General features: G+C 41.8%; 3 protein-coding genes across 4 annotated transcripts; all 3 read left to right on the top strand.

Moving 5' to 3' along the window:
- Positions 1-2,525: 2,525 nt before the first annotated feature.
- Positions 2,526-5,558, top strand: kcnj14 (potassium inwardly rectifying channel subfamily J member 14). Its single transcript, XM_079561229.1, has 3 exons — positions 2,526-3,879; positions 4,577-4,894; positions 4,965-5,558. Exons 1-3 carry the CDS (start codon positions 2,875-2,877, stop codon positions 5,139-5,141), a joined length of 1,500 nt encoding a protein of 499 aa, XP_079417355.1. The 5' UTR covers positions 2,526-2,874; the 3' UTR covers positions 5,142-5,558.
- Positions 5,559-7,056: 1,498 nt separating this feature from the next.
- myh14 (myosin, heavy chain 14, non-muscle) lies at positions 7,057-48,189 on the top strand. 2 transcript variants are annotated; one of them, XM_079562281.1, is made up of 43 exons: positions 7,057-7,210; positions 10,143-10,314; positions 12,102-12,308; positions 14,498-14,654; positions 22,440-22,467; positions 24,019-24,133; positions 24,452-24,499; positions 25,526-25,618; positions 25,703-25,766; positions 25,871-25,969; positions 26,092-26,235; positions 26,309-26,523; positions 27,016-27,168; positions 27,247-27,420; positions 27,551-27,724; positions 27,946-28,060; positions 28,542-28,610; positions 30,366-30,571; positions 30,736-30,857; positions 31,011-31,080; positions 31,164-31,324; positions 32,430-32,538; positions 32,632-32,763; positions 33,104-33,310; positions 33,388-33,525; positions 34,918-35,041; positions 35,134-35,305; positions 35,913-36,125; positions 37,542-37,686; positions 37,761-37,967; positions 38,055-38,159; positions 38,948-39,100; positions 39,197-39,445; positions 39,587-39,700; positions 39,786-39,884; positions 41,056-41,268; positions 42,903-43,064; positions 43,234-43,362; positions 43,450-43,538; positions 44,360-44,692; positions 44,775-44,883; positions 46,137-46,309; positions 47,731-48,189. In XM_079562281.1, exons 2-43 carry the CDS (start codon positions 10,156-10,158, stop codon positions 47,906-47,908), a joined length of 6,126 nt encoding a protein of 2,041 aa, XP_079418407.1. In that variant the 5' UTR covers positions 7,057-7,210; positions 10,143-10,155; the 3' UTR covers positions 47,909-48,189. The 2 variants fall into 2 exon arrangements, with proteins under 2 accessions (XP_079418407.1, XP_079418408.1); XM_079562282.1 differs by lacking the exon at positions 28,542-28,610.
- Positions 48,190-60,719: 12,530 nt separating this feature from the next.
- On the top strand, positions 60,720-63,285 carry LOC306966863 (mpv17-like protein; the record flags this gene model as incomplete). The annotated part of the gene is made up of 6 exons (XM_079561680.1): positions 60,720-60,807; positions 60,923-61,093; positions 61,238-61,430; positions 62,804-62,874; positions 62,947-62,976; positions 63,169-63,285. The coding sequence occupies exons 2-6, from the start codon at positions 60,932-60,934 to the stop codon at positions 63,283-63,285; spliced, it is 573 nt and encodes a 190-aa protein (XP_079417806.1). The 5' UTR covers positions 60,720-60,807; positions 60,923-60,931.
- Between the last annotated feature and the right edge of the window lie 4,518 nt (positions 63,286-67,803).

Below are 67,803 nucleotides of genomic sequence, written 5' to 3'. Positions count from 1 at the left end.
CAAACAGTTATTTGAAGCTGCTGGTGCCTCTGGAGTCTCCCAAACATCAAGGTGTAGGACCCTTCAGAGGCTGCAGTTGTGCATAAACCGTCTATCCGGCCTCCCCTAAACTGTTCATTGAAGCTCACGAGCAGAAATGGCTATAGTGGGCCCAGAAGTACATGAAGACTCATTTTCAAACAGTCTTGTTTTAATGATGAGTGCCGTGCAACTCTGGATGGTTGGTGAATGGCCACCACGTCCCAACAAGGCTGTGGCGTCAGCAAGGAGGGGGCGGAGTCATGTTTTGGGCCAGAATTATGTGGAGAGAGCTGGTCGGCCCTTTAGGATCCCTGAAGGTGTTTCTGACTGACCACTTTCTTCCATGGTTCAAAAAGAAGAGCCGTGCTTTCTTGAACAAAATCATCTTCATGCATGACAACGCACCATGTCATGCTGTAAAGAATACCTCTGCATCACTGTCTGCTATGGAAGGAGAGAAACTCATGATGTGGACCCCATCCTCCCCTGACGTCAACACTGTTGAGACCCTTTGGAGCCTCAAGCAAAACTTCTATGAGGGTGGGAGGCAGTTTTCATCCAAACAGCAGCTCTGGGAAGCTATTCTGACATCCTACAAAGAAATCCAAGCAGAAACTCTCCAAAAACTCACAAGTTTAATGGATGGAAGAATTTTGAAGCTGCTATAAAATAATGGTCCTATGTTAAAATATAACTTGACCTGTTTAGATGTTTTTGATTGAAATAACTTTTGATTTCAGTAAATATGACCTCCTAATGCTGCAAATTCAACAAATGACCATTTTCAGTTAATTACAACCATGGAAATGTATTGAAACTATGAGTTGCTTCATAATTTGGAACAGTAGATTTTTAGTTGTTTATTATATTTATTTTTGAATAAAATACTGTCACTGTCACTCATTTGGAACGCGGTGTATATTATCAGTTTGCATGTTCATGTTTATGAGGTACCGCAGCATCTACAACCAACATACAGTGAAATGATGTTCATGTCAGCAACTAAAACAAGTTCCTGTTTGTGCTCGAGCCTCACACAACAAGGTCCCTGGTTCGATACCTGACGGAACAGGGCCTGCCTGTGTGGAGTTTGCATTTTCTCCCCGTGTCTGCGTCGGTTTCCTCCAGGTACTCCAGTTTTCCTACCCCTAAAAATATATACAATTAACCTATTGTAATTGTATTGCTGCCAGAAGATTGCATATTGGAGTATTCCGTCACATTGCATGCCGTACCTCAGCATTACAGCTGATACTCGTCCAGGCTGTGAGAATCCGTCCACTTGACTGAACTGAACATGTGCCTATTATAATCATTACAGGCCCACACACTCAGCACCCTCTTCAGCCTCCTCAGCTCCAGTCGCTGGAGCCCAGTGACACTTGGCATTATCAGAGCGATAACAGGCACAGAATAACTGCATTTAACACAGAAGGGCGCAAGGGTCAGGACTCGTTCTATAATGGGGATTGGGTATAAGACACTGTGTACAGCCAAATCCAAACCTCTGCGTGTGTGAAATGTGAATATGAAATGGAAAAGACAACTATTTCACTTTTTTTCCAACTATAAAAAACTGTTAACAGCATAACAGCTGTTCTACGGCAACTTCAATTCTGTCTCCCTGAATCCCGAGCAAAGGAGAATAGTTCCTTGGTTACTACAAACTTCTTCCATGTTCTCCATGGCATTGTTTTTGTTTCTAATTTCATTGTGTTTCTTTTTCTGTTCTAGGGAATGGGATAAATGGACACCTTCCCCTGTAACATCACTGGTTAGCTGGACACATTTCCTGTCAAGATGAATCCCTATGTGACAATTCACTTCCGGAGAGACCTGTTTCCACATTTCTACTTGTTGTAGATCATCACCTCCTGTCCACTGAGGGATCAAGTACTTTCTTTTGGACAGTGACATAGTTTTCATTCAAATAACTGCATTGCTTTTTTTTAGAAATTGATCGACGAAGTTTGGCTGTATAGTCGTCACTTTTCTGCATCGAGTGACTCACTGATTATATGGATTCGGATTCGATTTATGTACCTTATTCAGGATTATTTAAAGGCAAATCTGAAACATGAAGGAACTCTGCACCTGTGACTTTAGTGCCTGTCAGATAAGCGCAGCAATCTGTATTTCTGATTTAATCTTTAATTTCTCTGTCAGGGTCTTTCAAACCCTTTTAATAATATGTCTGACTCTTCAACACCAGCTGCATTTATAGTGTTCAGGTTAACTGTGGTAATAATTCAGGTAATTTTTTTTTTTTTGCCAGTATATTTATTTAAATAAATGGGTCAGTTAAATTATTACATTTGGTAAAAGACAGATATTTGAATGGCAAAGTAATGGGTGTTTTTTATTATTCTTATGTCGCAGCCAAAAGTTTGATAACTGGAAAGTAATCGTAAGAATAAGCATGTTTTACTCAATTTGCATGTTTTAAACTTTTTTACGAAATCCCTCTAGTTTTACATTATAGTGTTTTTGCTTTTCCTTTGTTTAGTTTTCAAAATGTATGAATTGAAGCCTGTGGATAGTGGAAACCCATAGGAGTATTTGCTGCATTGTCACCTCTCCTGCATGTTCAGTTTTTCGTGTATCTACAGCGTTTGTCTTTGCCTGATGTGTCAGTAGTTCACATTTTTACCTGCTCCATTTGTTATTTACTAATCTATGCTTCAAAGCAGTTTAGTTTGGATGGACAAGACTTCTAAGCAGGAGACTGAACAGTAGTCTGGGAGCGAATCTCCTCCAGGTTTCCTCTTGCTGCTATGGACTCCTTTGGCAAATTAAAACTGGCAGTGCTGCAACAACTAGAACAGTGGTTTTGAGCTGCGCGTCTCGGACAGAATGGGCGCTGCTCGCGTGAAGCGGCGCTTCAGTGCTGTGGTGGATGGGCCAGTGGATGAAGAGGAGGTCATGAAGCTGGCTCAGAATGCAGCCGACACAGCACAAGTGGAGGGAAGTCCCACAGGATCAGGGAGCCCCTGTGCTTCCCCGAAACTTACGTTCAACGGCAAAGCTCTGTCTCTTCAGAGCAACTCCAACAATGCCCGGAGGCAGAGTGCCTTCAAGGACTCAGTCAGAGCAGCAGGAGGAGAGAGTGGGGTGTCAGCCAGAGGGAGAGGGGCTAGTGTGGGTGGCACAGAGAACCGGACCTCTCTGCTCTCGGCCTTCACCAGCCGCCGCCGCCGAACCCGGCGCTCCTCTTCACGGGCCCGACAACGCTTTGTGGGCAAAGACGGGCGCTGCAACGTCACCTTTGTCAACATGAGCGAAAGGGGCCAGCGGTACCTCAGCGACCTGTTCACCACATGTGTGGACATTCGCTGGCGTTGGATGCTGGTCGTCTTCACTCTCTCCTTCCTCCTCTCCTGGCTGTTGTTTGGGTTCACCTTCTGGCTCATTGCCTCTGCGCATGGAGACCTCGCCATTGGCCTGGAGCCCAGCCCTGACAGCTCCTCTGCAGCAGGAGATGTCAGGGCTGGAGTAGGGTCTGATAGAGAGGTGGTGGAGCCCTGTTTCCTTCAGGTGAACAGCTTCATGGCTGCCTTTTTACTCTCTCTGGAGACACAGACATCGATTGGTTACGGCTTTCGAAGTGTAACTGAGGAATGTCCCCTGGCGGTGGTGGCGGTCGTGGTGCAGTGCATTGTGGGCTGCATCATTGACGCCTTCATCATCGGGGCAGTCATGGCAAAGATTGCTAAGCCCAAGAAGCGGAATGAGACTCTGGTGTTTTCTGAAGCAGCAGTGGTGGCCATGAGGGATGGAAAGCTCTGCATGATGTGGAGAGTGGGAAACCTGCGTAAGAGCCACCTCGTGGAGGCCCACGTCCGAGCACAGTTTCTTAAGGTCAGTTAACTATACCTAAAACACTATTATGCAACGCATGAAGCTGCAAAAACAGTTGAGTCATTGGGAAAGAAAATGCTAATCCCGGATTACCAAAGATTGACTTTCCTGCCATTCCAACTGAACAAGATAGTCATTGTGAAAATGTCTCTAGTTTTTGCAGCATCAGATTATTTCATCCTAATCATGGCAGTTTTGTTTTTCTTTTGTTTACGATGGGTGTCTGAGAATACTGCAGGTGGGTCAGGTTGCTATAACACTAGGGATAAAGCAGAAAATGATTGGATCTCTTGAAGTTCAGAAAGGGCAAATGGGATTAGGTTTGTGAGGATCAAAGAGTACATTTGAATACTGGGATGATTGTGAATGTTTTGTGTTAAAGAAATGCTGATGGGCCTTAGTGTAGAGCCGTGTAGTGTGTGCTCAGCTTAAGTGACCCATAAATATTAAGATAAAATTATACTTAATTCCACAGGGATTCTTGGCTCATAGTGTCAGGCACAACAATAAACTGTATAGAGCTATATATGTTAAATGTATGTGATGTTTTGTTTTAGGTTATTTGGTTCCTACACGTATTCACATCAAATGTACATTGTGTATTTTGGAAACATAATTGAAATCCAACTGTACTGAGAGCATTTGTATGAAATCCTGCTGCGTCCGTCTTAAACCTCTGTTCTGTTTCTGTTTACAGTCGCGGGTCACTCCGGAGGGTGAGTTCCTTCCTTTGAACAATGAGGACATCAACGTAGGCTTCGACACGGGCACCGACCGAATATTTCTGGTCTCTCCCATTACCATTGTTCATGAAATCAATGATGAGTCTCCTTTTTATGAGATGGACCAAAAGACTCTGGAAAATGACTCTGAGCTGGAGATCGTGGTCATTCTTGAAGGCATGGTGGAGGCCACATCTATGACCACCCAGTGCCGCAGCTCCTACCTGTCCTCAGAAATCCTGTGGGGACATCGCTTTGAACCCGTGCTCTTTGAGAGGAAAGACGGCTACCAGGTCAGTGACATATATTCTGTAAGCTTTAAGTGTTGAAAATATTCCTTACTTACCTATTTTTCATTTTCAGGTGGATTATTCATTTTTCAATAGGACGTACAAAGTTTCAAGTACGCCTTCATGCAGCGCTAAAGAGCTGGCTGGGCAGACAGGTTCGGTCAGCTCACGTTCATCTTTTTGTTACGAAAATGAGGTGGCTCTACAACTTGTTTCCTCTGAACTTGAGCAAACATCTCAATCCCATTGAAACAACGGCCATCACTGTGAGATCATCTTCACTTGACCTTTGGGTCATAAAGCTAAATGAAAGCAGTTATATATTGTCAAGATGTCAACAGCAGATGACTAAGCCTCTGCAGCCGATTGGCCCTGGTAATCTGCCAATATATTTTAAGAGGTGTCTCCATCTGGCCCTTCCCTACCACAGCACTGAACAAAACACAACCAGCTTCTAATACAACAGCACACCCTGGTGGACTGAACATGCTACTGCACATTTGTGAGGAAGGAAAGACTTTGGATTACTTTACTGTGTGGAATTTTAAGGCTTTTGCACAGGTCCCAGTGTCCCTTTAGGTATAATCTTATCTCAGGAATCTGTACCACAATATGATGAAACATGGTAAGTATCGTTCTGTATGACGTTCTACTTCACTTGTGTATATGAACATGTATCTACAATATGATGTTCCCAAATGTTAATCAGTGCAGTGACAGGGTTAGTGCCTTATAAGCAGAAATGTTGTTATTTTAATTTGATTATTTTTTCCTTCCTCTGTGTTATTGATTTACTTGATAAGCATCACTTTTATTTTAAGCATTATACTGTTGATTTCAGCTGGCTTCTGTTCATTGGTGTATTTGGGAAATACTGCTGTGTGACGTTGTTCCTAAAAAATATTCTTAAAATGATTTTTAAAACTTTATCATTTGTAGAATCGTCAAAGTCTGTGTAAACTCGGTCACTTAGGCATGTTCATCGTAGTTTCAGAGGTTTGACATCAACTGGATTGGGTTACACCAGGGGTGTCCAAACCATTTTCATCGAGGGCCACATATGGAAGTGAATACGGAGTGGAGGGGCACAGATCGGTGGTCATTGCAGTGTAGCCATCAAATGGGTGCATTTAGAAGAGGTTTAAACCCGGCCCACACCTCTGTTTAGTCTTAGAACCATCTCTGACAATAGGTTCCAATTCAGCAAGAAACCTAATGGCCATCAAAAAGCTGAGGGCCCCATTTGGCCCCTGGGCCGCACTTTGGACACTGCTGAGTTACACAACACCTCTCATCCAAGAGACTTTGTCAATTTTGAAGTTTGATTGAAAAGCTGGATATACTTCGTGGGGAGGAGTCAAACATGAAACTAGCCTCTGTCCGTAATCACACATAGAATATCATAGAATGTACCAGAATAATATATAAATGTAAATGATGATTAAATAATTTCCAAATTTTCCAAAGTGAACTGCACACTCAAGGACCACTGAGCAAACTATGACAACACAAAAACAATCTGCCTGTGCCAGGCTGTGCTGGTTATGTTCACCTAGTGATGATGGTTCAGGATGAGGGGGTCAAATGCTGTCTCATCATTTTTTATATCCAGAATCCAACCACACTCTAGTTTAGAACGTTGTTTTGTCATTTGACATTTTTTCATTAATAAATTACTTTGTAATTGATGCTGCCATTGTTAAAAAACAAACAAACATGTTAAACAGGAGTATTTATTAATTTATTACAGAATTTGTTGCCCCCGCGTGGAAACTGTTCGCATTGCCCCGAGTGGTAAACAAAGAGCGCGCAGATCTCTGCTCCAGCGGCGCACGGCACCTGCCCCGGGCAGGCGAGTGGCTGCGCGTCCTGTCACTCAGCTTCTGCCCGCCTCCCGCAGTCTCTGATTGGTTCACAGCCGACCACATTGCGCTCTGGTTTCGTAGTTCGTCACCGCACCCCTCTCTGCCGCTGAAGGAGAGGACAGTCTCTACTGGAGCGTTTATGAGGCGGGTTCACGGTTCTGTCGTGTCCTTGGATTGGATTTTGCGGTTTATTAGTTTACGCCCACCAGGCCTTCTCATCTCTGATTGGTTGGTGAACAGGAAGTGGCCCGCCTGGCCTGACGCCGCCGCCTTGCCCTCACTGCTGTCGGTCTACTTACCGACAAGTGTGTGCGGCTTCTCTGTGCGAGCGGTGCAATGATAAAAGCCGCATATGCGGTAGGCAACACACCTCTGAGACAGAAATACCCCTGAAACAAGCTCGGCCCGGTTCATATCGCGTCACAGCCGTATTCAACACCCGCAGATTGTGAAGGTAAGTCAGATCATTACCTTTGCTCGAAAACATCACATAAATAGCATGTGATATCCTAAACGGCTCATATTTCGGTGGGGCTGGCTAACCCCGCTAGGTCAGTCTAAATTCGGTAGCTCACTGACTTAAACTGAGACAAGGGGGTTCTTTTTCGTCCGGTCTGTCCGAAATTCAGAGTGTGAAGTCATATGTCATAACTGGCTAATATAATAATGATATTATTAATAATAGAAACAAGTTATTAATTAACTGCCCGGCCTTTAGAGCTAAATCATCAGATTTAAAGGGCTCATTGAGGCAGTGGCCCATGTGATTGTTCATGTCAAGGTGTGGTTGCCTCAGTCAGTTTTTTGTTCAGGGCCAACAAAATGCAGGTGATTTCTACAGCGGGGTCTGCGCCGCTGCTAACGCTCTGCAGATGTGATATTGCCACCTATCCCCAGTCTCAGAGCAGATGTTGTCCGGATGGTTCTTGTACAAGCGCCAAGGCGCATCAGTTTTGGAGAGCGAGACGTCCAGCACACCGCACACAGACGCACTGTAATTACGCACTCATGAGGAGGACCCCCCGCAGTCAGTGACCTCAGTTCAGACCGGAGGGCATTGTCTGCTGCTGGGTCCTGCTAAGGGCTTGGGGTGTTGCTATGGTGGGAGCAGTGCCACATTTGGGTTATTACAGGCCTCGCACTCCCCCAGCTGCGACAGGACGGGTTTTCCTGTAAAGTATTGGCATGACTGCACCAACCTGTCAGGCCTATGAGCAGAGTGTTGTAATCATTCTCCTTTAGGGAGCTGACTGGGATGGGTGAGAGTAGATCCCGGTTTGAGATTGAGCAAACACACTCCCACAGACAGTGTCATTTTATGGATTAAGAGAACATTTTTTAGTACCACCAATGTAGGTTACTAATTGCAGCCACATTTTTAAGCTACTCAATCCCACTGTGGGTTGCATATTTTCCATAGTGACTGGCAAGGGTGGTGGCAGCTCCTTTGTTTATTCCACACCCTTCCACAGTCATTTTTGCAGTAACAGGTATGTAGCGACAGGGCCATGACAAGAACAGACACCGCAGAAAAAACTCAGACTAGGATGCATCGCAGGAATCAAGCCTGATGACATTTCTGACAAGGCTTGGAGACGCCTAACAGTTAACCTAGTCTAAGTCTCATTGCTGTTAGTGGTGCAAATATAGACATGTTTTGTGTATATGTTTTTAGTCTGATCTACCACAAAGTTGTTTCTAATCACTCAAGTAATCCTACTTTTTCCCAGTGCCAGCTACTTTTTCACCCGAATAAGAGAAGCTCATAACGTTTTGCTAGCGCTCAATAGGCCCAAACATAAGTACCTACTAATTCTGTGGCCTACATCAGAGTTTCTCAACTGGCGGGTCAAGACTCAAAAGTAGGTCGCTGGATCATTTTGAGTGGGTCGTGGGGCCTTTGCCAAAAATCACTCCTAATGAAATGTTTTGGTGGGTTTTCGATAGGATCATGATTAATGTCTTACTTGAAGATTGAAGCAAATGTGGTTCCTGGAGTGTCACCAGATGAGAACCACTGGAAAGCTGTTTAATATTTGTAACGTCATTGCTTGTAGCTGTCGTCGCATCTTCTAACAGTTCATTATGGTCCACCCTGAAAAGAGATTCCCTTATGTACAGCTTTTTTCGAGCGTGATGTCCTCTTCTTTCTCTTGTATCCTCCCAGCCTCCCTGTCATATCAGCTTATTGAGCCGGTGGATGTATTTTCTTCCCCCCTCCACGCAAATGCCTTTCTCCTAATCCCTGTCTTCTACTCGAGTTGTTCTGTCTTTCAATTAGGCCACGCTTGCTCCATCCCTCTTGTGCTGTTACTACTTTATATGTGGGTGACTTAGCTGTGAACTATGAAGTGTGCAGGAGACGTCTAGGCAGCTCAGTGTCACTGTGTCATGCTGTCAGCCACCCGGGAGAAATAGTTCAGTGACTCGCCTGCGCTGCTGGTGTCACGGTATCAATACCTCAAGTGATTTCACTACCGAGGATAAAGCAAGTAGTACACATCTAACTTGTCGAGCCTCTTTTATCCATTTCAGTCACTTATAAGACCATTTTCCCCCTGTGTTGAGATTAGGGCTGGGTACTGTTAAACGATACCAGTCTGGTATAAAAAAAAAAAACAGTTTGGGTGCGACTGGTAGTGAAAGTATTGAAAGCAGGTTCCAAGTGTTGATGCCTGTTGGGTCCAGGGACAGCATTAAAGGAAGTGACTTGGTTGTTTCAGCTCAAATAAATGATACAAATTTAAAATAAAGAGTTACAGGGGGAAAAAAAGTAGACAAAGTGCTCAGGAAGTCAACGATAGAATTAGTTATTGGGGGGAAGGTGCTCTTTGGTGTTTGGGGAACTCAAAAGAAAAACAAAAAAACAAGGCACTCCTCCCGCATCATACTTCTCTATTTAGATTTAAAAAGCCTTTATTGTGCTGGGCTGATGAGTGTTAAAATCTTTAAAGCATATTGCTGGTTTCTTCCACGCGTATCGGCTCCAAACAAGCCTCTTTTATGGAAAACATTTTCATTATTGTTCTGTTTTATGGTTCTAGACGGCAAATGTTTTAGTATAGGTGTCGAAAAAAGTATTATTCAGGTATCGGTAGCGTAAACCAAGTATGGTTAAAGTACTGGTGTTGAGAAAAATGTACCGATACTTCGCCCTCATTGAGATACACATTTGTTTTGTATGATAGGCCTTGTATTAGGATTCATATTTTATTGTAAGGTTTAGGGCAATACCAAGCCCTATTATGAATATGTTTTCACTTCAGTCTAGAATATCTTCAATCTGCTTTAGCCAGTAGTTTTAGAGTCATTATGATCTGACAGCCATTTTGTCTTTTGGACAACTTTGACCCATGTCTTGTTCCCATTTCGCTTTCTCCTGACAGTGCCAGTTCCACAATGTCTCGGTCATCGGGGGGCAGTGCCAACGATGTCACCCGCTACCTCTCGTCGGGCGCTCCAACGAACTCCAACACAGCCGTATTCTCTGCAGCGAGCCAGGCCGACTGGGCAGCGAAGAGGCTGGTGTGGGTGCCCTCAGAGAAGCATGGCTTTGAGGTGAGCTGATATTTATAATTATGAATTGGTGTAACTGGTCATTCCCTAACCATCATTCACTGAGAAAGACATGGCCTCTGTTATGTTATGGGCATACTTGAACATTTACTAAGCAGGTGCAAATACTTCTTAGCATTAGCACATGCCATTTTATAGAGCACGGGTGATCTGTTTTGCACATGTTCAAACACTTGGTAAATGTAGCCCTGTGCATCTTTATGGTCCATAGAATTTTTTAAATATCATCAGTAATTACTAGTTGACGCAAACCATACTGACTTTATTTATTAAGCTCTTTAAAAACTTCACAGTTGGCCAAAGTGCTGTACACAAATCATAAAACAATGGAAGAATTAGTAAGACTAATTCAGTAAGTCTACAAGTTTACACGTGGGTTAGACCCGGGTTACTCCTGGTTTGGTCCTAGTTTAAATGGAGCTTGATTTAATTTAACTTATTGTGCTTGCATTTATCAAAAATAGGGAAAGCAGTGAAATGCTCAAATTAAAGATCTCTAACTGCGTCCACCAAACAGCTTCCTCTTGGAGAAAAAAAGGCTCAAGTGAATGCAATACAGTTTATTTCTGCTGCCACGTCTCATCCTGACTGATACAAAAGGGCCTGTTTACTGATCTGTTCATACCTCAATTAAAATGTATAAAAACATATAAAAAGAGATACAACTTTTGACAAGATAGTCCTACGCTAGTTTAATCCTGGTTTTCCCCTTGTTTGCTTATTTATCCCTAGATTAGTCCTGACTCAGGTTCTGTTTTAGGCCTCATTTATACCCTATTTACTACATGTTGAGTTTAGTCCTACTGGTTAGTCCTACTTCTCTCATTAAGCCATTTCTTTTTTCTAGGGTTCAGTCCTGGCTTACATTTTATCTAGTCTTACTCCTAGTCTAGTCCTTCCTCCTCACAGTCTATCATACAGTAGGTCAGGACCTGTGAGACCTTTGCAGTGCATTCTTGTCATGCCACTGCAGCATTAATTCTTATGCAAATAATTAGCCCAGGTATGTCTATTATGTCAAAGGTGTGTCAGAAAGGTGGGGCAGTCCGAGCAGGGCGTCTCCTCCAGCTCTGCGCGTGTCTGTTATCTTTTATTACCATCGCACTTTCATTAGCGAGCTGCGTTTTCTCTCTCTTCAGCTTCGACTCGTCTTCACAATAGAGTCTTGTGATGCGAGTAAGACCCAAAGGCATAATGAGTATCACAAGGCGCTTGTCATATTATTGATTTGCGCCGCTCAGGCCCGCCTCCAGAGCAATGCACAGTGCTAGTTTTATGTGGCCCGGATACGACATATAAATATACTGTAGTGACTTGTCTTCCTTTTCCGCGCTGGTTTAGATTTCTGTCAATAGAGATATCCGCCTCTTTAGCCTCTCGGGGGCGGGTAACAATGACGTCATAAAACAGAAGATCTGCCATTTTGAAACAATCCTGATTCAGTGCATTTCAGATTAATACAAGTCTAGTTCAAACACAATTTACTTTTCTCTAAGAATGATTGACAGGCAGATGTAACCAATCACTTATCTGTCTTATCTTATCTGAAGTGTGAACTCTCAGAGAAAGCAGCTTGATTTACCTCCTGGGCAAAGTAAGCATCAAAGCTTTCTTAAATCATGAAATATAAAACGAAAACATCATCTCAAGAGATCAAACGAACATCTCCTCCTGATTGAAAAACACTTTTGTTCATGTCCCCTATAAAAGCTGCTGTCGTAAAAAAGGTCACACCCTAATTTGGGATCCTTCGCTTTTTTTTCTCACAGTCGGCCAGCATCAGAGAGGAGCGCGGCGACGAGGTGGAGGTGGAGTTGACAGACAGCCAGCGCAAGGTGACGCTGTCCCGAGAAGAGGTGCAGCGCATGAACCCGCCGCGCTTCAGCAAAGTGGAGGACATGGCCGACCTCACCTGCCTCAACGAAGCCTCAGTGTTACACAACCTCAGAGAAAGATACTACTCCGGGTTAATTTATGTAAGTGATTGGAAAGTCGATTCCCTCCCGTGTCATTAAAGTGTGTCACATTTTGTCATATATCTTACATTGAAGGCAACAGTTCACGCCACATCCAGGAGCACTCATAGGAGAACACCAAAATAACAACTTCCTCATGAATGCATTTCAGAACATGTTTGCATGAGTCTAAACTACAGGGTTGGCAGGTTTTGTGCATAACAACAAGGCCCTGTGGAGATTCTTGCAGACTTTGCTTTTCATTCAAATTAGCACCAACCATCCATCCATAAATAATAAGAAATCCTGTATTTGTCCCACAATGGAGGGATCGCAGTTGCGTGGAGTCTTCATGTTGGCACCACATGCTTCGGCATCTACTGTGTAACTGATCCTGGGCCCTCAGTGTCAGGTTACGGGCTGTTCATGCGTGCCGTGGAAATGGGGGGGTGTCTTTGGTTTCTTCTCCTTGAGTGGTCTAAAAGAATGCGGGGGAATGAAGATTAAGGCAGAGCATGAGCCAAATGCATAAAGATACAGTATTTTCATATCGTTTCAGATAAGTGTAGCGCGAAAGGAGGTGCTAGTTTGTCGCTAACGAAATATCTCCATGTAGTTTAGACATCTGCACAGACAAGGAGTGTGAAGTGTCTTGCTCAAGGACACAATGAAAACGAACCGCAAACCTGTATAAAACGACCTTCTATCATCTGAGCCGTTCATGTATTTCTTCTAAGGCTGCACGATATATATCGCAACATCACTAAAGTCTTCATCTGACTGAGATCAACACATTTTTTGCAAACAACCAAAAACAGACAATGAACAGAACTTTAGAATGTGAAAAAGTTCAGTTTTAGTAAAAAAAAATGTCCTTGTTTAGTTCCACTTTACTCATGTTTTGGTCCTAATCTAGTGTTGTTATTTTTTTAAGTCTTCTTTTGGCACAATTTGCTGAAAAACTAGTTACTTGTGATTTTTTTTATTTAATTAGAATGGAACATGACGTGTTGAAATGGTTTGGTCAAATATCGCAAGTTACTTCAATATCGTGCAGCCCTTATATGTTTGTTAAGTGTGAGGTCACGACTTCCGCTTCCAGGTACTAGCAGACCGGCTAATATGCGAGAAAAAACCATTAAAAACTCTTAAAAACAACCATTTCTGAAACTCAACGGAGAGATACTACTTTTGGCTATGAGTCTGATAAATAAGTATGTTCAGTAACTTTCCTTTGAGTTTCAGAAATATTGATTGTGGTATTAAAGAGTTTTTTGTAGTTTCTCACACATCTGCGGACCCGGAAGTAGATCTGTGACATCACCACTTAACAAACGTATTGACTCTGTGCATAACTTCAAATCATAACGACGCCGCCTAAGAAGTGACATCCTGTTTCGATCCAGCACGCCAAAATAAAAGCACCATCTTATTCATTAGTTCAACTTTCTTTCTGCCTAACTATTAACAGACAAAACACTTGAACTGTGTGTATTTAATTCTATTCTTGTTATGTTGCAAGCACCTGCTGAACCAATGAGACGAGCTGTGTGCTTTTATTTTGGTGTGCTGGATCGAAACAGGAAGTCACTTCTTGGGGGTGTTGTTATGATTTCAGTCAATTTCTTCTCTCAAAACTGAATGCTCCTGGATATGTTTTAAATGTAGACTGTCCATCTAAATATTGCGATTTATGTGTTTTGTCACTACTCTGCAATAACAGATAAGATAAGCTTTTTCATTCATTGCTTTCACTTCAGTAGAATCATAAACACTGACCGGAGAATTGTCCTGCACGGGTCAAGCAGTAGTTGTTTATTTACTTAATAAATATGTCTGAGTCATCATGATTACTGTAGGAAATCGAGGTGATGAAATGAAAACAAGCTGAAGTTCATATGAGGAGAATGCTTTAAACTTTACATGTAACATCACACTGAAAAGAGAAACATTATTAGCTTTTTTATCTTGAAGTATTGTGTATGTAAACCTACTCCTGTGCTTATCAAACATGGGCAAGGCCTGCACCTACTGACACTGCCCTTTAATCTGTATTATATGAACATACCTGTCAATCAAATGAGTAACAAGAAAGTAAGGGACTCCACGTCACCCGCTCCTGTCAGTCCACCCCAGGGCAGCTGTGGCCTGTGCAGAGTGAATGAATAAAGCAACCTTGAACTAATATATAACTATGTGTTTCTTTATAGACATATTCCGGCCTCTTCTGTGTGGTAATAAACCCATACAAGAACCTGCCAATCTACACAGAGTCCATTGTGGAGATGTATCGAGGCAAAAAGCGCCACGAGATGCCCCCGCACATTTATGCTATATCAGAGGCGGCCTATCGGAGCATGCTGCAAGGTAACAAGCCTGAACCCTATCTGAGAGCGCTGACCCCTGTGATATACAGCTTACACACACCTGCTATCAGCTCGGCAGGGCAGGATAGTGCTGGAGGATTTATCCTGTGATCTTTGATCCCACTGGGAAGGTGTGTTTCCTGCACAATTTAAAAAAAAAATCTACTTAAGGCCCATATTACGCTATTCTGCTAAAACCTATGCTGAGTTATAGCATTATTTCTTCAGGTTCATGCGTGTTTGAGTGATTTTGCATAGCACTTGCTCCTTCACCAGCTTGGTCAAGTCAGTGCTCAAATTGCCTCCATTACAAAACAAGAGAGGCCAACAGTACTACTTCTACTACTGTTTAGTAATGCTATGGCAGAACTCGTTGTGACTTTGAGGAATAAAATGAAGTTATTTATTAAAGCTGAGGTTTATATTGAGACGTCTGTCATGAACTATATTCGTCAGAGTCATTTTAATTTGTTTTTAATATTGAAAAATGGAACTGGATCCATATTGAGAAGTGTGGGGCGTAAAATCTGTCTTATTTTTCAAGCCAGCAGTTCAAGCTTGCTTTGAAAAATTAGGATGTAAATACTGGAATTACTTTCACAAAAACGTAATATTTCACGGTTATTAACAAGAGGTCCGTGTATTAGGCAATAATCTAGCTTACCTCATCCACAGTGTACTCATCTCTAAAGGATTTTTATAAATGACTAAACTGTGTTGAAGGTTGTTAGGTGTGGCCCGACTTGTAATCGGTAAATCTCGTGATGTCATTCCTTCTGTTGATTTTGGTAATCGCCGTCATCATCACGCATCACATAATGAGCTTGTTCCCTGGCTGGAGCTGTCATGTCAATTTGAAACCAATGACTAAAAAGTGAATTGCTTTGGAGAGATTGAGCAACACTTCAGGCTCGGGGTTGTCTCTGTGATAAAACCTTCTGTTTCTCATCTCATCTTTGACATGGCGTCACATTGAGTGTGTGTGCGCATGGTGAGTGTGTGTGCGCATGACGCAGCACACTCCTTTAAAGTCCAAACAACCTGTATTTTTGGACTATATATGTCAGGTGTTTTGGTATGTAACCTTTTTAAACAAATTCTAACAAACATTTTAACAAAGCAAGGCACTGGTTCAACCATACACCTCCGACCATGCCACCCGTGCCACCCGTGCCACCCGTGCCACCCGTGCTACCTGCGCAACTAGCCGTTGCTGCTAAGCATTCATCCAACACTTCGGAGGAACAAAAAGCTAAACAAATTACTCACCTGGAGGGCGACATTCAGCGTCTTAAGTCTGAGCTGATGAAGAAAGAAGCTTTGCTCCAGGAGTTTATAAACGTGGCTTGTAAACAATCCGTGAGATTAGCCTCCCTCACCGCTGCCCTCGAGGACACTGCCCCATGGGACCCTGCTGCCAGCCCACGGCATACCTGTTGCTCTACTCCAAGGCAAACCTCCTTGGATGAGGAGGTGGTGGTCCGTGGGGGTATATCAAACAGACTCCAGAAAGGCCCTCCACTCTGCTTATCAAATCGTTATGCTGTCCTGGAAGAAAACTCCCTTGACGACACTGCCCCACAGACCCAGGCCCAAGTCCCTGAACCGGTGTCTGCAACTGACCCTCCGGCGCAACGGCGTAGCCCTCCAGTAGATCCACACGAAGACCCGCTCCGTAGCCAGGCGACCCAGGTGTCCACTGGAGACCCTCCGAGCAGCGGCGCGCACCTGGCACCAGCACCAGAGCGCATCAGATCCGGCGCACAGATGGGACAACAGCCCAGCCGGTCTACAACTGGATCTGCCAGACGGAGACTTCTCAAGGATGCGGTTCTCCGTCGTTCTGGTGGGCTCCTTCAACCTCCACCTCCACCGCGGGTGCAGCAGCGCACGTCGTCCGAGGCGCCGAGACCCTCCATCGAGGACCCTCCATCACGATCAAGCCAAGATAGGAGCATCGAACAAGTTTCACCGAGGCCATTATTTCCTCCAAGCACAATGATTGTGGGCGACTCAATAGTAAGACACACTCGCTTCTTTAATGCCGTTACACACTGTTTCCCAGGGGCGACAGTGTCTGACATCCTCCACAAGCTCCCAAGTTTGCTTGAGTCAGCCCCAGAGTCCGTCCATAGGCTCGTAATTCACGTTGGAACAAATGACACCGCTCGCCAACAATCTGAGATCACAAAGAGAGATTTCAAGGCCCTCTTTGCTTTCCTCCGCTCCGTGAATTTGTCAGTATTCATATCTGGTCCCATTCCAACGTGGTCCCGCGGTGATCTGCGTTTTAGTAGACTACTAGGTCTTAACACGTGGCTTCATTCGAAGTGCATCGTTAATGATTTTATTTTCATTAACAACTACGAGTCGTTCAGAAATCGCCCCGCCCTCTTCAACAGTGACGGTCTTCACCCGAGTGGACTGGGCAGTCACATGCTGTCAAAAAAATTTCAGCATGCTGTACAAACAAACACACGTGATTGACAACCATCAACAACGACGTCACACCCTGCCCCGTTTGTTTCGCCTGGGAGCCACCCTATTCCATTGAGCGCCCCCTGTCTCCCGCGATATGACACACCTATACGGACCATTATTCAAAATAGAAAGAGCTCAGTTAGAAAGAGCGCTGCGAGGCGCTCGGACCAAACAAATCTAGTACACATCCCCCGTCAGAATGTGGCAACTGGCCCGATCACATTAAAACACGCTGCACTTAATGTTAGATCGCTAAATAACAAATCGCTTTTAATTAATGATCTTATTTCTTTTTATAACCTTGATTTTATGTTTTTAACTGAGACATGGCTGGATAAAAATACTGAGAATGCTGTCCTAATTGAGTGTACCCCCTCAAATTTTAACTTTATGTCTGAAATAAGACACAATCAGAGAGGTGGGGGTGTCTGTTCCCTATTTAAGGACAATTTATCTTGTCACAAACTGTCGTTTGGGGAGTTTTCATCATTTGAGTATGTGTCATTTAAAATGAAGATACAACAATCTGCCATACTCTATATTGTTATTTATAAACCGCCCCAAAATGTTTCTTTTATCGATGATTTTATTGGATTAATCTCAATTGTGGCAACTGAATTTGACCTTTTGATAATTACTGGAGACCTGAATGTGCATGTGGATGTACTGAATGACCGGCACACAAAAGAACTCAATGCTGTCCTGGACACATTTGGTTTAACCCAACATGTGTCTGAGCCCACCCATAACAGGGGTCACACATTGGACCTTCTTATTACAAAAGGTGTTACAATCTCTAATGTGAATGTTGTTGATGTTGCACTATCTGATCATTTTTGTGTTTTCTTTGAACTTTCTGTCGTGCCCAAGCCAGCAGTTGGGTCCGCAGTGGTTCAGAAAAGACTCATAAATGATAAAACAAGGGAACAGTTTATAGAAATGATAACATTTGAAGATTCCCCCTGTTCCGATGTTGATAATTTGTTGAGCGCTTATACGTCAGGTGTTTTAAATGTCTTGGACACCATAGCCCCTGTTAAGGATAAAATTGTTAAAACTAAGCAAAAGGCCCCTTGGATAAATGAAGATTCGGTCCGGGCACATAAAAGGGAGTGCCGGAGAGCCGAACGAACATGGCGCAAATCAAAGCTTCAGGTACATTATGAAATTTACAAAGAAAAGTTACACATGTTCAACCAGACTCTGCGTAGAGCAAGAGAGAAGTATTTTGCTGAAATAATTTCAAATTGCCACGGTAACTCTCGTGTTCTTTTTTCCACGGTTAGCAGACTCACAAACCCTCCAGTTTCATTGCCCCATGAATTAATATGTACATCCAAGTGCAATGAGTTTGCAAATTTTTTTAGCGACAAGGTCCAAGCAATTAAAAACGCTATTAGCTCCTCACAACAAATGGTAACATTTCAACCAGTAGTGGAACTAGAGCTGACACATTTTGCACCGGTCACTCCTGACTTAGTGGAGGAGGTTATCTCTGGTCTGAGCTCAAGTACCTGTTGCCTGGATGAACTGCCAACCAGATTTTTGAAGTCTGTGCTGAGCAGTTTATCCCAACAACTCACGTGTCTAGTTAACACCTCCCTCCAGACTGGAGTTTTTCCAAAGGCCCTAAAAACAGCTGTCATTAAGCCACTGCTGAAGAAGAGTGGTCTTGATGCAACAGAAATGAACAATTATCGGCCTATTTCAAATCTGCCCTTTATAGGAAAAGTCTTGGAGAAAGTGGTTTACAGCCAGCTTACGGACTTTCTTATTGTAAATAATGTTTTTGACGTGTTCCAGTCGGGTTTCAGACCCTGTCACAGCACTGAGACAGCCTTGATCAAAGTGACAAATGACATCAGGCTAAATACAGATGCAGGCAAGGTCACAGTCTTAGTTCTGCTGGACCTGAGCGCTGCGTTTGACACAGTGGACCACGGGATCTTAGTAGAGAGGTTAAAAACCTGGGTGGGAATCTCTGGAAAGGCTCTCGAGTGGTTCAGATCCTACCTCGAGGAACGAACATATTATGTCGCCATCGGAAACTGCGTCTCAGACCTAATAGCATTGACTTGTGGTGTTCCCCAGGGGTCGATTCTGGGGCCCCTCTTGTTTAATTTGTACATGCTCCCGCTAGGTCAATTAATATCAGGTAACAATGTATCTTATCATAATTACGCAGATGATACGCAGATCTATGTTTCATTGACAGTGGGTGAAAATGGGCCTATAGATTCACTGTGTCATTGCATCGAACAGATTAGTGCGTGGATGCAAAATAACTTCCTCCAGCTGAATACAGATAAAACTGAGATAATCGTCTTTGGCCCACAAAAACACCGAGAGGTTGTCATTGGTCATCTTGAAGCTCTTTCACTGGCACCCAAAAGTCAAGTTAGAAATCTCGGGGTAATCATGGACTCAGACCTGAATCTGAACAATCATATCAAGTCCATTACATCAGCGGCCTATTACCACCTCAAAAACATTGCCAAAATAAAAAACATAGTGTCCAAACCAGACCTGGAGAGACTAATTCATGCTTTTGTCTCTAGCCGGTTAGACTATTGTAACGGCCTGTTCACTGGCCTCTCTAAACGAGCTGTTAGACAACTGCAGTACATCCAAAATGCTGCGGCTCGAGTCCTGACCAAAAGCAGGAAATACGACCACATTAGTCCAGTGCTCCGGTCTCTGCACTGGCTTCCTGTTGCTCAGAGAATAGAGTTTAAAACAGCTCTGCTTGTGTATAAGTCCCTTCATTGTCAAGCACCTAAGTACATCTCTGACATGTTACATCTGTATGAACCATCTCGGGCCCTGAGATCGTCAGGGAGGGGTCTCCTGGTGGTTCCCAGAGTCAATAACAAACATGGTCAGGCTGCATTTCAGGTTTATGCAGCAAAAGTCTGGAACAGCCTCAATGAGGATCTGAGACAGGCCTCAACCCTGAGCATTTTTAAGTCCAGGCTGAAAGGACACCTTTTTACTGCTGCCTATGGAGATTGAAATTTTAATGTAATTGTAACTAATGATTTGTTTTCTTGATTTTCATTGTGTTTTTAATGCTTTTTATTGTGTTTTTAATGCTTTTTATTCTATTTTTGCTCTGTTTGGTGTTACTGTGAGGCACATTGAGTTGTCAAGTACATGAAATGTGCCATATAAATAAACTTGCCTTGCCTTGCCTTGCCTTGCCTTCTCTCCGCCCCCGTGGCCGCCCACTGTAGGTGTGTTTCAACAGTGATTGAACCTGTAGGACCAGTGCGAATTCTTCCACTGTGAATGTGTGGGAATAGGACTTCAAATGCTGCTCCAAACAATGGCCAGCTTCAAGTGTCTGCGGCGGTGGTTTTGGCCCGGAGAGACCAGTTCGTCCAGTGACCGACTCCCGCTCTCGTCGTTTAACTCTTCGCAAATTAGAAGGCGGCTGACATGTCTGGTGTCGGGACAGGAGGGTCTGAAGGTGGCCAAGTTTCACACAGAGGGACAGTGTAACTCTATGGGAATGTTTTTGGATAGAAAACCCCAAACAGGAAATTCACAAATCTTTTTCCTAATCATTTTTGTTTTTCTCTCAGCTTTACTTAACCAGGATAGTCTTTTTCAGGGTAGTCTTGGCCTGTCAGGGGACCCTACTGTACATGTTTTAAGTGGTAGGCGAAACCGGAACATACAGAGGAAACATACGTAGGATTGGGGGGAACTTTCTAGCTCCACAACAGGAATTACTATCTATTTAATTTATATATGTATTCAGATGGAGCCCATTAGCTGAGAGCTGTATGCAGTCAGCTATTCTTCCCAGGGTTCATTCATAAATAACATGAAATATTCGTACAGAAATATTTACAAAAATTGCCTTAAAATGTAGTGTAGAACTTTGTAGTACAAGAGTCTACACAAATAACAATGTGATGCTTCAAACGTGTATTTATTTTACATTAAAAAAATCCATGAATAGATGGCGTTCATGTGAGATTACAACTTTAATTCTTTAAAACTGAGGCGGTCAGCAGTTTACAATCCCATGGAGGTTACTATGGTAACCGTCAAAATTCAGGTTTATTTTGTGTACTTTTTAAATGGAAAATCTGGCGTTACAAGGCCATTCCACTTGAAACTTTCACAAAGATAGATAGATACTAGATTGGAGGAGAGGGAGGGAGGGAGAATGTGGGGGAGAGGGAGGTAGAAAGAGAGAGTGGGTGAGAGGGAGAGAGGGGAGAGAAAGAGGGAGTGAGGGGGAGAAGGAGGGCGAGAGAGAGAGAAAGTGAGGAGAAAGAGGGAGGGAGAGGGGGAGAAGGAGGGAGAGAGAGAGTGGGGAGAGAGAGGAAGATAGAGTGTGGAGAAAGAGGGAGTGAGAGTGTGGAGAAAGAGGGAGTGAGAGGGGGAGAAGGAGCAAGAGAGAGAGAGTGGGGAGAAGGAGGGAGGGAGAGAGAGAGTGGGGAGAAGGAGGGAGGAAGAGAGAGAGTAGGGAAAAGGAGGGAGGGAGTGAGAGAGAAGGGGAGAAAGAGGAAGTGAGAGGGGGAGAAGGAGCAAGAGAGAGAGAGTGGGGAGAAGGAGAGAGAGAGAGTGGGGAGAAAGAGGGGGAAGGAGGGAGGAAGAGAGAGAGTAGGGAAAAGGAGGGAGTGAGAGAGAGGGGGAGAAAGAGGGGGGAGAAGGAGGGAGAGAGAGGGAGAGAGAGTGAGAGAGAACATCTTCTCCGTCAGGGCGTATTATTTTCTTATAATGGTGTCCAAAAATGGTGACAACAGCTTATATAAAAATATTTGTGTGATGTCGGCCAATAGAAGGGACTGTTAGCCACAAGATAAATTTGGCTGGTTTGTAAATCCAGTCACTAACAAAAATTATTTGGTTAAATATTTGTTGAATTTCATTTTGCAGATTTCTTCCTGAAGTCCTCTACGCGTATAAGATTTACTTCTATCTAGCGCTGTCTCAGGCCCCACGAGGCATACAAATAAGTTATTTTATTTCATTTTATTTTTACCTATAGAGGTCACCACCAGCTCTAATTATCAATGCACTAAAATCCGAAACCTACGGGGCCCCGTCTGAAACTGTACATCGCTTTTAACATGAAGACGTGTGGGAGCAGAGACGGTGTGTAACATGAACCACAGCTCAGATCAATGACCTTACAGTGTTTCCGAGGTCACATGTCGTCTGAGTCTGGCACCGAAACAATCACATTCATGTCAACACTCCAAATAAAGTAGATAACTTAATTGTGCTCATGTAATAGTGACTCGTTTGTCCTTTTCATTCATTGTTAATCTCTTTTTTGTATTTACAGACAGAGAAGATCAGGCGATTCTTTGCACGTGAGTAATATTTGTTCAATCATTAAAAGTACAAATCTTTTTTAGAGAGATTAATATTTGACTCACTGATTATGACCTCATCTGTGACTCTCTTTGTAGAGTTAAAGCACATACTGACTATGTATTAGTGTCACTCAGGCAGACGTTTATCTCTAATTAACGGCTTACAACTGGATTTACCTCATTCTTATCAGCTACATTGGGTGAAAACTGGAACAATCTGACAGAAAAACCTCAGCTTTAGCTTCTGTAAACCAGTGATGAAGCTGCCAGGGCTGTCGTCCATCTTGGTGTCAACCCGTCTTCCTGCCAGACTCTTCCTGTCATTGTGGAGGATCCTCTGAGTTCCGTGTCGGAGCGTATTTGGGACAAAGATCCTCCTTATAGGACTTTTGCAGCTGCTATTTTTGCTCCAGTCTCCCTCATTCCTTTCCGACAGCGACAAAATGACACAGCCCCGTATCCTTGAACGCACTTGCTCTGTGTTCAATCAATTTCAATATCCCACATAGATTGGTTTTAAGACGACAGTGGCACTCCTTATTTAAAATCTGTATTGCTTTTGAAACTTGCTTTAGTCTCCATTCTGGCCATGTAAGAACTGAACTTAACATCCACCTGAACCGAGCACATTTTCTCCAGTTTGGCATTTCCCAACTCTAAAAGCCTCTTCAAAAAGAAAAAGGAAAAGCAATAACAATATAATAAAAAAAAGTGGCAAAAAGAGTGATGAAAAAGCAACAAAAAAGCCACAAAAGTGTGATGTTAAAGTGGCAAAAACATGACGAAAAAAGCCACAACAGAGCAACAAAAAAGTGGCAAAAACACAACAAATAAGCATCCAAAATGAAAACACTACAAAAATGTGACAAAAACTCCATAGGCTCCAGTCGAGAAGCTTTTAGATTTGGTTAAGGTGAACTCATTTTTACTAATTTGCCTTCAGGATCAATAGAGTATTTATCAGTGTCACCTGTTCAACCATTTTAATGATATACTTGAATTAAAATTAGATTCTGAGGAGTCATCTTAGTAATGATAAACACTGGATATTTTACATTTGTATAATAATCACAGCTCTATTTCCGGGTCTGCATTGACCGGCAGATGTGCGAGAAACTACAAAAAAAACCTCTTCAATACCACAATCAATATTTCTGAAACTCAGCAGAGAGTTACTGAAGACACTTATTTATCAGGCCCATTAGCCAAAAATGCTGTACCTACTGCTATAAAAGTAATATTATACCAAAATTGCTACATCCGGGATTAGCAGAGAAAAATGCTAACAGCACAGCAGCTACGCTAACCCCGGAAGCAACAACTTTAGTAAATAATACTTTTTTAGCAGTAGGTGCGGCATTTTTGGCTAATGAGTCTGAGAAATAACTCGGTTCAGTAACTCTCCACTGAGTTTTTAATGTTTTTTTCTCACATATTGCCGATCTGCTAGTACCACCCAGAAGCGGAAGTTGTGATGTCACACTTACCTATTACATGACACTGTGGAACATGTGCTCAATACTTCATACTTTTTTGTGTGTGTTACAGTGGGGAGTCTGGAGCAGGAAAAACAGAAAACACAAAGAAAGTCATCCAGTATTTGGCCCACGTCGCCTCCTCACATAAAGGAGGGATGCCCGGACGCAACAAGGAAGCTATACAGGTACATCCTGGTCCTTTGAGTCAAACAAACTGGAACATACGGGCATGTGTTGTCTTGGGAACCTGGTCATAATTCTGATTTCATCACAGTTTATTAAGCAGCTTATTATTCCGTCTCAGAGGCTACTTTCACGTCTCCTACTTTAATCGCCGCTGATTTTATGGTTGAATTGTTCGCAATGTGACCACTTCATCTAATCCTGGCATGAGTTTATTTCTTCTGATTTTTCCTACTTCCCTCCCTGCTCCCTTCCTTTCTTTCTTTCCTTCTTACCTGCGCTCGTTTCCCTCCATGCTCCTCTGTTCGGTGCATGCTCAGATGGACGGCTCTCGGTCCCTAACCAGAGGCAGCACCTTGGTAAACCGGGTGAGTTCCTGACTGATCGCCCTGTTCTCTTTTGCTTCCAACCTGTCATCTTTAATCACTTCTCCCCTAAAATACTGATGCTGTTGTTACTAATTCAAACTATTCACCATTAAGTGTGTGTTTATCTGTCTGTTTTCATTTACTTATTGTGTCTTTGTGTGTTTTATTTTCTCATCTCAACCCACCTTACCCCATAACCCTCATTTTATTGACCAATTCATCAGAGTATGCAATATGTGAGTATCAAACATTGTCGGTTTATGTGTTTTTTTTTTTTACAAGGTACAAATCTCCCTCTTGCCTAATGCTATTGCGATAACATTCAGTTAGGCTTTGCTTTGTTCTGGCAAATGTCCCTGGGCTGGGGTTGTTTTTGGTGACATGAGAGAGCCTGAGGTGCTTTGGAGGTGGATCGGAGGGTGTGGCTGTGTTTATGCAGAGTGTGACTGCGATGTGGGTTTGATACAAAGCCTTAAGACTTATCGTGCACTTGCTCTGGGTCTGGCTCGCGCTGCATGTGTGTGTTTGTGTGTGTGTGCGCGTGTGTGTGTCAACCCCTGGCTGCAGTTCCCTCCGGGCTGATCACTGCTGCTGCATCGACAGCTCTGCGCTCGCGATGCAACGCCTGCCTTTATGCATTGCAGCAGAAAATCCACCAGTCTCTGCTTTAGTTTTAGTGCTAGTGTCCCCCGCTTTAGGCTTTCTTTTGTGTCCAAGAGCAGCGCTTCTCAACTGACTCTGCCAAGTATTAATTTGATACTTAATTATTCAAGGCATGTAATTTATAGCCAAGAACAATGTGACACATGATTAATGCTTTTATTATTGATTGCATGAGTAATGAGCGGTGAGATCCCTGCTCTTTCTGATGGAGAGATGCTTTTTTATACCAGAACTCCGGACTGTAAGCGCAGACCGTGTGTTGCTTTTACTAACCAGAGTTCCTGCATAAATAAAGGCATAATGTATGAATTTATCATAACAAAGCACAGCTATGAGAGCTCATATGTGAGTGTTTGTTCCCAGGGTGAGTTGGAGAGACAGCTTCTTCAGGCCAACCCAATACTAGAAGCCTTTGGAAACGCAAAGACTGTGAAAAACGACAACTCGTCAAGATTTGTAAGGAAAACAAGAAGATTATACATTTGGGTTTAGGCATATAGTTCATAAATGTTTTAAAACTTGAACTCCTTTCTGTTTCAGGGCAAGTTCATCCGCATCAATTTTGATGTGGCTGGGTACATTGTTGGTGCCAATATTGAGACCTGTATCTTTTCACCTCATAATTAATGTTCATTAATAATGGCTCATGTTGCTTGTATATGTCATAATTAAAAAGACAAAAAAAAAAAACTTAACCAAATTCTCTAGACCTCCTGGAAAAGTCAAGAGCCACTCGTCAGGCCAAGGATGAACGGACTTTCCACATCTTCTACCAGTTACTTTGTGGTGCTTCAGATTCAGCAAGAGGTGAGAGCAGGTTTACTCAAATATGTATTAATAACCGGACTATCACATTAGTAATACACCATAATTTAGTGGGATATAGTAGTGAATATACATTGACAAAGTCTTTCCTGTTTGCTGAGTAGCGGACCTGCTGTTGGGGACTGCAGATGAATATCGTTTCCTCAGTGGTGGCTCTATCCCTGTTCCCGGTCAGAGCGATTCAGAAAACTTCACACAGACCATGGACTCTATGGCCATTATGGGCTTCACTCCAGAGGAGTCCATCTGTAAGTGACTCAGGTTCAGCAGATCTGAGATAGACTTGGCTTTATGTGACACAGACCTCTGGTTTCTCCACAGCCATGTTAAAGGTGATCTCCGCTGTGCTCCAGTTTGGAAATATTTCTTTCACAAAGGAGAAGAACCATGACCAAGCCTCAATGCCTGACAACACTGCTGCCCAGAAACTGTCCCATCTACTGGGCATCAATGTTCTGGAGTTCACCCGGGCCATTCTCACACCGAGGATCAAAGTGGGACGAGAGTATGTGCAGAAGGCTCAGACCAAAGAACAGGTGAAATAGTTTGAAGTGTTGTATTTTTTCACAAATAACGCACATAAATAACAACACTTATTGGATGAGACGCCGCAGGCTCCTCGCATTTCCACAGTACAGACAGTTCTCTGGTGTGGCCGATGTAAACTGTGTGGAGAGGGACACGAGCCGCAACAAAGGCCGCTCTGCTTCACTCAGGGATCTGCAGGGAAACCACCTGTTGCTCTCAATAACATGCCAAACCCTTGGCTGTCTCTTATATGTTTTGTAGATTTTATCGCCCCTGTCGGAAAATGTATAGTTTGACCCATCCCTTCACTTGTGTCCAGGGGGTGACCTCACACAGTCTTGCACTGCGTCTGTTATTTTTTTTATAGCTATAGACACTAGAAAAAAATACATAACAGTGTGTGGTGCTCCCGGTGCTGGACTGCTCTGGTGTGGGACCACTCTGGTGTGGGACCACCTGGTGTACATTGGGCTTAACCCTCTATATTCCCTCTGTCGTAGGCTGACTTTGCGGTGGAGGCTTTAGCGAAGGCCACATACGAGCGTCTGTTCCGGTGGCTCGTGCACAGAATCAACAGAGCTCTCGACCGAAGACAGAGACAAGGCGCCTCCTTCATCGGGATCCTCGATATCGCTGGATTTGAAATTTTCCAGGTTTGAGTGGTTTCCCGTCACGCTCAGATAATAATAAAGGTAAATTGTCTTCTGATGTTTTTCTTCCTGTCTCTTTAGCTGAACTCATTTGAGCAGCTGTGCATTAACTACACCAACGAGAAGCTGCAGCAGCTCTTCAATCACACCATGTTCATCCTGGAGCAGGAGGAGTACCAGAGGGAGGGCATCGAGTGGAACTTCATCGACTTTGGGCTCGACCTACAGCCCTGCATCGACCTCATTGAGAGACCGGTGTGTTGTCATTTCAGCTGATTCTTTTATATTTTTAACGCTACATATTTAATGACATGATTGATTTGGTTTATAGCTGTAGTTAATCGCAAAATAAGCTAAACAGATCTATAACTCTTTCCCTGGTTAGAACAACCCTCCTGGCGTTCTGGCTCTGCTGGATGAAGAGTGCTGGTTTCCCCGGGCAACAGACCGCTCATTTGTGGAGAAAGTGTCGGGTGAACAAGGCAGTCATCCCAAATTCTTCAAATCCAAGCAGCCACGCGGAGAGGCAGACTTCTCAATCATACACTATGCTGGAAAGGTAAGCTCTGCCCTATTCTTTGCCTATGATTAAATATGTTCATATGTACAGACTGGAGGCCATGTTTCTTACTGTGAACCACAGAAGTTACATACTGTCACTGTGACTGAGGAGTGAATAAATATTACATGAGGTTGTAAAGCTGCTCTGAGCTACTGAGGCTGCTGTGACCCTAGTAATGTATTTTTATTAAGTGTGCTGAGTATTTCTTCCTTGTGTAGGTGGACTACAAAGCAAACGATTGGTTGATAAAGAACATGGATCCTCTGAATGACAACGTCGCTTCTCTTCTGCATCAGTCGTCGGATCATTTTGTGTCTGAGCTCTGGAAGGAAGGTAAGGCCTCTGCACACACACAGACTACTCAATAAAATTATTAAAGGGGCGGTATTACGCAAAATCGACCATGTAACAATGTTCTTGCATCAAAAACATATCTTTATGTTTAAAGACACTCACGCATCTTTGAGTCGTCTTATACTCGTTAAAACCGCTGCGAAGGGAAGGGAGTGGGAAAACCAGGAAGTGAAACTACTGGATTTTGTTTCAGCTGTTTAAGATCATTTTCTAACCAACAATTATAAGATGTTGATAAAAATGTGTTTGAGATATTACCAAATACCTTCAAAAAGCCTAATACCCCCCTTTAAGGTGTATTTCTATATTTGACCTTTATGCTATAGATCAAACTTGTTAACTCGTGTGTGTTTTTCTCCTTCTGCAATGCCACTCTCCCTCTCCTCTGTCTTTTCCTCTGCTTGCTTTACTTCCTTTACTTTTTCTTTTGTCTTCCTTTCCCTCTCCTCCTCCTCGTCAGACATTCAAACTCTTCCTCGTGTGTACTTCTTTGATTCCTATGCAACAATCCAGGCCAATGGCTCTGACAGTAGGTTCTGCTCCTCTCTGTGTCCTCTCTCCCTACGCCGCTGCAACAAAAGAAAAACAAAAAGATTAACGACATGAGTTCAATTTACTGAGCTATATTTATCTTGTTTTGTGCAGTTTTCTACATTACCCACGTTACATTAGCACGAGCAAATGGTTTTGTTTTGAGCTCGTCATGTGCTACTGAAATAATGTGGTAATTACAAAAAACACAAAACTGCTCTGCACTGCTCAAAACAAGGTGGATATTCTGTAAATGTGTGTGTTTTTAAGTGTTGTGTTGCTTTTGTACAGATTGTGTAAAGCTGCATGTTTTTTGGGTTTATTTTTTGTATTTGCCGTGTGTGTAGTTCTTACGTTTGATTTGCTGGTAGTTTTGTGATAGCTGAGTTCTTCAGAAAGTGTTTTTGCAGCCAAGCTCTAGATAATCTGAGGTGTTTTGTGTCTACGGCCATGATTTGTACATATTTCATTTTGAAGCCGCCCACTCTGGTTCTGGAAGTCAATGCTCCAGTCATTTTCCCATCGATTTTGCAGTGGAAATTAGTATAAGTGTAGAGCAATGGCAGTGCTAATTTTGTCAAGTAAAAAACACACATATATATATATTTATTATTATTATTTTATTTTGTTTGCTGGCTACAATTATATATATTTTTTTAATGTTGTTAATGAGACTAAAACAATGACTAAAATGTTCTGATGTTTTATTAATTATATTAAAATACGAGTGAGAAATCATCCAAACTGACAGTTTGAAATAGCCTGATGTCATCTAAATTGAAACATGTGTTGTTCATGAACAAACATGAGGCAGAGGACCTTGATTAAATATGATTTAATAAATATTTTAAATGTAGTTTAAAGGGACTATACGGAGTATATATAATTATGCATTTCCCCCCCTACATGTTCCAGTAATGTCCTGCAGTTATGCGCAAGACCTGAGGTGGCAGTAGTGAGTCTAAAATGACCAACTTGCATCTAGTCCCTTTTAGAGGCAGTTGTGGTGAATAGGTCTGGTCTCAGTCTACAGATAGGACAAGGCTGGAACATGTGGGGGAGGAAAATACATAATTGTAACATTTTGAAACTCTGCATAGTCTCTTTAAGTCGACTATGACTAGACTAAAATTTAAAATTATTATTTGACCAAAATGAAATTAAAAGACTAAGACTAAAACTACATATAAAATATGTTGAAGGATTGTGTTAGTCAAAAAAAAACTCTGGACTTAAGGATCTCTTGTAGTTCAGGACATATCAGTAGTTTGCAAGTCCTTTACACGTTGCTCCCCAAAGAGCACATTTCTAAGAATTGATTGCACAGTTTGCTCACATTTTGGTAAACATGTCAAATTTATTTTCTTTCTTTAATAACATTTTATAATTTTATTTACATCTCAGACTTTCTCCAGTATCCTCACTGCAGAGGTAGCTCTGCTGTAGCAGCTCAAAAGGTTGGAGAGATTAATATAATAACGGAGACTACTGAACTATATGGTATTTTATGACTACAATGTTTGGTATTATCTTTCATTTAATATTTAATAAGGCCACAGCTACAGTCAGAAATTGCCACATATTCCTTTAAACTTAAATGAATTTATGCCCAGAACCAGAGCGAGGTGGGTCACTGTGTAGCTCCATTAACGTAATTTTCTGTAGCAGAGCGCTGTTCTGTTCCCAACGTTGTGGATTGGCCAAAAAAAAAAAAGGAAAACCTTTAAAACTGTAACATTTTTACTCCTTATAGTGGACAGGATCATCGGTTTAGACCAGGTGTCCACGGGAGAGAGCAGTGGCCCTGTGCCTTTTGGTGCCGCTGGACTGAAGACCAAAAAGGGCATGTTCCGGACAGTGGGGCAGCTGTACAAAGAGTCCCTCACCAAACTCATGGCCACACTGAGGAATACCAACCCCAACTTCCTGCGCTGCATCATCCCCAACCATGAAAAGAGGGTGAGATGGAGACACTGCATACACATATATTTCTTCATCAATATGTCTTAAAAGCTTCATTTTCATTGACTAAGATTACTATTCAGTTTTTTGTTTTATTTGTTTGTTGGCTGATGGTAACGCAAATTTATTGTCATATATTAAATTAAATTCTCCTCACACAGGCGGGAAAGCTCTCTCCAAATCTGGTCCTGGATCAGCTCCGGTGCAACGGTGTCCTGGAGGGCATTCGAATTTGCAGACAAGGCTTCCCCAATCGTATCCCGTTCCAGGAGTTTAGACAGAGGTACAGTATTTTAATGTCGGCACAGGCACACCCCCCTTCAGAACCATCTGTCCCTCTCCAGATTTAACCCTTTCCCTCACGCTACTTTAAGAGCCGGCTTTGGCACCTGTTCATGAGGAGAAATCACATTCATTTCACACTTTCAATTCACAGATATGAGATCCTCACACCTAATGCTATTCCTCGCACCTTTATGGATGGCAAACAAGCGTCAGAGCTTATGGTGAGTCACAGTTTTATATAAAGGCAATGTTTGAAAAAAAATTTTTGCTGTAGTTTTATTGTTCTGTGTTTTTGTGTTTTCAGATAAGTGCTCTGGAGCTGGATAAAAACCTGTTCCGAGTGGGCCAGAGCAAAGTGTTCTTCAGAGCTGGAGTTCTGGCTCATCTCGAGGAAGAACGGGACCTAAAGATCACAGACACCATTATTCGTTTCCAAAGTGCTTCCAGAGGATACCTCGCACGCAAGTACTTATGCTTAACTTATGCTTTATTTATTTATTCAAGACTTTAAAGGCGCATTGTGCAACTTTTTATGTGGAATAAAATGGCTGTTGGCAAATAAACCAATCTGATTTTACGGGCTCGTTTGAGTTTTCTACAGCTACCAACAAGGGCTGATATCCCTCTGTATAAAACAATAAAGAGGCGTATCATTCTGGCCTCACCAGGCTCGTGAAAACTTACCAGAAACTCTAAGAACTGTTGATCGTGGAGCATCGTCCAGGCCTCTGTGATGGAAAGTAAAGGTGCCATGCTAACCACTGACACCGCCGCGGGGTCACAAAACGATCAAATAAGCACTAATAAAAATAGTTTTTTTCCTCATAAAAAGTTAAATAATGCACCTTAAATAGGGACAATAAAAAATTAGCATAATTCAGTATTTAGTTGGGATTGTACGGATTGTAAGACAGTCTGGTACGGGATTTCCCTCTGTGAAATTGTGTTTTACCACTTTGTTTCTGTTTACTATACGAGCGATCGCTGTGTCTGTTTTGGTGAATAGTAGTAACAGCTGACGCATCCAGGCCTCTAACACTGTTTATAAACTTACTGAACTGTAACAGCACAAAGGAAGCAATGACCTGTTTGTGAATATTGTTTTTGTCTACCATAAAACTATTTTTTATAGATCAAAAACATGAAATTGCCATCCATAGCCATGAGAAGAGCAATTGGCTGTGCTAAGTGCTTTTCTTCCATAATAAAAGACTATTTGACCATGTCATTGGATTTAGTAGTAATGCACAGCTGTCGCCACTTGTACTGAAGAAATGTATAGATCACATTTCTCTGATTCACTCTGCACCTGTTTGTCAAGCCTTGATATTATATTCATTGGAAGCAGCACAAGACTGTCTTACTCTGCACAGACTGTGGAGTAAGTCACATGCGTTAGCTTTGATAAATGCACACTTGCTGTTCTGTACATTGTCGAAAACTGTTCAGGACAAACAGAAAAACGTTTGTGAAATGAAACAGCATTGTGGAGAATCATAACACCTGGTTGGTTCATTCATGGTGTCATCCTGATCTGATGGTTTAACTGACACTGTTGTTGCATTTGAAGGGCTTTCATGAGGAAACAGCAGCAGCTGAGTGCTATGAGGGTGATGCAGAGGAACTGTGCCGCTTATCTCAAACTCAGGAACTGGCAGTGGTGGCGCCTGTTCACGAAGGTTCGTTCATTCTCACCCTGTAGCCTTTAACCTACAGTGAGTCGTTTCACATGCTGTTTTAGAAACATATTGATTGACTGATTGCTTGTGCAGGTGAAGCCTCTGCTGCAGGTGACTCGTCAGGACGAGGAGATCCAGGTCCGAGAGGCCGAACTGCAGAAAGCCAAAGACAAACTGACCCGAGCGGAGCAGGACTACTCAGAGCTGGACCAGAAACATATACAGGTCATTACACCAGGGCCTCCAAATATATTTTACTGACGACCAGATGTTTAGGACTTTGTGTGGGGGCCGGACATGGACACAAAACATATTTAACACAACAATATGCTAATACCCATTTACTCCTGGTAACAAAACCAATACCATTAGCAACACTCCTCAGTTAAAAAGAACAGAACTAGAAGACTAGACCAGATCTAAAGCAGGACTAAACCAAATCTGAACCAGGCTGAAGGTTTAATACAGAATAAACATCAAAACGTTTCAAGGCGATTTTAAAAAAGTCCTAATTTTCTACAAGTTCTTTACATCCTCATTTGTTCTGCCCCTTGTTGTCACGCAGCTGATGGAGGAGAAGGCCGTGTTGGCAGACCAGCTCCAGGCCGAGGCAGAGCTGTTTGCCGAGGCTGAAGAGATGAGGGCGAGGTTAGCCAGCAGGAAGCAGGAGCTGGAAGAGGTGATGAGCGAGCTGGAAACACGACTGGTGGAGGAGGAGGAGCGAGGGGTGCAGCTGAGCAACGAGAAGAAGAAGATGCAGCAGAACATACAGGTAACTGCGACGGGTGTAATGGCAGGGCATATTGGTAAATAAATGATAATAATTGTTGTGTTTCGTTGTCTGCTTAGGACCTGGAGGAACAGTTGGAGGAGGAGGAAACTGCACGACAGCGCCTTCTGCTGGAGAAGGTCACGCTGGAGACCAAAGTGAAAAGCTTGGAGACCGACCTCATGGGCGCCGTCGAGCAGAAAGATCGACTCAGCAAGGTCATAAACCCACAGACACACAAAATGATTCACTTCTGTTGAGTTTAGGGCTGGGTACTGTTATACGATACCAGTATGGCATCTGAGAAAAGGTTTAGGTACTAGTACTCCTGGTATCGAGACAAAGGTACTGAAAAAATATTTCTTTAGACCTACGTTTTGATACCTGTTGGGTCCAGGGACGGACACGAAAGAACGTCATTTGGTTGTTTCAGCTCTTATACAAAATTCAGAAGAACTGTTTTTTTATGGACACTATTGTTCTTGCAGTGTTGGGCAAGTGACTGTAAAATGATTATATTAGTAGTTACAGCTTTAAATGTAATATGTTTGTATCACACATTACTGTTTCAAATTTGTAACTGAGATAGATTACTTTGAGTTACTTTTGAGTTACTTTTGGCAGAATAGAAACTTCAAATCAAATCAAATGTATTTATTTATATAGCACATTTAAAACAACTATTATTGACCTGAGTGCTTCAGTAAAAGGTCTACAGCAAAGCACTCACAGCTCAGATTTTGGCGATGATATGTGCTGGACAATAGAATATAGTTATAATGCCACCGCGCTAGTGCAGTCAGAGATTTCCTTTTCCTTTGGTATCCTCATTCTCACGTGTCTGACTACATCAGCTACACGCAACTACAGAACTTATACACCAGTATCTAACTTGATTTGGTCAATACAAACAATGCACTTGTTACCTGAATTGTAATGACTAATGTACCGTATTTTAAGTATGTAATATGGTATCAGTATAGGTCTCGAAAAAAGTATTGTTCAGGTATCGCTAAGGTAAACCAAGTACCCAGCCCTAGTTAAGTTTTCCTTTCACATGGATCAGCCCAGTAATTAACTATTAATAAGGCAAGGCAAGTTTATTTGTGGAGCACAATTCATACACAATTCAAAGTGGTTCACAGTTGCACAGATAAAATCTAAAAAAAACATACAAACATAACAACATACAAATGAATCAATTACAATAAAAGGCAAGAGTGCAGATAAAATACTTTCAGTTGTCAAATGCATGGGCAAAAATAACTGTTTTGCCCATTCATATGACAGTTCTGCATCACAAACTAGTGGAAAATGCCTATGTACATTTTGGCAGTGTGTTTCTCTTTCAACTATAGAGAAACACAGTTTGTTAACAACAGGCAACGATGACCCTGGAGTTACATTAGAAAGCAAACAAAAGTCTTGTTGAGTAACTTTCCCTGCTGTCACTTTGTTAGTAAACACCTCTTACATGATATACAGTCTGTTTTACATTTTTACATCTTCATTGGTTTATTACTTCTTGATTCAATCCCGGTGCTCTAATTGCAACCTTTGTATTGAAACCTGGCCTTTATTAATGTTGTTTCGTGCTTTTCCAAATGCAGGAGAAGAAGCAGTTGGAGGATCGTCTGAGTGAGGTGACTGACCAGTTAACTGAAGAGGAGGAGAAAACCAAAAGTCTTAACAAACTCAAGAACAAGCAGGAGGCCGTCATCGCGGACCTTGAGGGTAACTTTCAAATGTCAATCTCGATGTTGCCTTCAGAGAAGAAATCATTCACGTCGCTAAATTCTCATGAGGTGTTGCTTTTGTGTCCTCAGAGCGGCTGAAGCGTGAGGAGCAGAGTCGTATGGAGCAGGAGAAGTGGAGGAGGCGGATGGAGACGGAGTCGGTGGAAGCCCAGGAGCAGCTGTCGGACCTGGGGCTGGCGTCTGCAGAGCTTAAGGGCAGTCTGACTCAGAGGGAGAAGGACATCGCCACTCTGCAGGGCCGGTGAGAGACGTACACCTCACAGTGAAACTATTTTAGAAGCCAACACCCAATAACATGTCCTTGGTACTGCCAAACAAGCAAGCCTGTTATTATAAATGATTAAGTAATTTATTAGATCAGTGGTTCCCAAAGTGTCGGGTCCGTGGCCCCCTAGTGGACCTCAGAGGCACTGCAGGGGGCAAAGCAGGTAGAGAGCAATGGAGTTTGATTGGAAATATATAAATGAATCAGTATTTATCCATACAGTCATCGCTATTTGTTATTTCATGTATCATTTTAACAACATCACAAATTCTTAATCAATAAGGTGGGCTTTACTCTCTGGACTTACAGTACAAATACAATTAATACATATAAGTGATGTTTGTTTATTTATTATGTTTCTCATGGTTTTAATAATCTGACACATTTTACTATATCTTTATTTTTTATCCTATTTAATTTAATATTATTGCTAGTTTATGTTTCCACCAAAAAACGTGACTCTGATTCTGATTCTTGTGACAATTGTAGCTTTCCAACTCCTTATTCTTATAATTATTGTGACACTATTTTCCTTTGTGACTGTGAACTTCCTCTGAACTGTCCCTGCGTGTGTCTGTTCCAGTCTGGAGGAGGAGGGTTCGCGCCGCGCAGAGGCGCAGAGGTCTCTGAGGGAGGCCATGTCCCAGGTGTCAGAGCTGAAGGAGGAGGTGGAGAATGAACGAGGGATGAGAGAACGAGCGGAGAAACAGAGACGGGACCTGGGAGAGGAGCTGGAGGCTCTGAGGACCGAGCTGGAGGACACGCTGGACACCACAGCGGCACAGCAGGAGCTCAGGTGGGCGCTTGAGCTGCAGATGACTGATACACTGTACTTATCGTGTTAGCGGAGGTGGATAGAGTACCCAAAATAATTACTCAAGTAGGAGTTACATTGGAATCATTTAACTTAAAGGTGCATTATGCAACTTTGTATGTGGAAAAAAAAAGTTGATATTTATTTGTGCATTTATGAGTGGTCAGCATGGCGTCTTTACTTCCCATCACAGTGGTCTGTAGGACACTCTGGGATCAGTTGTTTGGAAGGTTTTCACTGTTCATCAGAAAACCTACAAAACAATTGATCCTGGAGCGGCCTAGAGACCACTGTGATGGGAAGTAAAGGCGTCATGCTGACCACTCAAACAGCCGTCATACATGCAGAAACATCAACTTATTTTTTGCATGAAAAGTTGCATAATGCACCTTTAAGTTCTAGTAAAAAAGTATTGACCTAAATAAATACTCAAGTATATGTAAAAAAGCAGAAAATGTTAGTTCTGAGGAACCATTTAAGCGTAAAAGTGAAACTTGTGTTTCAGTTGTGACATACATTTTGAGAAACAAAACTTGTAATGATAAAAAAAAAATGTATCAAAAGTAAGTATTTTCTGAAGAAAAAGGGGCGCGAAACCATGGGCGTAGGTTTGCATTGGGACCATAGGGACATGTCCCCACCGATATTTCAGGATGGCCAAGTTGTCCCCACCAACTTCATGTGGAGATCTTCACATTGTGCGATATTTCACACAGACTTGACTCAGATGTGGCACTTTAGGCTTGAGGGAGAACGATCGGCATCACAAGACTTGTTGTTTCGCGTTGTTTGGTCAAATATTCGCTGAGATAATCATATTTTCGGGTTGCAATGGAGCTTCTGTCTGTTTATGGAGCCTTATTGCGTGAGCTGCATTTACGTGTCCGACGGAAACATGCGATGTTTCTCGTTTATTTATGTCGGATCTTTCACTCAACAACAATTAGAAAATGGTTGGTTTGCTCTTTCCATAACTTGTTTTATTAACAAGTTAAGTGGGAGAGGAGAGCGGCTTCTGTTCAATGTTCTCAGAGCACAGTTACTAAAACAAAACAACTAAAACATCAATAGTAACACCAAACCTACGCCCTTGCACAAAACATTAACTGCATATATTTTATGTCGACATGAAGCTTTTGTAATTCTAAAATGTACTCACAGTGGAACAAGTAACTTTTTTTTTTATTCATGAGTAAAGATACAGTATGTCATTACATTATTACTCAAGTAGAAGTAAAAAGTACTGAATGATATAGCTTACTCTATTATGAACAAGCACGACTTTCCTTTGATTTCCCTCATCAGTCTAAAATATGAACAACCGGCCAATCCTTCAGATAGATATTCCTGATCATAAACCTTGTTGATTCAGACTAATAACTCTCTTGTCATGGTCAGGTCACGGCGAGAGGCTGAATTAAGTGAACTCCAGCGCGGAGTTGAGGATGAAACCCGGCGTCACGAAGCGCAGCTGTCAGAGATAAGAGTTAAACACAGCGCCGCTATAGACAGTCTTCAGGAGCAACTGGACAACAGCAAAAGAGTACGACCATAGACATATATCTGAACACATATATCTGAACATTTAAATCTTACAACAATATGCTTTTGGAACAGTTACGGCAGTCCCTTGAAAAGGCCAAGTCAGTGTTGGAGGAGGAACGGCAGAGTTTGACCAATGAAATTAAAGGTCTACAAGCGAGTCGCATGGACAGTGAGAGGGGCCGAAAGCGAGCGGAGAACCAGCTTCAGGAGCTGACGGCGAGACTGACACAAACTGAGCGCGAGAGGGAGGACAGAGAGGAGCGCATTCACAAGCTACAGGTAATTTTACATCATGTAGTCCTGCGCATATTGAAATGGAAACTTGAGTTGAATTAATTGGCTCATATCCTTTATGTGTTTTTATAGAGTGAAATAGAGTCTATGTCCGGCAACCTGTCCACATCGGATACAAAGTCCCTTCGTCTCGCTAAAGAAGTCAGCAGCTTGGAAAACCAGCTACACGACATCCAGGTAAAGACAATGATAGACGGCTAATTTGATCATTTGTCCACTTTAATTATAAGGTTTGTTTATTCAGTTCTGGGATACTTAGGTTTTAAAATTCCATACATATACACATAAAAACCTAAAATATACATTAAAATCTACAAAACAAAACATTTATGTAGTCTACAGAATAAAAACAATAGCTGTGCTTCACAGCTAGAAGGTCTCAGGTTCGGTTCCCACCTGGACGAGGCCTTTTTGTGCGAGTTTGTATGTTCTCCCCGTGTCTGCGTAGGTTTCCTCCCGGTACTCCAGTTTCCCCTACCACTAAAACATGTACAATAGGCCAGAATGAATGAGAGTGTGTTTGAGAGTGCGCATGGGGGACGACCGAGGGAAATTAGCCCAAGGCTACATTCCGGTGTGGCGTGTTTACATGCATGAGACCCATGTGTGTTCATTAACATGCACTGTCCCGACTAAATAAACCAATAAATAAATAAATTAAATAATTCTGTACGTGAATAACTCCCTTTGGAAAAAAATGCCAGATAGAACCTTTTAATTTTAAGGAGACTAATTAATAATTTTAGACTGGACTCTGAAACACGCTTTGGGAAAAGAGGAAAACAAAACAAAACTTCGAAGGTGCAGTAAACCTGCACAGGAACACAAGAACATCACGATGCGCTGTGAATTAGTTTAAACTGTTTATGCACAGCTCAGAGTTGTTTAATCCGCTTATACTATGATCATGGTATAAATAAGTATAATAAATATAATGTGCTAATGGTGTGTTTTCTCTGTGACAGGAACTGCTTCAGGAAGAGACGCGTCAGAAGTTGTCCCTGGGTTCGAGGGTGCGAGCACTGGAGGACGAGAGGAACGGCCTGATGGAGAGAGTGGAGGAGGAGGAGGAGAGAGCCAAAGAACTGAACCGGCAAATACAGACGCACACGCAACAGGTACAGCCCTTTTTTTACCTCCCTGATATCCGCAATCGCAGTCAAAACATTCAGTCAGGCTCGTGATGTTTCTTAATCGCTTCAACACACCCGCAGCTTGCAGAGCTACGCAAACAGTCTGAGGAGGTGAACACAGCGGTGGAGTCGGGGGAGGAGACCCGCAGGAAGCTTCAGCGTGAACTGGACGGCGCCCTCCAGAGGGAACGACAGAAAGAGGAGGAGAAGGAACGAGTGGAGCGGCAAAGAGAGAGGCTGCGGGAGGAGATCGAGGACATGACGCTGGCTTTACAGAGAGAGAGGCAGAACTGCACGGCGCTGGAAAAGAGGCAGAAGAAGTTTGACCAGGTGATTATTAGAGGCTGTGATATGGAGACAAAAGGCTGTAAAATGTATCTAACCGACTACCCTTCAGTCAATAGATGCTTATGTTTTTAATAAGTGTATGATAGATTTGAAGATCTTTCTCTTTCTCCCTTTGTGCATCAGTGTCTGGCCGAGGAGAAATCTGTGAGTGCTCGTCTGGCAGAGGAAAGAGACCGGGCAGAAGCCGATAACCGAGAGAAGGAGACAAAATATCTGTCACTTACTAGAGCTCTGCAGGTAACAGCCTTGTATCCAATATTTCATTTAGGTGTTGTTGTTCAAAAAGATAATATACTCGGGTTGTTTTTTTTGTGCTGTGCAGGAGACTGAGGACCAGAAAGAAGAGCTGGAGCGGATCAACAAGCAGCTGCGTCAGGAAATGGAGCAGCTCGTGAACCAACAGGACGACGTCGGAAAAAACGTGCGTCTGTGTTTCATCCACAGAAGAAGATTGTTCAACTTTACTTTGAGAATATATCTTTTGTTTTGACTAATTTAACCTCTTAACCCCCACCTGAACCGAACGCATTTTCTCCAGTTTGTCTTTAGAGAAATTTCAAAGCTTCTTGATAAAAGGTGCAACAAAAATGAGACGAAAACGAGTACAAAAATGCAGTAAAAGTATAGCTGGAAAGACCAGAGCCTGAACAGTTAACTTGAATTGTCGCCCGAGCCCTAAACAAACCCGGCGAAAATAATTATTTATTTAATGGCCGGTCAGAGCCTCTGTATTCATTTCAGCAGCAGAAGCACCAAGAGAGCACTGGCTGTCGGTTTCTCTCCTGCCGTCTCTCTTCTCCTCCTCCTCGTTGTTCATAAACATTTGCATTTGCAAAAGCTGCTTTTTACAACAGGAACCAAATTGCTTATTAAGCCACTGTAATTTAAACGCTGTCCTGAGATAAAGAGTGAACACTGATGTTCTCTGTGTAGCGCTGGTGTCAAAGGTGCCTGGCCATGCTACGTGACAACAATCAGCACGTGCAATAGTCTAAGCCTATAGTTCAGATTTTTATTTGAGATTATTATGACAAAAAAAATATATTAATTAATTAAAAACAAAAATTCTTGAAGCCCGACCCGACCAAACCCGACTGTCATGCGTGACACCTCGGCCCAAGCCAAACCCGCCGTGTCCAGTCGGGTTTGGGCAGCTCTAAACAAAAGAGCATCAAAAACGTGACAAAAACGCAACAAAAAAGCCACAAAAGAGCAACAGAAAAGTGACGAAAAAGTGACCGAAATGTGTGATGAAAACGCTACAAAAAAGTGACAAAAAGAGAAGCAAAATGGGATGAAAACGCATTAAAAAATCAATTAAAAGAGCGGGGGGGGAAAAAGTGACGACAATGTGGCAACAACGCCAGGAAAATGATCCTTTTAGACGAGTTTTGTATATCTGTGTAAAGCTGAACTGGAGAAAATGCACTTGGTTAAGAGGTTAAATTACTTGATTTTTTCCCGCTCCAGGCTCAATTATCTGTAAATGAAGTACAAAAATTACTACTAGACTAGTAAATTCTGAATTCATTGAACTGATGGGGGTATTAAAATGTTAGTCACTGTATTTTTGGTCTGCTGTGTTGTCTCAGGTTCATGAACTGGAGCGAAGTCGCAGGGCTTTAGACACAGAAGCCCAGAGTCTACGAGTCCAGACGCAGGAGCTGGAGGAGGAACTGACGGAGGCGGAGAACTCCCGGCTCAGACTGGAGGTCACTCTACAAGCGCTGAAGGCTCAGTTCGAACGAGAGCTTAGCACCAGCGAAGAGAAGGGCGAGGAGAAGAGGAGGGCGCTCAGCAAACAGGTGAGAACTACTATCATTCATCGTAGCTCAAAACTACAGGTCATGGGTGAGACAGGATAAAGATGAAAACTAGAACCGACCAAAGACCAAAGCCGTGTCTGTGGTTTTAGAATAGTACTGATCGCAGAGTGAGCCTTTCTCTCGCTGCAACTACTTTCTCTGTCAGGGGAATTGACAAAACTCTAAATAATTAACACCACTGGCAACCACCTGTAGTTTCAGACAAATACTGGAGGCTGAAACTCACTCTGACAAAATCATCACAGTAAATGCTGGCTCAAGATTTTACATCCCCCACGTCTTCCAATGTGACATTTAAAAGTCTTATTAGATGAGGTTTAGTTGCTTTTGTAGACACTCAAATTCAAAGTGCATTACTCATTCACAGACTGATGGAAGAATGGTAACAATAACTGCAGGAACCTTTTGCAGCCCTTGGTGCTCTTTCAGTACCTTTTGTTCGCATTCCGAGCCGCTTCTCTCGGCGGTAGTACTTTCTAGTCAGGCCAGGTACTATTTGGTGATGTGGTTACGTAGCAAGAACACAGGTGTCACTGCATTGTGCAATTATTTTGAAATATTTGCCAAAAACGCACAATCCAGCTAACTTAAAGCCAATAGAACTCTGTAAATTCATTATGTAAACTCCCATTGTTTAAATAAACATTAAAAAGTCTCCTGATCTTTCATATGAAGAAAACTGCTCAGAGTCCTGCTCATTAATATTTCATAATGTAGCTACAAATAGGCCCATTAAGATCACATAACCCTTTATTTAAAAATTGTTATTTCGGTTTGAGATATTCCTTGTCTGCTCTCAAAAGTAAAACCTCTTAATAAACCATGGAGTTTTCAAAAGTGTTTTAGTTTTATCGTTTTCATGCCTCTGCTGTGATTGACAACCGTCTCCATGGAGACTCAAGGGAAAGGGGCGGAGTTAAATGGTCCGCTCAGAGCAGAGTGAGAGAAAGGCACAGGAGCAGACCGGAGGAAAGTGGGAAATTGTGTTTAAGTGGAAGAAAACCCCAGCGCGTCCTCTTAAAACACGCAGCCTTTGTGAAGCAGCAGATCATCAGAAAGTCACTGCTTCTCCGTTGGTGTCATTCCGCTACGGAGCATCTAAAACGCTGCTAAACTGGCTGCATGTTGGGGGGACATGGAGCGGCGGACTCGATATTACGATTTAGCAATTTGATTTATTGCCCAGCCCTATTGCACGCTAAATTTCTCTGCTCAATTATGAATTATTCGTGGTGAAAGTTTGATTTGGATGCCTTTGGACACATGCAAAAATGTCTGTTTTGCTAACAACACGGAGCAGTGCAAACATGAGCAGAGGGGACAGAGGGTTCGCATGGCTGAAGAGGGACTGCACGGCTTTAGAGACTGCCCCCATGAATTTTCAAGTGCAAAAATGCCTAAAGTTCTCTTCAAACCACTGATCAAACACACGTACATACGGCATATATGCGAGCTAGGCACACTGACAGTATAAACTGGTCAAGTCCGGGATCAAACCACAGTCACAACCACTGAGCCACTGCCTCACACTACTACTACTACTACCATTAGCGCTCCGGCTATGACTACGACTGCCACTACTTAACTTGGCTGACTGAGTTTGTGGCGTGCAGGTGCGGGAGCTGGAGATTCAGTTGGAGGAGGAGAGGAGTCAGCGCTCTCAGGCTGTCACTTCCAAAAAACAACTGGAGGCCGAGCTGCAAGACTTAGAGTCGCAGGTGGAAGCTGCCAACAGAGGCAAAGAGGAGTCGACGAAACAGCTGCGACGAGTGCAGGTACGAAAACATCTCATTTGTTTATTATTCAGAACCGTGAACATGAATTGAATGAATAGCACGAAAGACTGAATACAGGATATATGAGGGAAAAATACAAAACAGATTAACAAGCATCTATTAACTTAACCCGTCACACTAGTTTATATTTCTTTAACCTTGACCACAGGGACAGATGAAAGAGGTTTTCCGGGAGCTGGAGGAGATCAAAATCACAAGAGAAGAAGTGTCGTCTCAGTCCAAAGACAGCGATAAGAAGATCCAGGCCCTGGAGGCTGAAGTCCTGCAGCTCACAGAGGTTTGGGAATGCTGTATTTAAAGCTGTAGTTGTGTATTACTGCAGTGTATGAGCAGTGGAAGAATGTGACAATTGTTTCTTCAACAGGAACTGGCTGTTTCAGAGAGACAGAAACGACAGGCTCAGCAGGAGAGAGACGAGATGTCGGACGAAATGGTCAACAACAGCACTGGAAAGTAAGTCATGTTTTAATCATGCATGTTACAATGTAGTTCTCTCACCAAAAACATACCTGGAACTGTGTTCTGACCCACTCGCCCATTTTTTATTAATCTTTGAATCTTCTCTAGTGCACTTGCCAAAGCTTCCGCATGAGCTGTGCAGGATTTTTTTTCCTCTGTATTGAAACAGCTGTGCAGCAAAGGAGGAGGGGGGTCAGAAGGGCTTAGGTCACATGAAAACCAGGAAGTGACACCACTACACATTTTGTTTCAGATGTTTTAGATCAGTATTGCATTTTTAACCAACAAAATGTTAGATAGTGATGAAGTTGTGATTACCAAATGCCTGCAAAAAGCAAAAAACCCCCTCTTTAACCTCTTAAAGGAACAGGCCACCGTTTTTCCATGCAGATATATGTTCTTACCTGAGCTTAGATGAGTTGATACGTACCTATCTGGTCTTAGTGCATGCCCGTGGAAGAGCGTGGTAGCTTCTAGCTTCGCCACGTTTGGAGCTATAGGAACATACTGGGAGAGGCCAAATGCTAAGAACATCTTTGGTCTTTTTGCGTGACTGAGGGCACACAGTTCTTTCATGCAGATATATGTTCTTACCTGAGCTTAGACGAGTTGATGCGTACCTGTCTGGTCTTTGTGCGTCTTGATGCGTACCAGACAGGTACGCATCAACTCGTCTAAGCTCAGGTAAGAATATATTTCAGTATGTATTCAGTATCTCTGCTCTTCTCCCCCGTTCAACCTGTGTCTACTCAAATAAAGTTACAGTTGCGTTTTGTTATAAAGTTGAAAAACAACAACCCTGTGTGCGTGTCCAGAACGGCGCTGGGTGAGGAGAAGCGTCGCCTGGAGGCCCGCGTGAGTCAGCTGGAGGAGGAGCTGGAGGAGGAGCAGACCAACATGGAGCTGGTGTCCGAGCGCCAGAGGAAGATGACTCTTCAGGTGGAGACGATGACGGTGCAGCTGCAGGGAGAGCGCACCCTGGCCCAGAAGGCTGAGGCGGCCCGGGAACATCTGGAGCGGCAGAATAAGGAGCTCAAGGCTCGGCTCACAGAGATGGAGGGCGCCGTGAGGGGCAAACACCGGCTCAACGTCGCCGCTCTAGAGGCCAAGGTCGAAACACTGGAGGAGCAGCTTGAGCAGGAGCAACAGTAAGAGACCCACATGCACACAGAGAATCTATATCTGAAAAGGCATGAATATGTATTAATACAGTGTTTTTTTTTTCTCCAGGGAACGTACCATGGCCAATAAACTAGTGAGGAAGACTGAGAAGAAACTTAAGGAAGTGATGATGCAGGCAGAAGATGAGAGGAGACACGCCGACCAGTACAGGGAACAGGTATTACCAAAAAATTACAATAATAGTCACATACTGTATAATGCATAAGTGCTTTTCTCGTCAATTCAATTCAACTTTATTACGAACTCGAGGTCCAAAGAGACAGAGGGTCACTTAAATAAGACAGCTATACGTGTGCCTCCCAATGGCTGCTGGTTGCACCGCTTTATGACCGCGACGCTAGGGGCCAACATTGTCCGCCATTGCTGCAGTACCTCCATATATGGATGGCAAAACAAGCTAGTTTTCCATTAGATAGCATTGCACTTTAGACACGTTTTCAACTGTAAAGCCTGGTGCCTAATTTTTTAACTAACTAACTTTCTACAGATAGATATTGCTCCTGTGATAACGCAGCATGCATCACAGGAGCGTCAGTTAGCGCCTCCGCTTCACAGCTAGAAGGTCCTGGGTTCAATTCCCACCAGGACGGGGCATTTCTGTGTGGAGTTTGCATGTTCTCCCCATGTCTGCGTAGGTTTCCTCGGGGTACTCTGGTTTCCCCTACCACTAAAAAGATGTGAAATAGGTGAATCCTCCAGCCAGGTGATTCTGACCACCAGCCTGGCGATGGATCATGGAGATGGGTCCCCGGGTGCGGCACTGCCGTTGACCAATGCTCCTTACGGGTTGCCCCAGCGGCATCAAAGGATGGGTTAAATGCAGATGACAAAGCAAAATAAAACAAAAAACAAACACCGCGTTAGTTACAATTAAAGGGACCAGGCTGGTAAGACATTTTGAAATCTTGTATACTAATGAGGGCTGGACTTTGATAGACAGGCCGTTAGCATTAGAGCTAATGGCGAGGGCGCGGCTACGACCAAACTACATGTCACGCGAGGGTCGAGTCTACTGTGAAAATCCTGCCCTTATGCCCTTTTTAGGATCATGCTTCATCAGAGCAGGGTAGGAGGAGTCTGTAAATCCAACATAATTTCCCTCTCAAACTTGGTCATTATGGCAAACAGGGAGGAGTGAGGAGAAGCTGTCTATTAATTCTACAGTATATGGTGCTTCCACATCCTACAGGTGACATCAACACCAACTACTTTTATTCAAACGGCATATAAAACTGTACATAAGCGTCCGCAGTGTGGAAATCTAAACTAATCCTAATTCCAGTGTGTGTTTTTTTATTTAAACCCCAAAATATTAATAAAGAAGAAGATTAATAAAGAAAAAGTAGTGACTCCACTATTGCTCCACTATCACACATCTCTATTCTGTGTGTCTTTCCTCTTGTCCCGTAGCTGGATAAGTCAATGGTGCGCCTGAAGCAGCTGAAGCGGCAGCTGGAGGAAGTGGAGGAGGAGAACTCTCGCTCTAACGCCCAGAGACGAAAACTGCAGCGTGAACTGGAGGAGATGAACGACAGCAGCCAAAGCATGACGAGGGAGATCACGTCCCTCCGCACGCATCTCAGGTCAGAGTCATGTCCTGTCCCCTCCACGATCAAACAAGTTTGTTTGTGTGTTTCCAAGTTTGTTTGTGTGTTTTCATAATCATTGTCATTCATTATTTTAACTCATCCCCATTAACTTTTGGTTTGCTTTGCTCTTTTGTTGCATCATTTGTCCATCTCATACTGACACTGTCCTTCTGTCTGCATGACCCCACTCAGCGTCCCTGAATGGTAAGCAGAGAGGACACAGTTTGTTTGTTTTTTACATGTTTTAATAACTGCATGTCTCCCAAAGTACACCAGTGTCATGTTCTACTCACTTTTATGTGAGCTTGACTATCTACAATGTGTATTAAGACATATCTGAAAAGATGTGGGAAAGTACTTTTTGCAATTGAATCTTCTAGAATTTGTGAGCTGGGCACCATTAGACAATATCTCTGGTGTTCGAGACTTTGTCATTTCATAATTATGATTTATTCACAGTTCCTAACTTTGAAACGGAAACACTAGGAAAAAAAATATTGATGAGCTAATAGGACCTAATTGTTTTAAGTTAGCCTATTTGCAAATAATAATGTTAAGTATATTAAGGAAACAATGTCTCTTTCAATTAACATTTAACAATTTATTTAAAAAGCAATGATGATCAAATTAGAGATCGAAATTTAGTCAACGTTTTTTGAGTACGGTAAGTGATCCTTCCTTTGGCTCTTTCCAGACTGAAAGAGCCAAAGAAACAGCTCTGAGCTTTGTTCATGTGGGAGAAGCTCCATGAACCTTCATTAAAGGGACACTGCGTAACATTTTGGACTATACTGTTGCCATTAGTGCAAAACATGCTCCTATTGACCAGCTCGACACAGAAAAATACTATTACTGCAGGGAATAATCAAAGAATGGATTTGGATGAGGAGCTAACCTATTTTAATCTCAAATTCTACTGACTTTAGTCACATCTCCATGGAGACGAGCTGGAGACGTACCCACTCCCGATAAAGTTACAGTCATGTTTTACGAGAGCTGAGCAAAAACACATGTTTGTTTGTACATTTATGAGGTAATTTTTCAATGATGAATGATCGATCATAAAATAAATGCTAGTATTTCAATTTTATTTATAAGTAAAATTCTACATGGTGTGCCTTTAAATATGATTAAAATAAATATTATAAATGCAAAGTCGGCTAAATTTGTCTTAAATTTAGTCGACTGAATTTACATGCAATTTTAGTCGACTAAAACTAGACTAAAATTGAAGAGAATTATTTAACTAAATCTCAATTAAAATTAAATTACATTGTCGTCAAAAGACTAAGAGTAAAACTAAATAAAAATATGTCGTCAAAATGAACACTGCCAGTTACCACTTACCTGAAACGCAGCATTAATGTTTGGTGAAATGCCCTAAAACACGGACTGATGTGTCTCCTTGGTTACAGGCGTGCGCCGTTACCCCTGGCGATGCGCGGACGCAGAGCTTTTGTGGATTCATTGGAGAACTCTGACTCTGAGGAGCCACCTGCGTCTCCCTCGTCTGGACTCCCCGGGACCCCGACCCCGTCCTCCGAAAACAGCCTAGACCCGCCTCCTCCCTACAGCATCAACAACTCAGAGTGACACCCACGGGCACTGCAAAAAATATCCATATCGTCGGGAGATGAAATGGCTTGGACTCAGAGTCGTAATCTTAAACCAAGTTGATTGAACTAGTGCAGACTGAGTTGCTTTTCAGACCTGGATTATTGGTTTCAATCTTTTTCTTCTTTTTTCCGAGATGTCTATGGACTCTTTCAGTTGTCCAGGCGTGCTCCATATCACTCATATCAGAGGAACTTTAGACAACCACACTTGGATGAGAGGCACAATGAAAACAGGCTAAATATTATCCAAAGAGGAAAGAAAATAGCAAATTATAAGTACTTATTTCAATGTAAATGATCTTGAAATCAGTCAGAAACATCATAAAGCAAGTTGAAACCATACTGTGTAATAATTCACCCAGTAAACAAGGTCAAATAATAATACTTTAATACAGGGGTTGTTCTTGGTGAAAAAACACCTTTAAGAAATAGGTAAAGTGCCGTTAAATCGTCTTGAATGTGTGGCTTTTAATAATCTTGGTCCTATTAGTAAATAAACCTTTCCTAGTCAAGTTTACTCAAAATGATTAACACTCTGTATCCAAGTCATTTGCACTGATCATTTTTTGCAGTGGGCCGACCGCAGGCACGAGCAAACGCATGACCTGGCCTCTCAGCCTCCACTACTCAGGGGTCAATGAGCTACATGCAGTACGATACGCACACCAGACGCTGCAATACTGATAACCTCATCCAGCAACGCGCTTTAGGATTTTAGACAAAGGAGGAAACCGTGTAAAATTAGTTTTTCCAAAGCTATAATTCATTTCTATTTTGTAACTGACTGTGACAAAAGGCGAACTAACCACATTTCTACAGTGTACTGCTTATGAGCATTTCTAAGAGCTCCATTACTCCTTTCAAATAAGCTGCTTCTAGCTATTTACGCTGTACAGTTTACAGAGCATTCAGAGGTATTTTACAATTAAGCCATGTTGGACCCTTTGTTAAAGAAGGTAATGATACTGTAATGATTTAGCAAAGGGCTGAGGATAGGAATGCTTCTAAAAGGACATAAGACAATCTTTTGTCATTATAGAATAACAGTGGATAGGATACGTAACTAATTAAGCACTAGAATAGATTCTGTATTTCATTGCTCTGTTTTCAATGAAACATTTACCGAAAAATCCTCAATTTGAAATCATATTTAGGCTAAGATCTTCCAAAGCTTCCCAACCTAAAACAAGCACCATAGGCTATTCCTCCAATGAAGTAGTGCTGACCATAAACCTAGCTCAAGATCTGAAGATGAGTCCCCGGCGCCGCTGCAGCCGGTCGTCCTCTGCTCCTGACAGATTACCCCAGAGCCATTGATGAATGGGTCAAATGTGGAGAACAGATTTCCCTACGGAGGCAATCAAGTGTCCCATACCTTACTTCCCTTAATGGATACGGTCACAAGCAAATGCATTAACAGTGTACAAAGCAAAACAAAAACGTCTTTCTCAAGGTGGTATTTCGGAATCGCAAACCAGTTTCCCCTCATAAACAATATATTGTTGTGACCATCTCCTTTGTGCTTTATAGCCACATGACATTTTTTGTATTTTTCCTAATACCTTAATGTAATTAATGATCCTAAAAAAGACGTTTGTTTACCCAAGCGGTGGGCGTATGGATGAGACAAAGGGACTTAGCGCTTTAGTAAATGTAGGCTAGTTTAGAGTAGCAAACTCCCTTAGTAAAAGGTCTGGTAAGGCGAACTCCCTGTGCTTTACTGGATGATTTCAAAGTAGTTAAAAAAACGAAGCATGATTTTCTTTTCTTTTTTTACATAATAGTAGCATTAGATAAAAAGATAAAGAAGGCAACAAGAAATGAATTTTGTATACAGAAACGCAGGATTTAAAAAAAAAGTGTGTTTTAGCGTTGTGAATTTAAAGTATTGCATCACACAGACAAACTGGTTTCCTTGCCTTCTTATAATATTTATTTTCTTAATTTTTGTGTGTTATTTCATGAAATTTTCAACATGAACATTGAGCGTTGTCTTCTGTGGACATGTTTTTACATCAGTAAGAATGTCATTTTTAAAAGTTCATTCCACCAATTTTATTGTTGCACTTTTTGTCAGACACTGTTTTACGTTTTATCCATTTTTCAACGCCACACATTTAGCCACTCCAAAGAATACAAAGCTAAACGTTTACTGTACTTTTATCTCACCTTCTCCGACCTAATTGTTTTGTGTTAATTGTTAATAATAACGTTAAAGCCACACTGTGTAACATTTCACTCAGTAATAGAATATAAGACAAGATTTCACCACAGTTCTGTCCCCATACAAATGAATGGGGAAGTATTTTATGTCTGTTTCATGGCATTTATATATCATTTCTGTGGTTTCTTTATATCATAAACATTCTAAAAGATTGTGTTTATTGGCCATTGGATGTGTTTCCGAACCACAAAAAAAAAGAAACTTAACTGAATATGAGTTAGCATTTAGCTCAGAGGTAGCTTTTATACGCTAATTTGTATCTAAAAAAATCTCAAACAGTCTGTACATTAATTAATTATTCCTAACCAGGCTTTGACCTCACCTCAATGTGGCTGATGGGTTGACAGCAGCTGAAAACATCTGGATCGTTCATAATTTGCGATGTTGGATGGCTAATGCTAACGGCTATAGGAAGAATGCATTGAACAGGCTAAGTGTTGCTAACTGATTTGCTAACTGTTCACATACGCTGGGCTCGAACGCTGCTTCCTCTATTTATTTCTATAGATACAGACGGCATCTCTGGATTCACCCATATATGGTCATGTTTGAAAACAATTTGGAGAAAAATGTAAACTTTCTCTAATTATTCAAAAACTACTTTAACAAATGCTGAATTATGAGCATAGTTTTCTACTAAATAAAGATACAAACCCATGGAGAGGAGCAAAGTGATTCAGCAGCCCATAAATACATAAATAACGGAGAATGCTAACATGATGCTACATGTTAGCATCGTGCTAATGCTAACGCTAGCTAGTGCTAGCTACGACTGCCGTTTTTTCACCTCTACTGAACAATCTGCTGTGAATAAATATCCATATGGACCTGATTTAGACTTTACTCCCTTTGTATGTGATAAATATGTTTATAATTCACCAGAAAATGGATAAAAAGAAGACACGATGCCGTCTGTATCTATCGCGGGGACGTCTCCAGCTCGTCTCCATGGAGATGTTGACTAAAGGCTGCCAAATATGAGATTTATATCAGTAAGGTCTTTAAGATAATGTTTTGTATTGGCAGCAGTAGAATCCAACATGTTACGCAGTGTGCCTTTAAGTAGATTAAGAAAACAATCAACATAAAATAATTTCTTTTTGAGTTTTATCCAATGATTGTTAAACACTGTAGGGGGAAATCCCAAAGAACACTGGTCAGAAATTGGTGAAATGTTCTTTTAATTCTAATATCGGAACTATTGAGCGATCAAATGTGTATTACGAATGTTTTTATGAATGTTTTGCTTTTTACCTGAGTTTACACTAAACTTCCTTGTGGGACGACAGCAGAGTAGACTTTAATCACATTTTCATGACTTTTTTTTTTTTTTTTTTGCATTCTCTCGTGCATTACTTACCTTGTATCTACCAATGCTGCTGCTGTGATGCAAAGCTAAAGCCACACAGACAAACTGCAATTTACAGGCAAACGTGAGGTCTATAAAACTGTATGTATATTTTATTTGATAAGCCAGGTTTATCTCAATGATTCACAGGAGCGCGGAAAGAAGTCGGGTCAAGAGTAGCTACTGACGACATATATTTAATGCCCTAATATGGGGTGTGATTTCTTTGTATGATTTTTTTTAAGTATGCAAATTTCGTTAAATTGTGTTTATTTTTTCTAAGATTTTCTGCACTTTACAAACTACAGTGGGAATTTCAACCTTATCTCAAACGGGCTGACCAAGCACTAACGCCAAATGCCAGAAACGCCTCTCAATAATCGTGAAAGGGCCGTATTATGCTAATATTTTGAGCTTGTTTTGACCATGTTATAATGTTGTTCCCTCATGAAAAGCATATCTTAAGTTGTGTTGATGCATCTTTGAGTAATCCTGATTAGGGCTGCACAATTAGAATGGTTTAGGCAATAACATATGTTCTTCTTGATCGTGTGTGAATGTGTGTAAGACTTGCTAACCTTGTAGTTTTGATCTCTACACACAGCCAGGTCCTGAAATGCATGGGGTTTAGCCATTTCTTAGTTCAGAAGTCAGTCTTGTGATGTAAAGGCTCCTGACATGCTTCAAAACTGCACTGCAAGCCGAGAATTCTCAGAAAGATGAAAATGAGCTATTTCTTCCTAATTGTGCAGCTCTAATCCTGAATGACCTGTTTGCAATACATATGAACTATTTGAAGTTATAATAAGTCAAATAAAGGTGTCCAAAAGTACCTGAATAAAGCATAATAGGACCTTTAGACTGCTGTGTACAAGTCTATCGATGGCAAAGCTGACACCTTTCCAAGCCTTTATGTAAAGATCCATAGTTTTAAATGACAAACAAAAAAAGAAAAGTTTAATTTGTAGCAGGAGGAGTCTCTCAAAGGTGTCGTTTCTCTCTGTTTTTGTTATCGGCTACTGGAAATTGAAGCTTTTTGGAACTTTATTGTTTTTGCTTTTTTTGTTAATGATGCTGTAACTATTACATGTCTGAAAGGGGGTAACTTTAATATATGTCGTTGGTTTTGAAATCGGTGTCAGTGTGTTTTTTTCTTAATATGCAACAACACTTTTTATTTGTTTATTGTGCAAATGCCAGTTTCCAATTATAGCGAATTGAAACATTGAGCATTAATTTGTGCAAAAACTTAAAGGCAGAAGCAGCAAATAAACCAGGGGTGGCCAAACTTTTTGTCTCCGTGGGCCAGAATGAAAAGGTGCCTGTGGGTCGCGGGCCAAATACAGCGATGTCAAACGTGAAACACATATAACTGCAAATAATAATAGTTTTTACATTATACATTTTGCATTTGTATCTATGCAAATAGCATGCTCAAATGTTAACTATGGCAAAAGCCTTGTTTTAGTAGAACAAAATCAACTATTGCTACAACGCTCTGTGATTGTAAACACTAAGACACCAAAACAGTGTTTCCTTAATTTATCGAAAGGAGTGAAACAACGCCCCCAATTTGACGATGGTGGCCAAACAGTGTACTGCATCCATATCTACCATCTAGAACAGTGGATCTTAACCTGGGTTCAATCGAACCCCAGGGGTTTGGTGAGTCAGTCTCAGGGGTTCAGCGGAGGTCAAGACACACACCCGTCTCATATGATTTGTGATGACACGCCCCGCTTGAAGGGTTCGGTGAATGCACATATGAAACTGGTGGGGTTCAGTACCTCCAACAAGGTTAAGAACCACTGATCTAGAATGAATGGGAGAGTTAGTATAAACCACACTCAGCGCAAAAGTAGGTCACTCTCTGGCGGGCCAACAGAATTGTTTCGGCGGGCCAAATTAGGCCCACAGCCCCCACTTTGGGCACCCCTGAAATAAACTGTCTTCAGTCTATTGTGAACAAAACTTAAAACTTAAAGGAATAGGCCACCGTTTTTACATACCGAGATATGTTCTTACCTCACTTTAGCCGAGTTAATATATCCCCGTCTGGTCTTTGTCCGTGCGCTCTGTCACGCAAACGGAGCACATACGCAGCCTCTCCCACATGTCATATAGCTCCAAAAAAGCTCACGATAGAAGCTACCAAGGTCTTCCACGTGTTCCCTATTTAAATAAAGTTACGTGATGTGTTTTCATTTGAAGTATATTTACACAGAAATGTAGCATGTCGATTTTATAAGCAGATAAAAAGGGGTACTATATTGTGAGGCGTAATGGTACGAGGAGCAAAACGTCCGCACAGTAACTCCTAAAGGTTATTGACGGAAGTGAGCGGGGGAAGTCTTTAGGAGTTACTGCGCGGACGCTGTGCTCCTCGTATCATTACGCCTCACAATATAGTACCCCTTTTTATCTGCTTATAAAATTGACATGTTACATTTCTGTGTAAATATACTTCGCATGAAAACACATCACGTAACTTTATTTAAATAGGGAACACGTGGAAGAGCTTGGTAGCTTCTATCGTGAGCTTTTTTGGAGCTATGTGACATATGGGAGAGGCTGCGTATGTGCTCCGTTTGCGTGACAGAGCGCACGGACAAAGACCAGACGGGGATATATTAACTCGGCTAAAGTGAGGTAAGAACATATCTCGGTATGTAAAAACGGTGGCCTATTCCTTTAATACAGTGGCTTCATACACATTTTCATTCATTTTTGGCTCTCGATTTTTTAACGTATTAATTGTCCGTGAGAGTAAATACTACACTGACAGAAAAGGCGAAGGGAGAGAGGGATATTGTACATCCAATTACACAATTATTTTTTTCCGGTTCGGTGCCAGTCAAGTTGCAATTGTGGTTTTCTGGCCAGAGACTCCAGGGGGAGATGAAAGACCCTCCAATCATCCCTTTACCCCCAGAGGGCCTACGAAAATAATTTATTATGGTAAACAAGTTACTTAAGTTACTTAATATTGCTTTAAAGCCACAACGCGTAACCTTTCATCCAATGAATACACGTAAATTAATTTTATTACAGATACATTCATTTTGGAGAAACCCCAACAAATAACTTATGTTGACTTAGAGCGACTCACCTCTCCTAAGATTTGATCAAATTCACTGGGAACAGGACGTCTCGAGCTCGTTTCGAGCTTGAGCTCATATTGACTAAAGACTGCCCAATATGAAATTAAAACAGGTTAGGTCGTCATCCAAATCCATTCTTTGATTTCCACTCTACAAAAACAGTATTTTCTGTGTCTAGCTGGTCATTAGGAGCATGATTTCTCGCAACAGTGGAATCCAAAATGTTACAAAGTGTGCCTTTAAGGGCAATAACAACTTCTTAGATTGCACAGTTTGTCTTCTAGTAGAGCATCATTGCGTTATCTGATAGGATGTCAGTGAACAGCCAGTCTCCCTCATACGGCGGCGTTGGCACTGAAAACCGCGGGACGTTCTGAGATGGGGCAGAAAACGATTGGGCGACGCCTTCAAACGGGACAGGGTTTTCCTCATATTGTCCCGTACACTGACTTTGCTGTGGAGGAAGCTGGTATGGCATGCACTGATGGCTCATAGAATCCGGCAGTTCGTTTTGGTTGATGTCGTTACCATTTGATGAGGTAAAGTCGAGTGCGGTGTCACTGGTTAGGAGAGGGAGGATGTGCTCCAAAGGGTTTGCAGCTGCTCCTTGACTGTTGCCGTGTCTGCACTGGACTCTCTCAAAGAAGAAGTCCTCTTGCTCATCATCTTTGCCGCACTCTGCATCACTTTGACAATCGCAAATGCTTTCCAGATAGTCTTCCACATCAGCGCCTCCTCTCCTGTCGTTGAGATCGATTATCTCAGCCCACTGGCTCTCCACAATCTCCTCAACACTATTACTATGTGCTGGCGTGCAGGACGAAATATCTGTGAACATCTGTACTGCAAAATCGCAAGAATCTAGGGACAAAGGGGACAGCTCCGGTGAGAATGAGGGAGAGGCGTCCATGTCAAACTGGAGATGACTTGACTCTGCTTGGGGATCTATAGTAAAAAGAGCGTCTGTCATGATTTCGTCAGTGTAGAAGTGCATTGTCTCCAAAGGCAGCAGCTCCATCGTTGTAAATTCAATTTGGTCAGACTTTTGATGTTTGTTCTTTCTGGATTGAGGATGTGGTTTCCTGGGAGGCTGTGGTTGTTTTTTTCTCCCGATCTCAGGCATTTGTGAGTCAATAGTGATGCAACTTTTGTTTTTTTGTAAAACATCTCCATCGGTTGTAGGTTTTTCCTCATTTGAGTTCACGGATGGGTCAGGTGTGTCTGGCATCTTCTCATCCCCCTTGAAGTACAGCGCAGATGCCAGGCGATGGTTGGCAGCTTCTATGTCGGCAAACTTCCTACAAATATTGCAAAAATATAATATATAAGGTTGTGTTAGAAGTTTATCATGTGGCTCAGTAATTACATAGATGTTAAAGGGATATTTCAGGATTTTTGACATAAGGTGTTGTTGATTTCTGGAGATGTTTTGGTTTTTAATTCATGCTGTCCTTATATTTGAAGAGTTTAGTGGTGCTAGGCTAGTGCTAGGCTAGTGCTAGGCTAGTGCTAGGCTAGTGCTAGGCTAGTGCTAGGCTAGTGCTAGGCTAGTGCTAGGCTAGCGTATGTCTATGGTAGCTAGTAGCCTGCATTAAAAACCTCTTCAAAATCATGGGGTAGTCCTCCAAACGTTGCCATATCTGATTTGTATAATCCGCTAAGCTAGCAGATAACTCCGCCGCTGCGTAGCTTACAACCAGGAAGCTGATGCTGCTCAAGTATAAGTTATTTTAAATGCAAAATTATTCAGTCAACACAGACATTTATATGGGTAGTCTGGTGTTATAAGTGATTTGCCTCAGGTGCACTGTGCTCGGATCAGACAGCAGGCTACTAGTTACCATAGACATGCACTAGCCTAGCACTAGCCTAGCACCACTGAACTCTTCAAATATAAGGACTGCATGAATAATAATAAAAATATATATATATATATATATATATATATATATATATATATATATATAAATCAACATCACTCTGGATAACTAGGAAATGAGGCCCTATGTGAAAAATCCTGAAATATCCCTTTAAGCTTCAAACCACACCAAAACATGCTGCATTTGTCATTTAAAAGAGGATTTTACTGAGATCTCAACATTTAACTCTGGACTCTCTGAATGTAATTATGAGCGTATTTGCATATACAGATGCTGCACCTCTGGATCATGTTGTGCAGGAAGCGTCTGTGGTTGACCTGGCGTTTCGAAGGACGGTTCTTTCGCGGCTTCTGTAGAGTCCTCATCATGTGGCCGGCCGCTGAGGTCACGAAGGTGTAAAGGTCGCGGCCCCAGGGCACCCCTCGCTCCAAACCAGGTTCCAGGCTCAGAGAGAGGGACGAATGCATGGCTCCCACTGAGAGAGAATGAGGAGTGTAATGAAAAGAATATGTGGCAGGAGTGAATGTGGAAAAGTAGAGCTGCTGCTGCAACGACAATGCCTCTGTTACACTCAAGCACATTTAAGTGAGGTTTGGATAAGGGGAGACACTACAGGCCAAATTTGTCTCTTAACCTCTTACCTCTCACCTTAACCAAGTGTATTTTCTCCAGTTCATCTTTACCCAAATCTAAAAGCGTCTCGACATGAGTTTACAGCCTATAGGCCAGTGTAACACCTCATTTGAAAGCTAAGACCAACAAAACTGTTCAAAACTGATCTTTTTTCTTGTGTTGTGTTGTTGTCACTTTTTTCACTTTCTTTTTTCATCTCATTTTTACCACTATTTTGAGTTTTTGTCACTTTTTTCTGCACATTCATTGCTTTTTTTTGTTACATTCTTGTAACTGCTTATTTTTAATAATAATAATAATAACTAATAATAACTGGAAATACCTAATCTTCACAATAACATGTTTGATTATTGCACTGATTTAATGTTCCGTGATCGATTTATATGCAAAATTGTAATTTCAGTTTTGAAGGGTTTTTCAGAAGGATTTTTTTTAACATCTAATTCCAAGCCTGGTTGATTGAGTTTTGAATTTCAAAAAAACAAGGTGGAGATTCAATTTTTACATATTCTTCCTCTAATATAAATATAAAATAAAACCATAAATTATTATTTATTATCCAAAAGGGGAAATTTGTCTTGGACTTTTGCTGCAGTGCCTTAAACAAAACAAAACTTAATAAACAACAACATCATGTTTCACACATGTAACAAATAACACATAAAAGGGTTTGGGATTTGTAAGTGAATGCCGTTGAACCACAGTACCGATAAAACAGAAAATACTGGGGAGGCTTCTGTTTTTACAAAGATAAAGCTATTATTATGATTTTTATTCAAGCTATGGTTGTGATTTCCTTTCCTCTTGCTTTTTCAGGCCGAAAAGATGAATAGAATAGAATAGAATCCAATCCAATCCAATCGAATCGAATAGAATAGAACAGAATAGAATAGAAAAACTTTATTGTCTACTATGCACAATGATGGCAGAAATGTGCCTTTGCTTACTCACACATTCAAATACATACACAGCAAATATAATAAAAATACATAATACATTAAAGTCCATTTTAATCCAGCAGCAGAATCAAAGAAAAGAGAATGAGATTATATAGTGGTCCATTAAACACTTCTGCGATAACACAAATAATTTACACATATCTTCATATCTCTCATATCTGCAGAGTTAGACGCAACATATCCACTCCAGCAAGGAGCACCCTATTCCCTCATAACAAAAAGAAAAACAAACAAACACTTGAACCTTACAGAGCATCTTGGGGGGGAAAGAGTATGAGAGATGGAGAGACTATAATCTGGAACAGGTGTAAACTAAACTTGCACACTAAAATATTGTTTTGTTGAAAATGATTTTATTTATTTAGCACAAAGGTATCGTCTGAATAAGTCAAAGGAGTAGCCTAGCTTACCTCTCTTTTCACTCAGCTGCTTTCTTGTGGGTCCTCCTCGGCTCCTGCGCGCGGACTGTCAAAGCAGACGTGTGCCGCTACTTGTCCTCCGAGCGCGTAAAGAAAGTCAAGAGCCAGAAAACAGTGCGCACTTCCTCCTCTCTGCCTCTGCTTGTCTATTTTATGTGTGGACTTAACTCAACAAATCCCGAGTGGACGAGGAAGCGGCGAGACGGGACAGTCTGAATACAAAAAGTCAATTAAGTGTCAGGTCAATTGTGTGGCGCTCTGAAGACGCAAACGCAGCAGTTGTGGCGCTGAAAAAGCCCTTAATTGGTTTGCTCAAATGTTGTTCCTCATTACCGCATTCTCCCAGGGAAGAGCCAGGGCAGTTGCCAGTGTTTTTAATTGACCTTTACCAGTCAATGGCCCACGCCTGCCAAGGGCCTCGTTTTACATATCTATGGCAGCAGCAGGTGGATGAAAGGCCAGAAAGATTTAACAAGCTTAACATGACCCGCTAAATATTGGGGCGACCAGGTATGGTTGTAACATGGGGAGAGTTGTAACATCACCAATTCCACCATTCAGGGATAAGACAGGAGTCAAATGAACATATCAGTGTTTACCCACTTCCTCTCTGATCCCACATGGTGGTTGTCAAGGTTGTAAACAGTTTCTTGCAGATTCTATAGAGAAAAAAAATATTTTGAGGTAAGAAAGTACATTTTTGGACCAGGACCAGTGCTTAATTTGATCCTCCGTTTGGGGGAACACATTCCCCCAATTCAGTTTTTTTCAGGGTAAAGGATCCGGGAAATATTTAGGAGGATCCAGTAAAAAATGTATCTGATATAATGGTGTCTGATGAGAGTGTTCCGGCAAATGTTTTGGTCTGTTCCCCCAATCCATCACATCAGACCAAAAGTGTTCCTGAAAATACTAATTTACAAATTAAGCACTGACCAGGACTATATTTTGTTCAGTGCTTATACTATTGCACATAAAACCATAGGACTTACACTAGATTAAATTGAAGTTTCTCAGGCAAAATTTCCCCTGCTAATTTCAAGCCATTATGCTGATACAGCTAAACAATGGCTGGCAGGGGTGGGGATGGTTGTACCACAGTCATCCCCTATATACAACTAATGACACCTTGATTTTAATACTTTTACAAAATGCCTAGACAGTGGAAAAGAAAGACTGACAGATTTGTGTTAATGTTTAAAAAAAAATCATTTGATGTTGTCAGAAAGAAGGGCAAGTCAGATCAGTTGCAAAGGCACATGGGATCCGCCATGTAAAACTGACTGCAAAACACAGCAGAAGCGGAGAGGCCGGGGTCCAGTGATCCTCCCAGTGTAGGTTTTACTGAAGCATCAACTGACTGCACCTGAGGTTAAGCATATGACAGGTTAGAGAGAGAGGATTGTTCTTTTATTTAAATAAACCTCTATTTGAAGTATATCACATGACGTGGCCTCTGTTTATATTTCTGTTACAACCTACCCCGGTAGTGGGGTAGGTTGTAACAAAGGACCACCATGTATTTGACATTAACTCACAAGGTCTGTGATTTTCTTGCACAGGTTTGAATTGGTGCCATTTGTAGAAAACAAATGTGGGTACTTTGTATAAAAGTTTGAGAACTCTAGCTCAAAAATTCCAGGTTACAGGAGCTGAAGCAAAAGGTGTTACAACCATACCCGATCTCCCCTATTATTATAGTCTATAGGCTAATTATGTGGAAAATATAGCCTTTTTGTCCTACAAGTGTATGCAAAAACATTTTTGATCAAAATCTTCCAGTAATGACCATTTTCTCTTTTATTAATTTTGTCTATATCTTTTCTGTGAGGGGAGTGACCAGTGGTCTCCTGTAGCTATTTATAGCCTCGTGAGACCATGTGCTCCGGAGCAGCATGTGCAGCTGTGGTATTGGTAAGTGCTGTTTGAATGTGTTTATATGTGACAAATGAACAGAAAACATTTGCTGCAGTGAAACTGAAGTTTCAAATTTGTAAAATTGCAACAACATAGTGTATATTTTTGGCAGGAATTGCATGTCTTTGCATCACATAATGCTATTTTCAGATCAAACATTAAATATGTTGAAATACTTTTTCATGTTTCTGTTGCTGTTTTACACTAATACTTTTTTCCTGTCAGCTAGTATTATTTTTGAATTATAAAGAACCATTTTGGCCATTCTTGTCACCTCATTTCTTGGACTTTTTACCCTCACCACACAGAGCTGATAAAAGTCTTTAGGGCCGAACTTTGACCAGATCCAAAGGCCTTCACTCTTCTCAGCTTGTTCCTGGAAAACACATCAAAAGGTATTGTTTGTACATTTCACTGTGATTACAACAACAATAAGCCATTGTAGAAAATGTTTGCTCATATACAGACTTCGGATTTTTGGAGATTCACTTTTTTTAAATTATTTTCCAGATTAACAACATGAGGCGACTCTGGGCTGTGTTCAAGTCTCATCCGTACATTGGTAATGTTCTGGGCTACACTACACTGTTCGCCTCCGCTGACCTCATCCAGCAAAGTGTGTTAGGCAAAGTATCAGTGTCTGCACCGACAGAGGAGAACGGGGATGAGAGTCTAAAGAAGGTACTGAAGTCCATCATGTTGATACTTATTCTAGTGGTTTTGTGCTGGTTCAGTTATTCAGTAATAATAGTTCTGTCAATGGTTCCCTCTATGGCTGTGAGCTCACCATAAGCTCACTCATTTTTCTTTTATGCTCTATTGAAGACAGCTGACATGGACTGGTACCAAACGGGACGTGTGGCGACTGTGGGCTTCTGTTTTCACGCAAACTTCAACTATCACTGGCTGCGAGCTCTGGAGAGGGCGCTGCCCGGAGGAGGAGCCAAGATGGTGACGGCAAAGGTGGTGCTGGACCAGCTCATCGCAGCTCCCCTCACAATCAGCGCCTTCTATATTGGTACCTGGCATATTGGCATATTGTTGTTCCTGTGTGGTTTTAGGTTACTTACTGGTTTGTTCGGTTGGGACATGTTAATTAACACACAATGGGCTGATTTGCATTTGTCATCCCATGCTCGCACCCTCCAGAGCAGGATTTTAGAGGCAGTTGTGGTGAACAGGTCTGGGCTCATTCAACACCATAGGACATTGTTGGAACATGTAGAGGGAGGAAAACACACATTTTTAACATTTTTTAAACTCTGTATAGTCCCTTTAACCCTGTGGACGAAATGGAAATTATGAATGCAGTTCATAAATGCAAATGTAAAAAAAATCTACAGAGTATAATGAGGTAGACATGTCTTTAGTGAAGCAAATAAACGAAGAAATAGCAAAACCATTATCACATATCTTTTTATTCATCATTTCAAACAGAAACTGTTCCAGACCATATGAAAATAGCAAAAGTAATGCCTTTACTTAAATCTGGCAAAAAGCGTAATTTTACTAATTACAGGCCAGTATCTTTATTATCACTGTTTTTGAAGATATTGGAAAAGCTTTACAACACCAGACTGGAAAAATGTATAGAAGAACATAATCTGCTTGATGAGAGTCAATGGTTTTAGAGGGAACAGGTCCACTGCACTGGCTTTGCTGGATTCAGTAGAAGAATTAACTATGCAATTGGATCAAAGCAACATAGTAGCTGGTACATTCATAGATTTAAGAACGGCATTTGATACAATATATCACAGTATTTTATCTAAAAAGATGGAGCTGTATGGGATTAGAGGGGTAGCTTTGAATTGTGTAAAAAGCCTAGAAAACCGAAAACAGTTTGTTGAACTTGAGAACATTGCTCTACATATTTGGCCACTGCTTGTGGAATCCCCCAGGGTTCAGTACTAGGACCAAAATTATTTATTTTGTATATTAATGATTTGTGCAAAATTTCTCATTTGTTTAAAGCTGCTTTATCTGCAGATGACACCAATGTATTTTGTTCGGGAGATAATTTACAACAGTTATTATCAGATCTATAATAGGGAAATTATGAAGCTAAAGACTTCGACAAATTATCACTAAATTTGACAAAAACAAAGAAAATGTTATTTTCAGCTGCCGCTGGTTTGATTTTTTTATTGAAGTGAAGGTTTTTCAAAGTTGATCATCAAGTTAAGGTCATTTTGAATTTTGATTGTTCCGTCTCATCCAAGAAGCAACGTCAGGCAAAATGTCTTTGATTCAAAACAATCAAGTCCAGACGACTACTTTGTGAAATGCTATTAAAATATGGCTGCACCATTGAGAGCTTGCACTTATATAAAGCTGACTTAATAAGAGCTGGTTGACAATGTAACATTAACTAAGTGTGTGTTTTTTTAGGTTTGAGTTTACTTGAAAACAAAGAAGATCTATTTGACGACTGGAGACAAAAATTCTGGACCTCATACAAGGTTGATGCTCATTATCAAATGGATTTCATTTAATAAACACTTATTTAATTTCTGTGTGATTTTTCCCTTAAGGCTGGTGTTGTATACTGGTCGACGATGCAGGTGAGGACTTATTGATGTGAATACTTCGTATTTCATCTTCTTGTCCATCCTTGTTTGTATATCTGTACTAAGTGTGTACACAATGCTAATCCTCATATGCTCTATTTTCATGTGCTTATACTGTAGCTTTTATAATGTGCCATATCTCTTTTTTATGTGGATTTGCTGAATAACTGTCTGTAATGTCCATAGGCGATAAACTTCTCCTTGGTTCCTCCCGTGGCCCGAACTTTGTTTCTTGGAGGCATCGCACTGACATTCACTGTATTTCTGTGTCACATGAAACGACAAGGACGACAGAAACAATGAAGTCTCTAAATCAAAGGTTAATATCAAGGTTAATATAATAATATGCAAATATTTGCATTTAGTCACTGTTACATTTAGCAAGTATTTTAGATTAGAAAACTATCATTTTTTACCTTTTTGTTTCAATAAAACCGAATATTGGCCAAAATATATGATTAGTCCACTGCTCTTATTATCATTTTTCATCTAGCAATATTACTATTTCTTTCATGTTTTTATGTTTTATTGCTTTGAGCGTTGAATGAAATAATGTAGCATATTCAAATAGCAGAGGCAGTTATTGCGGTTTGATTTCCTGCTCCCGCAGGTGCAGATTGTCTTTGTGTCCTTGGGCAAGACACTTCACCCACCACCTATTGAGCGGGAGGGGTAGATAGTGCAGACTGGCAGCCTCGCTTCTGCCAGTCAATTTCAATTCAATTCATCTTTTTTATTTGAGCATCTGAGCTCCACAAAGTTCTTCATAGGAACAGAGTTCAGCACAGCAATCAAGCAAAAGAAAGATACATGCGTCGGTGAATAGCCAAATAGATAAATAAATAACGTGGATATGATGCGTGGATATGATTCGTCTGGGGTATAATATCCCCAGACGAGATATTATACCATGTGGAGCCAATGAATGCTGACAGTGAGAAACTTGTGACGCAGTTTTGTGTATAGCTTAGCTTTATCATTAAAAGCTTAGCAGAGCAGGTCTTTACCTGGGACAGTCTGCTCTAATATCTAACAGAAAGAAAATAAATCTAGTCTCCTAAATATGCACCTGAATACCTATGTGTACAGATTGTGTTTATACATTCATTCACCAATAGGGCAAAAATTAAATGCAATATATTCAGTATGTGACTTGATACATGTTTTTAATGTCCCTATTTTCGTGTCGCTCGCTACATATGTTGTGATGCCTCCGTGGAGGAAGCAGGCGGTCTGTTTTCTTTAGCGGCCAGTTTTGTGGAAAACACGCCGACTCTAAGGTCCCGGGTTCGAGCCCGGGAAGGTGTCATAATGACACGATGTTGCTTCAATCAAAAATATGTAGGGCTTAGGTCAGAGGTCACCAACCTTTTTAGAGCAGAGGACTACTTCAAGAGCATTACGTTTCTCAGGGTCGACCAGTTAAAAATCATATCCCAAAGAAAAAATTTAACTGTTTAGTTATAGATTATTTTGACAAATTCATCCTTCTACACAAATACTGAGTCACAAATAGACTAAATCTATTGTTAACATCAAGATGCAAGAAATTGAACGGTTATATTTTATACAAAAAGTCTCAAGGACTACAGGGGATGCCCCAAAGTTTACCTGCGTGCCCGCGGGCATCCTGTTCTAAACCTATAATGCAGAGGAAAGTGACAGGGGAAATTATATATTTTGGTTTCTTTTAAATCATACTATAGGCCTAGTTTTAGAAATATATATAGTGATTTTTTACAGACAAAAATATTGAAATGAAGGTCGGCAACACTGAAATACAACATTGAAGCCGAGCATATTTGAATTGCAAAGTTAAGCAAATTTGTCTTCAACTTAAATAGGCTGCATAGCACAGTCACTTGCACTTTAATGTAACTTACTGCTTCTCTAATGTAACTTAAAGAAGCTTTAATCTAACTTAAAGAAGCTTTAATCTAACTTAAAGCTTCTCAACTGAAGCCAACAGCCTAAAGGTCATGGTAAGAACGCTAAGAACTACAAAATGACCGTGTTTGTTGCATTGTCACCCTGTTTTTGTCACATTTTGTTGTGTTTTTGTCTCTTTTTTTCTGTTTTTTAGTTTATTTTGGTCTTGTTTTCATTGGGGTTTTTTGTCACTTTTTTGTCACTTTTTAGTCATGTTTTAGTCGCTTTTTTAATTGTATTATTTCTTTTACGGTATTTGTTTCTCTTTTGTTGTTTCTTTTCGCTTTCTTTTTTCATTTTTGTCACTTTTTTGTGGCTTTTTTGTGGGTCTTTTTGTTTTTCATCACTTTTTAATGGTGTTTTTGTCGCTTATTATTGTGTTTTTGTCACTATTTTGTTGCTTTTTTGGTCACTTTTTTGTTGTGATATCATCCTTGTTTTGGCACATTTTTAATGAAGCTTTTAGATGTAGGTAATGCCAAACTGGAGAACATGTTCTCGGTTCAGGTGGGAGTTAAAAGGTTAAACCATGGAGCAAACATCGGCCATTTATTATTGTCAGTGAAAAGTTGGTTGTAATGTGTTTAATATTCTGTGATCATTTAAATATAGCAAAAAACACAACTTTGTCTGAATCTCCTGCTGAAATAACAACAGATAAAGGGCCAAACACGGTTTTACTCCTAATTAGAATGATATAGCTCACTATTTCTCCAGGCAAAAAGAAGATATTTTTATTTTTTTTAAAAGCCTTCATTGTGATGGAAAAATAAATGAGTTGATCATTAATGTCAGAAAAGCACTACTAAAGAAAAGCCAGAGTAAATGTAATATTTCTTTGCGATGAGACGTTCAAAAAGAGCGCTACCCGGAGGTAGCGTGATGACATCATCACCTGAGGTTTCTATGGTTACCGTAGTGTTTTGATGCGTAAATGTTAAATAGGACTTCTGGCCTAGAATAATTCTCGGTGGTCCGATAGTCGAACGGATAGCGCAGGTCCCTAGACTTCATCTATATCGCACCACCGGGGGCCGCTCTGCCCATAGCTATGTCTACTACACGGATGTCGTCATGGCGTGTCGCTCGCTACATGCGTCGTGATGCCTCCGTGGAGGAAGCAGGCGGTCTGTTTTCTTTAGCGGCCAGTTTTGTGGAAAACACGCCGACTCTAATGGCTCGGTTCCACCTACCCTATTCTACTCTACCCTGCTCTACTTTGCCTGCATTTGAAATGTTTCCACCAGCCCACTTTACAGTTAACTGGTACTTTTTTTTGTAACTGCTTGGCCCTGGTACTAACCAGGCCAAGTAGGTACTGTTTCCAATGTATACAGTCAAAAGCAAAGCCATATCCATGGATACACCCTGGTAACCATGGATCAGATTCTACAGAATAGTGGAACCACAACCAGGCCAAGTAGAGTAGGACCAAACCAAGTAGAGTAGAGAAGGGTAGGGCTGGTGGAAACGAGCCATAAGGTCCCGGGTTCGAGCCCGGGAAGGTGTCATAATGACACAATGTTGCTTCAATCAAAAATATGTAGGGCTGAGGTCAGAGGTCACCAACCCTTTTCGAGCAGAGGACTACTTCAAGAGCATTACGTTGGTCAAGGGTTATCTCCCCACTGATTACTGAAGGATCCTCTTTGGTCATCAGGACGGTGAGCCCAAACAGTCAACATGACACCAGTTAAACCTTCAGTGACACAAAATCCATACTAGATTACTGCAAATCAAAGCAAAGGAGTAAATTTTGGAGATATTTTACAATATGTTACCTTGGACAGTGAAGCACCAGCAGCATCAGGAAAGGACTGGATCTGTACTACCCCAGAGCATACTCTTTCCGCACATGCTTCATGTCTTCTGTAAATGAATAACATATAAAAGAAGTTTATACAGTGTATTTCCAGAAAACTACTGTATAAATGTGATCCCAGTTTCCCTGGTTGTCCTGCCATAGGTCACCTGTTCATTCACCCCGTCTTCTGCTCTCCACTCTCCTATTATCAGGACAGTGTGATCTTGCCAGTCAAAGTCAGCTGGACACCAGTAATTTAGACCTACATGACACACAGTCATATATTTAAAAAAAAAAACTCTTCCTCACCCTCCGCGGGCGGTCTCTTTTTCCTCCTGCTCGGGTCCTCTACCAGAGGCCTGGGAGCTTGAGGGTTCTGCGCAGTATCTTTGCTGTTCCAAGAACTGCACTTTTCTGGACAGAGATGTCTGATGTATTTCCTGGGATCTGCTGGAGCCACTCCTCCAGTTTGGGGGTCACTGCCCCGAGTGCCCCAACGACCACAGGCACCACTGATGCCTTCACCCTCCAGGTTTTCTCCAGCTCTTCTCTGAGCCCCTGGTATTTCTCTAGTTTCTCGTGTTCCTTTTTCCTGATGTTGAAGTCGCTTGGTATTGCTATGTCGACCACAATGGCTTTCCTCTGCTCTTTGTCCACCACCACAATGTCCGGTTGGTTCGCCATTACCATTTTGTCCGTCTGTATCTGGAAGTCCCACAGGATCTTGGCTCGGTCATTCTCGACCACCTTTGGAGGTGTTTCCCACTTTGACCTTGGGGTTTCCAGCCCATATTCTGCACAGATGTTCCTGTACACTATACCAGCCACTTGGTTATGGCGCTCCATGTAAGCTTTCCCTGCCAGCATCTTACACCCTGCAGTTATGTGCTGGATTGTCTCATTGGCCTCTTTGCACAGTCTACACCTGGGGTCTTGTCTGGTGTGGTAGATCTGGGCCTCTATTGCTCTGGTGCTCAAGGCCTGCTCCTGTGCAGCCATGATGAGTGCCTCTGTGCTGTCCTTTAGTCCGGCTCTGTCTAGCCATTGGTAGGATTTCTGTATATCCGCCACTTCAGTTATGTTTCGGT

Source organism: Gobius niger (assembly GCF_951799975.1).
Source record: "Gobius niger genome assembly, chromosome: 8".
Taxonomy (NCBI): Eukaryota; Metazoa; Chordata; class Actinopteri; order Gobiiformes; family Gobiidae; genus Gobius; species Gobius niger.
Note: the sequence above shows the minus strand (reverse complement) of the source record. Positions and strands in the feature narration are given on the sequence as shown.

Coding starts and splice junctions, on each gene's coding strand:
- kcnj14 (XM_079561229.1), top strand. CDS start 2,875: ATGGGCGCTGCTCGCGTGAAGCGGCGCTTCAGTGCTGTGGTGGATGGG. Junction 3,880..4,576: donor TCCGAGCACAGTTTCTTAAG/GTCAGTTAACTA, acceptor TTCTGTTTACAG/TCGCGGGTCACTCCGGAGGG. Junction 4,895..4,964: donor AGAGGAAAGACGGCTACCAG/GTCAGTGACATA, acceptor TTTCATTTTCAG/GTGGATTATTCATTTTTCAA.
- myh14 (XM_079562281.1), top strand. CDS start 10,156: ATGTCTCGGTCATCGGGGGGCAGTGCCAACGATGTCACCCGCTACCTC. Junction 35,042..35,133: donor CGTCATCGCGGACCTTGAGG/GTAACTTTCAAA, acceptor TTGTGTCCTCAG/AGCGGCTGAAGCGTGAGGAG. Junction 35,306..35,912: donor ATCGCCACTCTGCAGGGCCG/GTGAGAGACGTA, acceptor TGTCTGTTCCAG/TCTGGAGGAGGAGGGTTCGC.